Source organism: Schistocerca americana, chromosome 11 (assembly GCF_021461395.2).
Source record: "Schistocerca americana isolate TAMUIC-IGC-003095 chromosome 11, iqSchAmer2.1, whole genome shotgun sequence".
NCBI lineage: Eukaryota > Metazoa > Arthropoda > Insecta > Orthoptera > Acrididae > Schistocerca > Schistocerca americana.
This window is the reverse complement of record NC_060129.1, coordinates 96802373-96874461: the sequence shown is the minus strand read 5'-3', so window position 1 is coordinate 96874461 and position 72089 is coordinate 96802373. Positions and strand designations below refer to the sequence as shown.

Here is a 72089-nt window from a genome sequence, read left to right as displayed (position 1 = left end):
GTAGCAATGGTCTTCCCTTCAGTGTTCACATAAACCTAGCGTACAATCTCTTGCCATGAAACAAAGAAAATTACGTAAGAATAAATGAAATACTCAACATAGATAACAACTTCATGCAGTTTTATTTTCCTGAGTGAATATGGGGTAGTCCAATGGTTCGACACAGATTGACAATAAAATACGTAAAAACCTACCATCCAGGGAAGCAGCATGTACTGTGATTTTGTTTGTTTCGTTGATAGCTGTTATCCAGTAGATGATTCAAGGCACTTGACTAACTCATTTAAGCCGGCCAGAGTGGCCGTGCGGTTCTAGGCGCTACAGTCTGGAGCCGAGCGACCGCTACGGTCGCAGGTTCGAATCCTTCCTCGGGCATGGATGTGTGTGATGTCCTTAGGTTAGTTAGGTTTAATTAGTTCCAAGTTCTAGGCGACTGATAACCTCAGAAGTTAAGTCGCATAGTGCTCAGAGCCACTTTTAACTCATCTAATATTTGAAATGTTATCAGTTTTGCTGTAGTCTCTAACTTCGGTGTTTTTATTGACACAACTATAAATGACATTTTATTAGACACATCACACTGTGATGTGTCTAATAATGATGAAATGCTTGGTTTTGATCTACCATCTTCTCCTGAATAATAACAGATCATATACTTATTTAAGAATGTCCACCTTTTGTAGGCCTCAAATTCTCTCCAGTGTCCAGAGTCACCCACTCCAGGGAACGCAACCTGCCGGCAGACCTACGACGGCCACTGGGCACAACCTGCTGGTATGGTACCTGCCTTGACACCCCCTTCCTTCCTGAGCACTCAGCCCTGCCAGAGGAAATACCATACTGTGCTCAACAGCTACTCCATCCAGAACAGCACTCACATCTAACTTTGAAAGGATTTTCGTCAGTCTGCCATTTATCCAGCATACGCTTTAACTTATGGCTTCCAGAACAGTTCGTGCATAAGCTTCAGGAGTTTAATATTAACTACAAGTTTCGATGTTTATACCAAAGCACTGGCCTGAACGAAGCAGTCAGCCAGTAGCTATGTGTCATTCATAGATGTTGTCAGAGTACGAGATGTGTTTCCTTAAAAAAATTTACTTCATTACTAAAGAGTAAGTATTAATTCTATCACATCATATGTGTTAGCCCTGGGTGGGGGGTGTGGTTTTGTAGCATTACGTACACATTATTCGCGCCAAATTGTAGTACATGTTTCTAGTATTGACAACTTAAAAACGAAGGGGAGGGGACACGATGTTTGGGAGGAGCAGATACTAAAGATTAATTTATTGTATGTAGTCAAAGCAACCATTGTACTATTTAGATACATGGCCGGAATGTGTACCGGTAACATATCACAGCAACACTTCTTGGAGGAAGATGCAACTATAGCGCAAACAATTGATCAATATAGGTTTCACAATTCGATTACCAAGGCCGAAACTACAGCAATAAAATAACGTACAGTTATTCTGCATCTTCCTTTTTCCGCCGACACATTTCGCGGTAAGTAAGGATATCATGAAATTGCTTTCCATCAGGGCTACTAAATAATATGTAAGCACTTCTTACCACACACACTTACTAGCACGTTCTTTCATTCAATGCACCAAACCTTGTCCTACTTCCGGTATGGAAATTTTAGCTCTTAAATTTATTTCGGAGACATCTGTTGGTCAACTACGTCACTATCGTTGGCCATTTCTTTACGAGAGTAACTGCCTACGATTTTTTCGTGTCAGAGAACCTGCAGTCGGTTTATTGGAGTATTTCAGTCCTAACGAACCACATACTGCACTGTTTAAACGTTCGTCTGAGAGGTTAAGAACAATTTTATTCTTCAGTCCTTACTGGTGTTTGCCTTTGATGCGTGTTTAATTGTGATGTATCAGTTCGCATCTATCCTAAATCTCCATAGCAAGCCCCGAACATTCATAGTGCTATCCATGACTTGCGTGGCGAGATTGAATGCAAAGAATTTTTCGAACAGGAATTACGCTCATCAGATGATGGTACAGATTTATTCCAAACTGGGGTTGTGTAGCTGTGGCTAGGGATAAATAACGAAACGTGTAAGCAGTGAGTGTGCCGTGAATTACGTAGGACATGAGATCTACTTAATGGCACTACTTTCAGTTCCTAGTATCCGTTGGTTTTCTCCTACCGCACGTAATATTCTGGAGAAGACAATTTGTTTTCCCATAACCTCTCATACCTTGCAACACCCAGTACCAAGGCGACGGTCTGGAAGATTACGTGCGACATGACACGAAATGTTTACTGAGTTCCTATTGGGACATTGGGAATGAATAGCAGAGGACACGAAAAAACTAAACTACAGCCAAGAAGTGCTCCCCATCCAGAGTAGCTTAACTTGGGAAGGTGGACGAGAATCAGTGCATTGGGTGTCTCTCCAGAGACACAGAATTCACAATTGTCGTCCGAAACCGGGCAATATTTCATGCAAGGATGGCCTTCCTGCACTGTGTACAATGCGGCAATGAAATTACGTGTGTAAGTGGTGGTGAAATGTTGGTCTATTTCTACTGTAGACTGTCCGTTCCACCCTCGACTGGATTCAGCAGTTGATATTTCCGCTAAACTGGAGCCACACGCTTTTTGGAAAATGCCCATAATGCAGAAATAACTCGTGTCGGCATTTTAGTGAGAAATTGAAATGGGCTGTCCTATTTGCTATGTGAATTTTCAAGGTCTTTGGACCATGAATGTGAGTGTAGTTGTGAATGGGACAAATGCACTCAAATCTTGTAGTATCGGCGTAACCATATTCGTTGTAGGTCTGTTCCCGAGACCACAGGTGTCACTTATTTTCCAGTCAGTAGCAGGCAGTGTGTGTAGGGCAGTCTGGCTGTGTACTCAGCTGGAAACTGGACTGCCGTGTGGTGGAGACAGCATTAGCTAAGAAGGACATTGTACTAACATATTTCGAGTAATGATAACAATTTCCTACTTCATATATTTGTAACTGTGTAGTTTGTTATTGTTATGACATTGCGTATGGCTGAAGCTTATAGGAGAAATTTCATAATGCAACATAAGGTTTTGTCCTATAATTGAAACACATGTTAAGGAAAGTAACTGTACATGGGAAATTTATTAAGAAATATTTTGCTAACCTGTGTAGTAGTGAGAATTTTGTGAAAGGGTGTATTGCTATTGTGGCTTAATAAAGCACACTTATACTTGGAATCTTTGTTCTCATTTATCAGTGGTGGACTTTAGTTCATCATTTTTCATTCTTTACCTTTATGAAGGTGTCTGCATACTGGAACTACACATCGCGAGTTGCATACTGGAGAAACATTTTTATGGAAACTGATAAGATACCGCTTGCACTGAATATAGTTATCAAGAGCGGTAAATGAAATTTGGTTTTTGACAGTTCCATCATTATCATAGTAGTAAGAGGTTGCAGAACAGACGAGCCTTCTGTTTGCACAGATAGTCCAACAAGTGTAATTACCAGCAAAGTTAATGCCCTCTGTAAGGTACAGTGACTGTCAGAATGTATCCGTTAAAGTCCGTTTCAAATCGCTAAAAAATTTCAGAAAGTTGATATTTTGTCAATTTTCCAGCACTTTCAACACAAGGTGAGATGTGTAAAATATTATGTTCTCTTACTCTATGATTACAATAACAGTTCTGATAGAGTGATTGTTAGCAACTCTAAAGATAAAAATTAACAATATTCAGGGCCAACATTTTAATGTGAGTCGTTTTGCAGTCAAATAGCATTTGTAAAAACGGACTGCTCTCTCGCAGGCGAAGTGACTTACTGGCTAGCCTGGATTCTGCTTCGTGTAGCGTGTGCTTCACGTACTTCCGCTCAAAATGTAATCTTAACGCATTTCTGTTGCCCTGCACGTAGACTTACGTATCTCTATAGCAAAATAAATTTTAATAATTTCTCAGATACCAACCATACATTCACAAACATGAGTTTAGATAAATAGGATCACATTTCAGAATATAGGATGTCCCGTTATTGAGCAGTTACCAGTAGTGAATACTGGCGTTTTTGACGATTCGAGGAAAGGAGGTGGAGTTATGGGCTGTTTCCACTCTGCTGAAGCGTGCTGTACCGTTCCAATGTGAGGAAATAGCAGACAACACCAGATAAAGGGCGTCAGGTGCATTCCGTATTTTTGGCAAGGGGCATAAGATTGCGCTGTTTTAGTTCCATAAAGAGCGTTTAATATCCTGCCGGAGGTGTGTAAGATTGTGTCTGAGATGGAAGTCATAGTTGCACACAAAGAAATCAGACGTCAGTTTATATCTGCCACATATGGGGAATATCTGGGAAAAAGAAGCACTCGAGATGACTGCGATACTTCCCGATGGCGTTTCTCCTCTATTTTCAGGACAGCTGCTGTTTCTAAGAAACTCATTTAAAATGGATGTGGCAGCTATGGAAAGTTTTAAAAGAACATATCGGCAACGAGGTGGTCTATGCGGGTTGGCACCATGCATCCATTTGCTGAGAATTTGCCAGGATTACAAAGGCTGGTTGAACTTGCTAGTAACTTGGACTGTGGGAGCAACACATTGAACTAAGGAGCATTCAGAAGTATTTGAAATTATTATCTGGAATAAACATACGTACAGTTGTACTTCAAACCACAGAAGCTACAACACATGTAAGTAGTATTAATACGTGTCTCGGAGAAGAATTAAATCAACTGAGAAATGTTGGGATACTATCTACGCAGGAAGTTGTGAAGTAGCAGAAAATATTGGAATATCACCTGAACTGAATGTAATGATTGATGACGGAGACAAACGGCAAGGCAGAAGAAAACGATTTGTTGATGAAGCACCAGATGACGATTTAAACCAGAGCTGGAAGAACAGTTTTAACTAAATGTTTCCCATTTTAATACACAGCTGTAAGAAACTAGAGTGTACTGTGATCAGCCACACACTGCACAAACATGTTGTTTCCTGTGCAACTACATAAGGAAAACGACGAATCTTTCTAGAGTGTAGACGTTAGTAGGGAGGGTCTCAGATAAGAAATTTTGCTGTTGAAAAGATTCATGAAGGCAATGTTTGGTCTGAGCGACTTCTTCTGCGCCTTTTCAATGCTCTTCGTAAGTGCAATTTTAACGATCTACTGCAAAACACGATGACGGCCTTAAGGACTGTTCTGCAACAGGGTCACAGTTTGTCTGGTGGTTGCATTATATTAGGATTATAAAAGAGGTGACTCCTAAACAAACTAGAGAGAAAGCACAGTTTGGTGAAGTATCGAATTTATACAAACAGCTGTGGAGGTACTGTGAGGGGTGAGGTTGTGCTCTAATTGTGTTTAGTTACATGTGGACCGACTGTATATTTCCTGATGACAGGCGCGTTATGGGGGATGAATGTTGCTACTAATATCTCATTGTAATTAGACACGGGGAGTAGGGTAGTACACAATGTATGCTGAATGTGCTGAAGTAAAGTAAGTGTGATATCAGAAGGGAAAATTCGGTTGATACAACTCATAAAACAGTGTACGTTGCAAATTAAAGTAGTCTGATACAGCACCTTATAGACTGCTGTGAAATACTTTTTAGCAATCAGATATTATAGAACAGTTGTGTTTGTTCACAATGACTTGTTGACTTTTGCCAAGTTTAATCTGGAAGAGTACTCGCGACATTTTTCTTGATAGATAGATTGTCCGTTGTTATCTGAATTATTTTCCTGTTATCTGGAGTTGTCTCAGTTTTGCTACAGCGTTGCTTAGAGTATTTTTGTGCTGTATGCTACTTGAGGAGGGCTGGAATTAGTGAGTCACAATAGGGTTGAGTTATTTGCTTCTTTATTTAAAAAATTGTGAATACTGCTCTTCTACAAATTGTTTCAGTTCTCTTTTCTCGCACAGAGTTCGTTGTACCGGCTGCCTCATGACAGCATCTCCACCACCCGCCTGTAGCCCGACTCCCTGGCGATGTCCAGCGCTGTCTCCCCATCATCACCAGTTGTGGCCCCCCTGTTGGCCCCCGCGTCGAGCAACGCAGCTGCCACTTCTGCCTGCCCTCTGCAATCTCTGGCGTTGGGGTCGGCGGTCGCCCGCAGCAGCAGCCGCACGACAGCGGCGCCTCCCTGCTCTGCAGCCAGGTGCAGAGGCGTCCTCTGCTTGCCCTTGATCTCCCTGGCGTCCACCGCCGCCCCTGCCTCCAGCAGCAGCCTCACCGCCTCGACGTCTCCCTTGCGCGCTGCCCAGTGCAGGGCGGTCCGCCCCTCCAGCCCGGCCCTCGCCCCCACGTCAGCCCCTGCGGCGAGCAGCGCCCTCAGCTGCCCCATTGCCCTCTTCCCAGCCGCATGGACCAGCCTCATGTTTCTCGTCTTTGCAGAGAGCCTCCTGCACAAAACACACAAACTGCCACTCTCTGCTACAAACACACAGCACACCCACATAACGAGGAAAACTGCCGCACGAAGAAACAACTGTTGTGAATACAAATGTGTCCTGAAACAAGCCTGCAGTATAAAACAGTGTGTAATTCTGTGTATGTATTAAGCTACAGCTGATCTGTTCTATCCGCCCTCATAAAAAATTCTTCACTCATCGTCCATTACAAAAAGCATTACACAACCTCTGAAAAAATTACGTTGTCACATTTTGTCACACTCATCCCTCGAATTCAGCTCCATTGCTATCAAGACGCTACAGATAACCAGTCGCTCACCTCCACTACAGAACAGGCTTGTTGCAGCTAATACTACTACTCTGTCTGCAGCTTCACTGCCACAGGTCACACCCAAGAAGAATCCCACACCTTGGTTTTCAAAGACACACTTTCCTGATATGCAGCCACAAAAATTTCACTGCAGTTACCGGCAGTTTTCTTGACACAGCCTCACCAAATACTGAAACTCTCTGACAGACAACCATGTCTTCGAAACATTTCAGACGTAACGTACAGCATATTGGCCACTCCACCCCGATAAAAAAACTGTGTGTGAGTGTGTGTGCGCACACATCACATTTTGTGTGGCTGATAGCATGTGCACATGTATTTAACGTGTACTACCATGCTCAAAAGCATCTGTACAATCTGATTTGTTGTCCATCTTCGTGTTTTCGCGGTGTAAAGACTGTGCCATGAAGTTTCTGGCATCCAGCAGTATAAATTCAGCCTCTTCTCCTAATATTTCGGCTGAACACCGTCCAGCCATCTCCAGAGTGAGCCGAGGTGACTGACGCTGCTGCACTTGCTGCGTCCTTTTACGCAGTGGTTCGGTCCTCGGGTTTAAAAGGACGGACCAAGTGCTGCGGTGTCAGTCACCTCGGCTCACTCTGGAGATGGCTGGACGGTATTCAGCCGAAATATTAGAAGAGGCTGAATTTATGTGGCTTCATACCCTAAACTTTGTGGAACGATCTGAATTGTGATTCGTCTGATTTGTGATCAGTCCACATGACATTGTTCCTCTGCTCTGTTTTCGGTACAGTCTTTGCCTATACAGAATGTTCACTGCATGGGGCCACAAGAGACAACTGCTCTGTGCGACCATCAGTTTAGATGCAAATAAATACTTCGATAATGCAAATACCAGAAACATGTTGCTGGGGATTACACAGCCATTACACTTGCAAATTCAAATTTATTGCAAAAATGAACCTTCAAAGCAACTTCCACCTTCGAATTACACGACGAATTTTGTTTTACTGCGCTACTGTCTGGGAATTCAATCGAGCAAGTAAAGACGACAAATTTTTAGTATGGTTTCAGTCACAAGTAACAAAGAGTGTGCACGTTCAAACTTGAAATGACCTGACGCAGATTTGTGTTTACCGGATATTCCGACCCAACACTTAATCGGATGGTTAACTAAGCACAGTCAAATGTTAGAAATCATTTTTCAGCAGCAGCAAGATGACAAACTGAAATGAGGAGACTAAAGTCTTGTCTTATGGGGATTCCAAACCAGCACCTATCGACGTTGACATCCATAACCCGTTCATTATAAGAATAAACCTGGTGCAAACAAATGCAAACGCGATGACTGGTCAGAAGCCGTAGCACACGTACACTGGTGTTGTTAACACACTAGGAAGTAGGAACTACTTATGTATTAGATATCTTATTACTAAGTTACGTTAAATGAAACTTTAAGATATTCAAATGCATTAAGAGCCATCAAAGTTTTTGTTAGTCACGCTTTAGCCACATAGTTTTTACTTCAAAAATCGTGTACAGTCCCAGCCTCTGCAGCGTTGTGCTCTGATTGTCGTGCTGTTAATGCGCAGTATGAAACTGGCTGAGGCTGCTCTCTGTTCCGTGGTGGAGAATGCGCATGAATCACGGTTAAAAAGTGCCGAGAAATGGGCTGTTCCTAATGTTTTTTCATAAATTTTCAGAGATAATCGGCTTTGAGGTTTTTCCAGAGTTGTACATAACGCAGTTGTTCACAAATCCAAATTGATCGTGACAGAATCGCCTTGCGCGTCGAGCGAGCAGGTCGTCGTTAACTGCCGCCTGTGCCGCAGCGCCGCTTGTGTCGAAGCCGCTCAGCTCAGTCTTGTTGGTGTATCGGCCGGAGTCACATCGTAGTCGGCGTAGCGGAGTTTGTCGTCGTTTTGCTCTCGGCGGCGGTGTTTTCTGCCCGCGCCATGGTGTCCGTCGAGTCTCCAAAATCTGTTCCTCGTCGAGCCACTGTTCGTTTCAGTTTTGACGCGTCGTGTTCAACCTGGCTCCTTAGAAATTCAGGATTGGTTGGCTGATGTTATCCGTGGTACACCTGATCAGGTAGATACCGCTTACTTTGATTCTGATTTGTATGCATTCTTTGTGAAGTTTTATGATCCCGTTCAAGCAGAAAGACTTCTCTCCCGGGTTGGTTCTAAAGTGTTGTTTACACATCGCGATGGTTCTGTTAGTCAAGTCCTCCTTGAAAATGTGGCACTCGAGTACACTCCGGTTAGAATTTATTTCCTGAAGTGGACGATTCATTTCTTAAAACAGCGTTGCTTCCGTTTGGAGTCATACGGCACGTCCGATGGGAACGCCGGTCAGCACAACGTCGCTTGCAGTGTTATAATGGTATCCGGACTGTCAAAGTGAAGTGAATTCTTTTATTTTAATTGATTGCCTTCAGTAAGTACTTTGGAAAAAAAAGAGTGACTATTTTCGTTTTTTGAAGGAATGCACTGCCATTTGAGTGTATAATTTCGGTGTTTTTCCTGTGTCTGGGAAAAAAAAGAAAAATTAAAATTGGTCGCGGAATTTTACTGTGGGGTGAGCGAGCAATATAAAACAAAAAAAAACAAAAAAAATGTGTCTGCCATCTAAGTATGACATCCCGCACCCGCGTTCCCGGGTTCGATTCACGGCGGGGTCAGGGATTTTCTCTGCCTCGTGATGTCCTTAGGTTAGCTAGGTTTAAGTAGTTCTAAGTTCTAGGGGACTGATGACCATAGATGTTAAGTCCCATAGTGCTCAGAGCCATTTTTAGCCAGATGACATCCCGCGTTCGAGCCCCGGTCGGAAAGAAAAAAAGAAAAAAAGTGGTAATTGTAAAAAAAAAGAGGTAATCGTCATACATTCTAAACTTACAGTCGCGTGTTCGCGTCCGAGTGTATCGGCTTTTTTTTTTTAACTACATTTCGGCCCTCGTCTAAAGTTACGAGTCAGATAGAAAATCTAACATAATTCGCTTCACATTCTACCCAACAGTAACACAAAAAAAGTGTCGGTTAGTCGGTAGCGTAACTAAATGCAAACAACACGTGGTTATTCGTACGTTTGTTTAAATCTCCCCAGTATCATTTTTTTCTCGTTCAATTTGAAATACCTACATCTCGCAATTATAGAACTACTCATCATTTTTTAAGAATAATGCATGTCTTCTTGTTTCTAATTACATATTGGACGAGAAATTCCTGTTTCCATTTCAAATACAAATTCTTAATTATCTATGTTTTATGAAATACTGTTCATAAAAGTTGTTTAAATTAAAAAATATAACAGTTTAATTTTTAATGCAAAAATGAGAAACCAAATCCTCTTTATTTGAACTATGTCCATCGTTTTATGCCACAGAGGTAGATTAGTATCGTACAAACACGTAATATGAACCCAACAGAACTGAGCTGGAGCCAAGCAGCGGGATTTGGCCCGAGAAGTAACAAGACTGTTAAGCTGTCAGACGTACCGGAACTAACGCACGCAGCTTTTTCACGTCACTGTCGTACGCTGGCGCCTTGTAGAAAGGGTTCATCATAAAAGAAGAAGAGAAAATGCTCTGCCTGGTTGGCTTCGTGGATTCTAGCAGCAGGTGAACTGAATGTTTTTCTCGGATTCGGGTAAGGAAGGAGCTAAGAGATTACCAGACGACTGCCTATAAGTAATACTTCAGTGGCTTCAGTATTTACCTGTACAGTGAAATACTTCACTCTTCTCTCATGTTACATACAGATTATACAGAAAAAATACCATGTGGTTCAGCCAGGAATTTTCATCATTCTTGCTGTCCGCCGCTCGTGGTCTTGAGGCAGCGTTCTCGTTCCCCGCGCACGGGGTCCCGGATTCGATTCCCGGCCGGGTCAGGGATTTTCTTTGCCTCGAGATAACTGCGTGTTGTGTGTCCATCATCATTGACGAAAGCAAGTCGCCGAAGTGGCGTCAGCTAAGAAGAACTTGTGATACGGCGGCGGAACTTCCCCGTATGGGGCCTCCCGGCCAACAATGCCATATGTTCATTTCATTTTTTGCATCATTCTTGTTTATAATTACTATAAAACATTAGTTAAAAACGATAACGTGTTGCGGTTTGCGTCTAGTCGTCTAAGGAGCGTATTGAGGAAGATTTCCAGTGTATTATTTCATTCCACTTAAATATTAAATGATATTCGAAGCTGTATTGCTCATCTGCTCGTCCCTCTTTACGTGTGAACTGCAGCTGGGCACGCCACACCAGGCTAGCTGCACCAGCTGACCGGCCAGTGCTGTCCAAGATAAAGGCACCGGTACAGCTGTTGTCCCGTATCATCGCTCAGTCCATGTGCGCGTAACGCACCACACAGAACATACCCTTATTACCGTACCTGACAGTACTTCAGACAGCTTTGCTGCAGTTCCATGTGAAAAGAAATCCCATGAGGTTCCAGAAAATGCCGAAGAATACATAGTGCAATGTTTACATCAGGTTTATTCTTATGAATAACGGGTTATAGTCACTCGTAGACGTTATATATTGGTTTACTCCATGAGCAGCGAAATGTGCACATGTATGAATTGTAAATACCATGATGAATGTTATCTGCTGACTAGGAATCGAACTCTAGGCACATCGTTGTTGACTACATACAAAGACACATTGACTGTACTATTCTCTTTCACCAGTTGCTAGGAGTGGCATGTTTGAAACTGACATAAGAGAACGAAAAGCTGCCTGTCAGACTTGGGAGTCAAAACTAGAACCCACCATTATTGTTGACAAAGCGCAGACAGGCGTTAAAAATCATAATAACTTGTCACATGTAGTTTGGTGTGCGCATGGTACAACTCAAAATGACTTACCAGCATTCCAACCCAGACATGTGTATTTGTGAAGGTCTTTATGACTTTTCAGACAAGTGGAAACAATGACGCAGTGGAAATGTATCATCTGAAAGCCATCGAACGTCGCAAGAAGGGAGAGCTGAGTTCGAATCCCAGTCCAGCGCCAAGTTTTCCACATCTCAGGCTCGAATACAGTAAGAGTCAAGTGCCCTGTGGTCATGCACGGCGACTGGCTGACTGATTTAAAAAAATATCGCTTAAGAAAGGTAACTGGGGACAGAGTTTCGACCTGGCATGACTTCCTCCTCTGTCAGGGCCCAGCCTGTACCGACTCTCCTCCAGGCTACCAGTGGTGGGAGAGCTGCCACTTATGCTTGTTAAAAATGATTGCCGGATGTGAGAAACGAGCCCAGACCTTCAGCATACGTAGCAAGAATCATTTCAACTTTTTTTAACTAACAACTGTTATCACGAATTAAAATTCATGCAAGTTGCGGTATTCGAACCCACTACATGCAGACTAGAAATTCACGCCCTTAACCCCTTTTCTTTCATTTAATTTTTTGACGATTCCGAGGTCTGGCAACGCCTCACCCATACCTGTCACCGAGTCGCTGCGTTATTTTCGCAAAAAAAAAAAAATAAAAAAATAAATAAATAAAATAAAAAAAATAGACAACAGTTGAAAGCCTTTCCAGGTTTGTGTGGATTTTACAAAAAATTTGTTAAGAGGCAAGGCTTCAATAACCCATATTTGAACAACCTCTTAAAAAGGAATAGTGCGTTTGTTTGGACAGATGAATGTCAGCTGGATTTCGAATCTCTGAAGAATGAACTTTTACATAATAAATGTTTTACATCAGCCAATACTGTCAGAGACTTTCCATATGAATACCAACAGTAGCACCTATGGGATTGGTATTGAAATTTTCCAAGAGGTAAATGGTTCAGGAAATTCAGAACAGAGCTATAGCTTTTGCCAGTGGGATGTTGACGGAATACGAAAGGAACTATACCATACACAGGAGGAGGAGTTGGTCATAGTACAGGCCTAAAGAAATTTAGAAATTATTTGTGGGGTTATAAGATCATCATACACAATGACCACCAGGGTCCAACATTTTGAAGAATCTTGCCTTCTAAATGGCATGCTAACTCTATGGGCTTTATACCTGTAACAATTTAATTGCGAAATCTGCTATGTAAAGGGAACAGAAACTTATGTGGCAATGCATTGTCCCAATGGTATTTATGAGGTACTCAAGGAATCCAATGAAGATTAATCTTCCCACATTAATCACTTGAAGGAAGTTTCAGGCAAAAAGAAAACTGAACGATTTACAAAAAAAATGATATACCAAGAAAATGAGGATCTTACTTGAAATCTGTGAAAGTAAATTTTGATAATATATAATATCCCCAGACTGAGAAGTTTTTAAAAGTAACTTGCGTAGGAGGAAAGACTTCGTTACTGAAGAATGGAAGGTGTGTTGTCCTATCAAATTTCATACCAATGTCAGATTATTTTCACCTATCATTGAGACAAAGGGGTGTCTAGATAAACTGGCTATTGTTATAGTGATTGCTAATAGTTCACGTAGAAAGGCCACTGAACATATTAAATCTTCTGACACCTGCAAGAGAGCTAAGGTAACCAACAGAATTAACCAAGGCCCAATGCAGAACATGTTACCTGAAGATACCATGGATTTACCATCCGTAGATCTGTATGGCGCCCCTTCCCCAAAACTTCTCGTAATTGCAAATATAATTTAGTGATTTTGGAAGTATTTTCTACATTTACAAAACTGTAGGTGACAGCAAAGTCAGTGTTCAATAGGATGATTGAGTATTTGGAAAACCCAAAGCAGTACTGTCCGATAATGGCTCCCAATTCAATTACAAAATCTTGAAAGATGGCATGGAGCAGAATGGTGTAGAAACTAAATATATTTCAGCGTAACATCCAGCACGCAACACTGTTGAACGGTATGTGAGGGAAATAGGAAGGTTACGTAGGACCTATTCCATCGACAACTGGGCAGATTTGTATCTGAATTTGAGTGTGTAATGAATATCTTGCCTCGTGAATCTACTGGGTTCACACCTGAGGAAATCATGCACAATAATAAGAACAAATGTTTAATTGAGAAAAAAACTAGTTCCCACCATGTACAGATTTGGGATTAGTGCAGAAGAAATAATTGATGAAAGAAGAAACAAAGCAGAAACGAGATCTAATAGGCACAGTAGGAACCTGAAGTTTGCCACGTTCAAAATTGGAGGCTATGTTCTTCTGAAGACTCATGAAAAATCAAGTGAATTTAAGCATGAAATTAAAAATATATATAACACGCCATTCATAATACAACATATACCTTACAACAATGCCTTCTATTTAATCTATCCAAAGTCCAAGAAGCCCCTTGGTGTCCATGATATAGTGGATCTCAAACTGTATGTTCCTAGGAATTAGTAAATGAAGTATATTCAGAAGTGATACAGAAATTAAAATGTGTATTATGCTGTAAAGGAAATACGAGGTATGTCCACAAAGTAAGTTCTGTTTGGTTATATAAAACAGATGTGTACAAATACAGAAAAAATATTTACTGTACAAAAATCTACAACTGTAGAACCACTTTCCTACATAGCTTCTGAAATTATGTAGGCACTTGTCATAGCATGGCACAAGTTTTTGTTTGCCTTCTTCAAAGAAGGTTGCCGCCTGTGTATTTAACCATATGGTAACATGTTCTTTCAGCTCATCATCATCGTTGAAGTGTTGACCACCAAGGATAGATTTTGGGTGTAAGAAGAGATGAAAGTCGCTAAAAGCGAGGTCTGCGCTGTATGGAGGATGATCAAACGCGTCCCGGTGAAATTCCCGTAAGAGTTGTTTGGTCACATTTGCCGTGTCAGGCGAGGCATTATCATGGAAAAAAACACCTTTTCACAGTAATCCTCGGTGCTTGTTCTATATTGTGCGGCGCAATTTCTTAATGGTCTCGCAGTAACCATGTGCATTGATTGTTTAGCCTTGTGGTAAGAAATCGATAGCAAAAATGGCTTTTCTGTCCCATTAAACTGTGCACATGACTTTTCAAGGTGTCAAGATTTGCTTAGGCTTAACCTTCATTGATTGCCGTTTTGTCGTAGGGGCGTCATGCGATACCCAAATTTCATCCCCGGTGACTATCCGAGAAAGAAAACCGTCGAAAACCCATCGCCTTCTTCATTGTAGCGTGTCAAAGCCTGAAGTGCACTGCTCATCCATTGTCTTTTTTTTTTTTTGTTCAGTAAGAATTTTTGGTACCCAACGTGAAGAAAGTTTTCGAAATTTCTGTTTTTCAGTAACTATATCATGAACCAGTGATTGCGAGATTTGCGGAACTTCCATAGCAAGGGCACTAAGTGGAAACTTACGGTTGTGTTTAATCTTCTCTTCAATTGTGTGAACCACTTCATCAATAACCACAGGTGGGCGTCCACTTTGTTCTTCATCGTGCACTTGATCGCATCCTTACTGAACAGTGTCACCCATCTTCTAACCACTGAATCACTCCTAGCATTTTGTCCGTAAACCTTGCAGATTTACCGATGAATTACCTTTGGTTTAACTTTCTTTACATTAAGAAAACGAATCATAGATCTGTTTTCACATACGGCCCCGTTTTCAATTACGGCTGACAATATAAGGAAGCACTACAAAGCACACGTCGGCAGCAGCGATCTGAAAATGGCGTACATGTCTTCTCCTTGAGTCAGAGTAACTGCCGCGCGTGCTCGGAATTGCGATCGTAGCGCTGCCGCGGATAGAAATAGAAACGGAACTTACTTTGTGGCTGACCCTCGTACATCTTTCTAATGAAGATATTGTACTGTACTTAACTGCAATTTATGTCTGTACATAAATGATGGTACCTATCTAAAATTGCTGATACCTTCTTGTAAGTTACACATTCTAAAAGCTGTTGTAAAATGTGAAACCCTATGTTGAAATGGCTAAAGGCAAATGTTGCCGAATTGAAAAGAAATGTGGATTGCCTAAAATACAGAGTGGGCGGCATAAAACACCTGCCAAAGTGGGGCAAGAAAACGTGTCTGGAAGACTTCCAAAACCAAAAATGGGCAGTCAATCGATTGATGAGATACGTGATGTGTCAAATGTTGTCAGACTGTGAGATGCTATGGCAGGTAGGAAAATTATTCGATTATCACCTCTGTTAGTATTTTATGTGTTTGCTATGGTTTTCAAAGAGGGACTGTGTTTCAAATAAGGGCAGTGAGAAAGAATACTAGGTTCAGTTTAAATATCTTTGTTTGTTTATGTAAATATCAAAGAATGGACTGCTATTATTAGAAGCAGCATTTGTAGATTCCTGTTTCGTAACTTCAAACTTGTGCAATAGGATGTGTTACACATACAATGTCAAATTTCTTGTGATATTTGTAGGGATATACTTGTATGAGTGTACCTACATTTTTTGAATGCTTACAACATGCTACTCTCAATAATCTTGGCAATACAGAAAAATTTTACTTACTACTCAACTTAACTGTTTCTCAAAATGAGATCCAGTTATGATAGGTGTACATAACTGAATAATGATGCTTATGTCTTGTTTTGGTAATTATGTGTATCGAGTGTATAGTGTTTTCAAACCCAACTCTGGTAGAATTGATTATTTCTCTGACTGTTCGACACCATTAAGGTGTTATTGATGTTAACCTGACAGCAGACTTCAGTGAACCATGGGGCATATGTAACATCCAATTTTGACCTACTTTGTATCAATATTTCTATGTCAATTTGTAATGCTGCTTATGTAGACCGTAGTATCTATCATGGAAATTCTTTGACTATGTATTTCAGTTATGTGAACCTTCTGAACAATATTGTTTAAATCGTGCTTGCGGATTTAAATAACTACTGGAATGATTGTTATATAATGTACTGTAAATGACTTGGTCCACAGTTACGGAATGTAGGGTTGAATGTCCAAGATACAGTTATTGAAGTAGCCTGGCGGACTGAAAAAGGTGTGGTTGGTACGCAAGTGACAGCTCGTCCTTTGTGACGGGTAAGGAGTCTGGGCTGAGCAGTACTGTGGGTAACACCTCGCTAGCAGTAGCGGAACATCCTGGCTCATGTTCTTGCAGTTTTGAGGCAGAGGAGCCTAAGAGCAGTATTTATGGGCATCGGGTGATGCATTTGGTGACATGGCATTGTTTTTGGCCCTTTAAAAATATAATTCCGATTCCAAGAAGGTCTGCAGCAGGGCGAGGCCAACACTACTGCCATGACTGCATCGCCGCCATGTTAACAGCCACTGCAAATTACGCCACCAGTGCCACCAGTCTTCCACCAAACTGTTTATATTTGGCACTTTGTAAATGATCCAGGCATCTGTGAAATTTTATTGATTTTAATAATAATCATGGTGTTGCTTAAATCTGTCTTACACCCGGGATTATCCCAAATCTCAAATCTGCACAGGAATCCCATCCTAATGAATTTAATTCCGAGTAGCCTAACTTATTAAGGAAATACTTATTCAGCAGTTGTAAAAATAATTGTGATTGCTTCGTAACGTGTGGAGTTATAGTGTTTAAAGTCAGTTTTATAGTTTCAGAAATATTCCACTTCCAGTGCATTTTTTAATTGATCTGCAGTTATTTTCTTAAATAATTTGCTTTACTTGAAAAGCTGCCCACAGTAGTACAGTTACTATTTAAAAGAAAAATATTGATTTGAGGTGAAAAAGATTAATTGTTGCACTTATGCTGTTTGATCAGAATTACAAAGTTTTACCACTCTTCATTGCATGAGAAACTGTTTGAACTTGAATTTAATGTTGTGTTGGCACCTGCACAGCCAAATATACTTTGAGTAGATTAAAAGACTGCTTATCAAAGCACATTTGTTATTTAAAGAGTTACAGTTTGTTGTGCTTCAGTTAATAATTGTTGATGACAATATCTACCATTTCCCACACACACTTGGGTAGTTCTGTTAATGAGCATGGTTCTTCAAACCATGAAAGTGTAACGACCATCGTGTGCTAGGGTAGTTAATGAAGAAAAGCAAAGACTCCTTCAGAGCCAGTGTAGTTAGATTTGCATTCTGATTAATTGCTTCATACTGAGCTTAAGAAAGATTTCCTGTTTTAGCTATTCTAAAGCAATTTGGTTAATGCACAGGCATAGAGACCCTATACGTAGTAATTATTTTATAGAGTACAATCATTAATAGCCCCACTGATTTAAATCAGAATCATTTCATGCTCTGACCTGTTTAGTATTGCTATTAGCATCATGTGTGTTGAAGACTGTTGCTATCTCATTGGCCATTTGTTTGTCTGTCTTCCAAGTCAGTACTACTTTTATCTGCAAAGTTAGGTTACTGTGTTGTAGTGTGTTCATATAAAAGAATTTAGTGTGTGTGTGTCAAGGAAGTTTAGGTTAGACGTAACACTGTGTTCTGATTTATTATATTGTTTAACACAAGAATGCCTAATTAGGCTGATGACCGATATTAATACCTAATATTACAACTTGCTTTTGTGCTGGCAGAATGTCTTTTCCAGACCCACCAGTTTACTGTTGTTTATACTCTGTTGAAGTGTTTAGGGAAACAAATCCTCATCTGATTGTTCTGTTCCCTTTCTGTTATCTCAAGGCCATAACTTTAAAAAAAAATTCCTCACACAGGATTAAAGTTAGCATCAACTGCTGTTTAAGGTGGCGAGTTTTACTGTTATAAGTGCTCCCTGTGGAAGACGCCTCCTGCAGCGTTCCAGAACAGTTTCTGGATGGCGGACTCACTGAAGGACTACGCCCTGTAGTATTCTGTGACATTTGTATGGCTGCATCTGTGTCTCAGCATTTTCGGCTCTTTGGGATGGAGGCGGAGGTATAGTTGGTAAAGAGGTTTCCAGCTGGAGTACATCACAACCAGACACACATTCCAAAGTCAGGTATTGAATTGTAAGGTGTACCTAGGAACAAACGTATAGTAAAATCACAATTTAGTTATGATGATCAATGAAGTTAATTTTAAGAGAGTTGTCACGAGGAAATCAATGTGTAAATAAATGGAATACGGAAGTACTGAGGAATGGAATGGGAATTTTAACTTCTATCAGGCTCTAGATAATGTGATAATGAATGCCTAGCTGGAAGTTCAGGTGAACAGTGGTTGGCGACTCTGGAAAGGCCAATAATCTAAGTTTGACAGACAAATCAAGGTACAAGGAGAGGAAATCTCTAGAATCATTGGCAAACACAAGAGATATTTAAACTGTTTGACGAAAAGAAAAAGGGCAAGACAGGAATACATCATTACAGGCTACTAAGGAATGAAATCAATACAAAATTTGAGGAAAGTACAAGCAGAATGACTACAGGAAGAATTAGAAGAAATGAACGTAGCAAGGACATACTCAACACATAGAAAATTCGGAACAATCTTCAGTGAAATTAAATGCACAGCAGTCAACAAGAGTTTGAAAGGAATTTCACTGTTAAACGTGCAGGAAAGAGCAGATGGGAGAAAACAGTTCATGGGAGGAACTACCACATGACTTGACGGAAGAAGAGATGAAAGCCGAATTGGAAAATGTGGGGGACTGACAATTAGAATTTAAAGCTCAGGAAAAGTTACACTCAAACAAGGCGGAATGGTTAGTTACCATTCCTTCAGAACTTACATGATCGTTGGGGAAGATGGCAATCAAATGAGTATTCACGTATCTGTGTGATTCATGAGACGGAAGTCTTAACAGCAGACTGCCAGAAAAAGACCATCTAGACACTACAGAAGCGACCAAGGGTCAGTAACTGCTATAGCTTTCAGACAATGACCTAAACAGCTCATAAATTCAAACTACTGACAAGAATAATAACAACATGCAAAAGAATGGAATACAAAGCTGACGATCTGTTTGAGGATACTAAAGTTGGAGTAAAGGATCCACAGAGGCCGATCTGACCTTTGACTTGATAGTAGAAGGGGTGTGTAAGAAAAATCAAGACATCTTTATTGGATTTGTAGATTTTTAAGTGATATTTGATAAGGAGAAATTGTGAAAATGTAAGACCTTTTTCTTTCAAAAAAATAGGTGTAAGACATAGGGATCAGCACGTAACATACAATATGTACAATAATCAACAAGGATTGGTACTCTGATTAAAGATAGTGAAAGACAGGGTTGCAGGTAGCCTCCAAAAATGTTCAGACTGAACACTGAAGAATCGTTGGTGGAATTGAAGAAACTTGTAGAAATGTAATTAAAACTGAGGTTGAAGAGGATTTCAATGATAAAATTCACTGGTGATATAGCTATGCCGACAAAGTGAGAAAGGAATATAGTAAACAGTCGAATGACCAAATTAGGATTAATGAACAGAAGAAAGACGAAAGTGCTAGGGGATGGCAAAAATTACATTGGTGGCAAAGTTTACATCAGAATTAAGGACAAACTGCTACCCTGAAGCCAATTTATGCTGAGGGACAAAGTGTGGTTTTTATAAGGAGTAATGTAGCACGGAAAAACAGGAGATTCCTCATAAAACAAAGTTACTAATACCAAAGATATGCCTTAATTTGTGTTAGACATATCTGAATGTATGTTTGGAGCTCAGTACTACAGGAAAATGATTTGTGGATTATGGGAAAAACAAGAAGGGAATTGGAGCATTCTAAATGTGGTGCTATAGAAGGATGTTGAAGTTAGGTGAATACATAACATAGGAACTCTAGAATATCTTTGCAGAGTAGGTGAGGATAGTGATACATGGAAAACCATGACACTACAAGGGTCAGCGTAATAGGTTAAATGTGAAGGCAACAGGGATTAACTGCAGTGGTAATGGAAATAGCTGTAGAAGGTAAAAACTGTAGGGCAAGACATCGAAATGCATACCAGAAATGATTGTGAACTTTGGGTGCTCATGGCACTCTAAATCTGGTGCTCAAAGAGGCAGAAACAACACGTACAGCAGGCAGAGTCTCTACTATGCATGTTTTGTTACTGAGAGTGGCTGTTACACCAAACTACGGTGGGGTGTCAAGCTGATCCACAACCTCACAAGCTGAGGCTCTGAAGAAAAATGGATCAAATGGCTCTGAGCACTATGCGGCTTAACTTGTGAGGTCATCAGTCGCCTAGAACTTAGAACTAATTAAACCTAACTAAGGACATCACACACATCCATGCCCGAGGCAGGATTCGAACCTGCGACCGTAGCGGTCGCTCGGTTCCAGACTGTAGCGCCTAGAACCGCACGGCCACTCTGGCCGGCTGGCCTCCGAAGACATTTGCTTCTGTTTGGTGCTTTATTAGCATATTTCTTGTTACCAGCAGAAGTTTTACGGCAAATAATTAGGTTTTTTTGTCCTCTCTCATTCATGCCAACCACCGCTAATGGTCTTATAAACATGTGTTTATCTGACCTCTGCTAGATCATTCCAGTACATCGGCAGTATTAGATGTTTATCAATCTTTACCTAAAGTGTTACATGCTCAGTGCATACCACCCTACCTCTTATAGTAGATTTTCTTTGTATGATGCTAGTGTAAATGCCTGAATTATTGCAGACATTGATTTGCTGATTCTGATGAGAATGAATCACTGAAGTGTTGACAGTAACACACTATTTTCTCTACCAACCTATTCTTAATTAACCACTCTCTCATGATACTACAGTCCGCCTTCATAGCTGGGTGGTAATGTGCTTGCCTCCCATGCAAGTGGGTCCAGGTTCGTTTCCCAGCTGGACTGGAGATTTTCTCCACTCGTGGACTGGGTGTTGTGTTGTCCTCACCATCGTTTCATCCTCACCACTGGCACACAAGTCGCCCAATGTGGCATCGACTGGAGTAAGACTTGCACTCGGTGGCAGAACTTCCCCACAATGGGGCGTCCCCCCCAACAATGCCATACACTCATTTCAATTTTCTTCATGCTACTACAACCTAATCCTGTGGATACCAGCCTGTTATTCATCTATGTTCTGATTATGTTCCCAGTTGACTTTCCTGACCCTAATTAAATCTAGACTGAGTATTTACAGTTGGCTTTTTGGTATTTATATCTTATCTACCACATAATGGTGTGTGTGTGTGTGTGTGTGTGTGTGTGTGTGTGTGTGGTGAGAACTCACCGCATGCGAGAGACAGTGGCCTCGTCAGGTTGAGGAGTCACGGGCCGTGCAGCAGCAGGTGTCTGGCGAGGTGCGCTGGAAGAGGTGGCGGTGGCGGGGGCGGCGGTGGTGGCAGTGGTGGTGGTGGCAGGCCTCATCTGTGTGGCGGCTGGTGGGCTGCACACACACACACACACAGAGAGAGAGAGGCACAGTGTGAGCTGGCTGATGTGTCCTCGTGGGGTCCTGGGTGCGGCTCACTGCAGCCAGCACTGCTGAGGGCCTGTCCACATACACACTCACACACACAAACGCAGAACGCACGCCGACAACGGGAGTAGCGGTCCAGGTAGTGCAAACGACTTTCCGGTGACAAAATCTCATCAGTTGTGTCGAAGTGGGAGCAATGAAAGTGAAAGTTTGGCTCTATGCTCTCATGTGTCATGTAAGTGCATGAGGAAAACTGTCCCTGCATCTTGACAGAAACATTTTAATTTCTATATGTAGAAAGAAGACTGACTTAAAAAAGGAAAAATGGAAATGACCGCATGGCACTGTTGGCCGGGAGGCCCCATGCGTCGGAGTTCGGCCGCCGCATCCTTTTTAGTTGACGCGCTTTGGCAACTTGCGGGTCAGTGATGATGGACATATAACACCCAGGCCCCTGCCGGGAATTGAACCCGGGCCCCATGCGTGGTAGGCGGAAACGCTACCGCTAGACTACGGAGGCAGACTTTTTTTTTTAAAAAAAGGGAAAAATTACTGAACATTTAAGCGGAAATAGTAACTTTATTTCCATGAAATGGTGAAGCCACATTTTCAGAAATTCACTTCGGCTAAAAAATGGAAAAAACAAAAATGTGCAGTAGTGGCAGTGGTTACAATGACCACACACACACACACACACACACACACACACACACACACAGTAAGCGTTAAATGGATGTTGCTTTCGTCCTGCACAATTTTACTCCTTGTTTTCCACAAGTGTAATACATAACAGCAAAAAATGATACACAGCGATGGGGGTTATGCCTGCTCAGGGAAACTACTGCTGTAAAGCAGGACCCAGTTCATCGACTGGACGTCAGAACGCTTTGATTAGTATACTGAAGGTAATAACAGCTCTCTATTAGCACGGGACGTAGCCGTTGAATGCCGTGTTGGACATATTTCTAGTTCCAGATGATTGTGTCACATAGACATCACTCACAAACGAAAGTACTTCTGACAGATGGCTGCTAGCAGGTATTATTATACCAGTTTATAACTTTGTACTCCAGCTCGTGTGACTTCCTTCACAGAGGCAAAGTCATGCTGTCTGGGGAGTTTATGTTCGACGTTATCTTTCTTTCCATACTCGCGCAATTAAAGCTTCGATCTAGGATTGTGGTCATACCAAGACAAGCCGCATATGTACCTGAAACACTGGAAGGCTTGCAAGGGAGTTATCGTTTTGGTCTGATGTTTCAACTGTTCTGTAGTGTGAGTCATTCTACAGTCCAGACCCACTTTGGGTTTCCGACAAACGGTCCTGCGCTTACTTTTCCGAACGACAACAGTGTAAATTATCCCCTTCTCAAGTAAACCGAAAACTTTATAACGATAGGTTAAACAAATTAGATCCCAAATAAAGTTGTACATCTCCCTATGTGTACTGCAAATAAACCAAAATAATGCTCGATACATCGTATATGTCAACATTTACATAAAACGGAGGGACAAGCAAATCCACAGATATACGATGAGATTTTTCAGGCTAAACAATCGCCATAGTGATTCTTCCCGAGATATAGTCCGTCGTCATCAGGCACAGAGTTTGGTCAAAAATCTTCACAACTATACTTATCGTGAGAGAAAAGGAAATCACATCCAAACAAGACTGCATCGAAATACACTCCTGGAAATTGAAATAAGAACACCGTGAATTCATTGTCCCAGGAAGGGGAAACTTTATTGACACATTCCTGGGGTCAGATACATCACATGATCACACTGACAGAACCACAGGCACATAGACACAGGCAACAGAGCATGCACAATGTCGGCACTAGTACAGTGTATATCCACCTTTCGCAGCAATGCAGGCTGCTATTCTCCCATGGAGACGATCGTAGAGATGCTGGATGTAGTCCTGTGGAACGGCTTGCCATGCCATTTCCACCTGGCGCCTCAGTTGGACCAGCGTTCGTGCTGGACGTGCAGACCGCGTGAGACGACGCTTCATCCAGTCCCAAACATGCTCAATGGGGGACAGATCCGGAGATCTTGCTGGCCAGGGTAGTTGACTTACACCTTCTAGAGCACGTTGGGTGGCACGGGATACATGCGGACGTGCATTGTCCTGTTGGAACAGCAAGTGCCCTTGCCGGTCTAGGAATGGTAGAACGATGGGTTCGATGACGGTTTGGATGTACCGTGCACTATTCAGTGTCCCCTCGACGATCACCAGTGGTGTACGGCCAGTGTAGGAGATCGTTCCCCACACCATGATGCCGGGTGTTGGCCCTGTGTGCCTCAGTCGTATGCAGTCCTGATTGTGGCGCTCACCTGCACGGCGCCAAACACGCATACCACCATCATTGGCACCAAGGCAGAAGCGACTCTCATCGCTAAAGACGACACGTCTCCATTCGTCCCTCCATTCACGCCTGTCGCGACACCACTGGAGGCGGGCTGCACGATGTTGGGGCGTGAGCGGAAGACGGCCTAACGGTGTGCGGGACCGTAGCCCAGCTTCATGGAGACGGTTGCGAATGGTCCTCGCCGATACCCCAGGAGCAACAGTGTCCCTAATTTGCTGGGAAGTGGCGGTGCGGTCCCCTACGGCACTGCGTAGGATCCTACGGTCTTGGCGTGCATCCGTGCGTCGCTGCGGTCCGGTCCCAGGTCGACGGGCACGTGCACCTTCCGCCGACCACTGGCGACAACATCGATGTGCTGTGGAGACCTCACGCCCCACGTGTTGAGCAATTCGGCGGTACGTCCACCCGGCCTCCCGCATGCCCACTGTACGCCCTCGCTCAAAGTCCGTCAACTGCACATACGGTTCACGTCCACGCTGTCGCGGCATGCTACCAGTGTTAAAGACTGCGATGGAGCCCCGTATGCCACGGCAAACTGGCTGACACTGACGGCGGCGGTGCACAAATGCTGCGCAGCTAGCGCCATTCGACGGCCAACACCGCGGTTCCTGGAGTGTCCGCTGTGCCGTGCGTGTGATCATTGCTTGTACAGCCCTCTCGCAGTGTCCGGAGCAAGTATGGTGGGTCTGACACGCCGGTGTCAATGTGTTCTTTTTTCCATTTCCAGGAGTGTATATTCCATTCTACATCACCAGCTATCCTTGCCAATATTTGACGAATTGGTGCGTTGCATGTGGTTTGCTGCCAAGCTATGCACTGAGGGAGAAGCTTTTATGTATCTAAATCAAGTTTTTTTTTCTCGGGATTTCTTAAAACAGGCACGCAATTGTAAAAATTCAGAGTGGATTAATATCGACCAAGCACGTGTAAATCATCAACTGTAAAATGTTAAAAGTATCGCATTTTACGTACGATGTTCTCGTGTACACTCTACAAGCCGATTCAGTTGCTGACCGCAGGAGAGTCCGTCCACACACGGAGCGCCCACCCTTCTGGCGCGACACATTTCCGACCGTCCGACGCCCTGGCTTCACTGCCGTCTGCCACCCCTCGTACACTCCTGACTTGGCCCCATCCCATTTTCACCTGCTGCCGAAACTTAAAGAAACGCCATCGAGGACTTTGCTCTGGTAGTGGTGAAGCGGTGCGTCGAGAGGTGAGGTTGTGGGTTCGTCAACATAGTCAAACATTCTTCAGTGACGGCATCGCGAATCTGGTCTCTCGTTGGCACAGATGTGTTCGTCGCAAGGGCTGCTATGTTGATTTACAGATACGTAAACATGAAGAGAAAATGCAGAATGTTAATAAAGTCTGCCTTATTTAAAGCGCTTTAAGAGTTTTCAAATAAAAAATTCGACGGCTAGCACTGATATTTGCAAACTCAAATTTTACTTTCCCATTCGTTTTCATGGCTTTTAATAAATATTAATAAATACATTGTCTGGAGTATTACTCTGGTTTATTTGCACTGTGACGTACAAAATGAGAAATAAACTAAAAAGACTGCACCAAGAGACTCGACCCCAGGACCCTCGGCTTACCGCTCAGAACTCTCTCTGGAGCGCTGGCTGGGACCTGTGCCGACATAAATGACCCGTTCCCCGCCCGATCCGCGCCAAAAGACCCAACGTTTGGTGAACACTTGGCGTTCTGGAGCCCTCATTTATGTCACAGTGATTTCTGGCCGAGCCCTGCAGAGACCGTAAATCTGGAGGAAGTATGTGTTGACCAGCAGTTGAGCTGCCCTTGTCAGTGAAAAGGAATAGAGAGACCCCTGTTCGACAGAGAACGCAGAATAATTTCTGGCGGCGAACATGCAGACTATTTGGAATTGTTCAGCGTTACACTTCCCCAAATTTCCTCATTTTAGAATGGATCTATCAATTCTTGCAATGTAAGGCAGATCATTTTCTGCATTGAAGAACAACTCAGCAGACAGATGCGTGAGCCCAGATGAGGAGCATTTGGATTGCCATTTATTTGCCATAATGCTTTTAGTGCTGGGAGTCTGAAGAGATGCTCGACACGTCTTTGATGCTGCTCTTTCCATTTAAACAGAGGGGTGCGTCTTTAAGGGATATGGATCTTGTCAGGACAGAAAGGCGTTCGGAAGCAATTCGCTGTGGCCTCCAACATTTGCCTTAAGTGAAAATGACAATCCACTGACAATCATTTTCAACAAAGACGCCGCATGGATTTGAACCAACTCACCTCCCGAATCCAGGGACTACTAGTTCAGCGGCTCGTCTCGCAGAGCTACCCAGAGTCGGTGGAGAATCGAGGAAAACCGATTGCTGTACTCTTTTTTACAATAAAATAAAATGCATCGCTACAAAAGATTGAATTCTTACATAGCTTGTTTTTCCTTTACACGTGCATGTTTGGTCATTCCACACTGCATGAGTGAGTGCATATTTTTAAGATTTAACTGTGCATGGAATTGCTGGCTTCAGTTACTGTGCTATTACAAGAGCAGAAATAGATTTCGTAAGAAGGGATGAGGGAAGAATGAAGGGTGCTGCCAGCTCAGACGAATTCAAGCAGCCCGCTTTTAGAAACGAACTCACTGCGGAATGCGCTGTCATCCTGTACCCCGTCCGCTTCCCCTTCTCCGCAACCCCCTCCCCCCAAAAAAGTTCCATACCGGAACTGATTTTCGTAACTGATATCACGCAAAGTCATCAGATTGGGTGATATTTTGTCATTTCGTCTACTAATGACAGAATACCGAGCAAATTTTTTTAAAGCAATACAGCCATCGCCATTTAGGCGATATATTTTTGGGCGACACAGCTGAATCCGAGTGTATTTTTATCCACTGATTTTAATTTAATATTATTTTCTATGATATTTACCATTTCGCTGCCTTGTGAAATACTGTAATATTGCAGCTACAGTCGCAGGTTCGAATCCTGCGTCGGGCATGGATGTGTGTGACGTCCTTAGGTTAGTTAGGTTTAAGTAGTTCTACGTTCTAGGGGACTGATGACCTCAGCAGTTAAGTCCCATAGTGCTCAGAGCCATTTGAATCACAACAGCACAAACACAATAAACGGTAGGTAACACTTACATTACATTTGACTGCAATTAACAACTGAACTTGTTAACAAAACTGAAATCAAGCAAGGCCAACATTGGGTTTTGGCTAAGAGAGCTATAGAGAGCTGACAGTGCTACGAATGTCTGGACGGCTCAAATCTATCTTTGGCCTTACTGACTGCTGATAGTGCGTATTCCTTTTGCGTCGTGTGATTGAAAAGCAAAATATTTTTCAATTTCACTACATGGCAACTACGACGTACGTACTTTCATATACGTGATGGGGGGGGGGGAGGTGTTCTTTGGGGGGGAGGAAACCAAACAGCGAGGTCATCGGTGTCATCGGGTTAGGGGAGGGCGGGGAAGGAAGTCGGCTATGCCCTATAAAAGGGCCATCCCGGCATTTACCTGGGACATCACGGAAAACCTAAATCAGAATGGCCGGACGCGGGATTGTTGAACTGTCGTCCCCCAAAATGCGGGTCCAGCCACTGCGCCACTTCGCTCGGCTTGACAAGGGGAGGGCGGGGGGCGGGGCATTTGGGGTTGTTTGTTTTGTTACTGCAGCATGCGTTCCTTTGTTTATTTAGTTTTGGTGCCATTGGAGCAGCTGCCGTTGCCCCCCCCCCCCTCTCTCTCTCTCTCTCTCTCTCTCTCTCTCTCTGTGTGTGTGTGTGTGTGTGTGTGTGTGTGTGTAGGTAACCCTTGATCTAGGGGTAGCGTATTTGACTAATAACCACGACTTCCTTGGTCTTTGGTTCCAGCCTCGCCACTAATTGAATGTTGAATAGAAACCATCATCAATGGCGGCTGAAAACTTCCAGCATGAAAAGTCTCACTCGATCGTCCAGCGGCCTTGTCCACAGGGGTGGAGGAGGGGGAAGAGGTCCAGGGCACCTTCTTGCCACTGGGTTGCCAAACTGCTCCAAAAACGTCGAAGAATCAGCAATGATCAATGGCACGAGGATGCAGAAGGCAATGGAAACCACTTGCGATGGTAATTAGCTGATAAACATTATGTCACTGTAAAAATTTTTAAGAGATAGTACGTATTTGTTGGAAAAACATAATTGCGGTTTTATAAAACGATAATTGTAATCATTAAAAATGATAAACATGAAAAGGAAAGAAAAAGGGCATAAAATGGTTCAAATGACTCTGAACACTATGGGACTTAACATCTGTGGTCATCAGTCCCCTAGAACTTAGAACTACTTAAACCTAACGAACCTAAGGACATCACACACATCCATGCCCGAGGCAGTATTCGAACCTGCGACCGTAGCAGTCGCGCGGTTCCGGACTGAGCGCCTTAACCGCGAGACCACCGCGGCCGGCGAAAAAGGGCATATTTAGGATCCATTTTTGTTACTCTTTTTTGCGAGATGGCCTTCTCGCTTGTTCCGGCGAATGTTTGAACTCAGCAAAACTCTTGATTTGTGTGTTAATATATTGTACACTGCATCAGACATCATGCAGTCCAAACAGGTTATGACGATGTACAAGGGACTGTGAGTTTGCGTTAGTTATACCCGGGAGTCGCACAAACCGCTTTTTGCTTTGGTTTTTCATAAAAATTTCACGTCTGTAGATTTCAGGCTGTCATGGAGTCAGCTTGTGAAAAGGTAGCAGAGATACAGTGCACCTGCAGTATTTACAACACACTATTTGTGGAGAGGGACTGAAGAGGAATTTTTCTTGTGTTTTTGCAGTATGAGCAGCAATAAAATGCCGTCAAAATGCAGGAAACGTCAATAAGTGAAGGAAGTAGTAGAAACAATGTAAATCATATTGCAGGTGGTCTTGGACAGTGAACGAGGTAACGTGTTGCGCACGCCTAGAACTTGCAGTGAGTGCTGTGTCATAGGGCAGCCAGGGACACACCTCCGCTTCAGTCGCTGTGTCATAACATTTAACCAACAGTACCAAAATGGAAAGACAGTTTTCTTTACATAAATTTGTAAGTAGGCTGTTTAGGTTCTTATATACGTAACGCCACCGCCACGTAGAGCTCTGTAAGAAAATCACTGGCTGTGGTGTGTGCAGTCTGTGGCTGGGTGGCATTGTTGTAATAGTCGCTATTGTAGTGTTGGGCAGTTGGCTGTTAACAGCGCGTAGCGTTGCGCAGTTGGAGGTGAGCCGCCAGCAGTGGTGGATTTGGGGAGAGAGATGGCGGAGTTTTGAGACCGGATGATCTGGATGTGTGTCCATCAGAAAGAGTAAATTTGTACGACTGGATGTCATAAAGTGCTATATATTATGACCTTTGAAGACTATTAAGGTAAATACATTGTTTGTTCTCTATCAAAATCTTTCATTTGCTAACTATGCCTATCAGTAGTTAGTGCCTTCAGTAGGTAGAATCTTTTATTTAGCTGGCAGTAGTGGCGCTTGCTGTATTGCAGTAGTTCGAGTAACGAAGATTTTTGTGAGGTAAGTGATTTGTGAAAGGTATAGGTTAATGTTAGTCAGGGCCATTCTCTTTTAGGGATTATTGAAAGTCAGATTGCGTTGCACTAAAAATATTGTGTGTCAGTTTAGTGTTGATCAGAATAAGTAAAGAGCGAAATGTCTGAGTACGTTCAAATAACGTAAGAGGTTAACCAGCATAGTAATTCAATAATTTTTCTAAGGGGACGTTTCAAATTGCAGGAAGGCCTACACTTCCTCCTACGTTTCTCGTTAAAATGTTCCACATTAGATATACTGAACACACGTAACCACTAAACATCAATAACGAGAACACTATTACTCCATTTCTGTTCTTTGAAAAAACAACTATGACCACAGCCAAGTCAGTGCTGTAACTTTTTTAACCAGTTGCTTTAGCTTTAATTGTAGTACAGTAACGCATACTACAATATACTGTCCTAGTTAAGGTTATCTGTTATACTTGTTTGTTTTCGCATCCAAGATGTGCTTACGCATTTTGCATTTGACGATGTATTCGTTGTGACGCCTCATTTGCTAACAACAGTCTGCAGAAATCGATTGTTTGAAAATAAGCGTTACATCCCCGAATACGCAAGAAACAAAACCGAATGTTGGACCTTACAGCCGATGCCTTTCTCCGAAAATGGAATAAAAATCGCAGCTTTATACGGTAAGTCGCAAAGAGGGATGTCGTACTAAGCGACTTTTTAAACACAGTAGAACCCCTCTAACCCGACCTTGGATGGTCCGTCACTCTGGTTAGTGCAGCCGTGCTCAGGCTCGCGAGCCCGTGCCTACTTGTCACTGACTGGACGCCTGTCGGGCCATTGTTGCGGTCCCTATCGTTGTGCCTATTGCTACACTCTACGCTATTGTGCAGTTTTATCCTTTGTTTGGATTAAAAACGTCGTTGTTTGCTTTATTCCGTGCTCTCTACAATACTTATTACTGTAGATTCATTGTGTGTACAGTTGCCTGTTTTTCAACATGTCTGGATGCAAACGTAAACACGTAACTCTTTCACTAAATGAAAAATTAGCGGTGCTACAAAGACTAGACGAAGGAGAATCGCTCCAAAAATTTGCAAAGGAACTGAATGTAGGTGTTACGACAATTAAGGATTGGAGGAAGAATCGGAAAGACATTGAATCCTATACAGTTACGATTGATGGTGAAAATACTCTGAAGAATTGCAAAACATTAAAAAAGCCTAAACTCGAACTGCTTGATAACGCATTGTGTATGTAGTTTTGTCAAGAAAGAAGGAAAGGAACGCCAATATCCAGGCCAATTCTCCAAGAAAAAGCGATAGTCTTGCACAAAAAACTGGAAGCTGAAAGTAAATTTGCTGCCAGTGAAGGCTGGATTGATCGTTGGGAAACCCATCATGGCGTCCGGTGAAAAACTATCTGCCGATGCCGCAGCTGCTAAGGAGTTTTCTGTTAAGTTTCGAGAAATTATAGAAGAAAATGAACTTTTACCCTGCCAAGTGTATAACATCGACGGGAACTTAAAAATGTTGCCAACAAAAACGCTCGCAGCTTCAAATGATTCTGTGGTAGGCACGAAACTTAGAATAACAGTCGTTCCTTGTAGCAACTCAGATGGTACCCACAATCTCCACTTGTTCGTCATTGGCAAATCTAAGAAGCCAAGGGCATTTAAAAATATAAATTTCCTTGCCGGTTTATTACCACAATCAAAAATGTTTGGAGCGACTGCAACCTAAAGCAAAATAATCTGCCTGTTCGTGCTCTACTGCTGTTGGATAACGCACCATCACATCCATCTTAGGAAGATTTGGTGAAGGGGGACATAAAAGCTCTCTTTCTGCTTCCTAATGTGACCTCACTCATCAAACCAATGGATCAGGGCGTTATCAATGGTTAAAAAGGCGATATCGCAGAAAGTATATCAGCTCAATCTTGGAAAAATCTGAAGGAGGTCATAACTTATTTGAGGCAATGAAATACCTGAACATCAAAGATGCTATCTACACAGTAGCTGCAGCATAGGATGAACTGAAACCTGACACTGCGGAAATCGTGGCGTAAGCGTTGGCCACAAGTTATGACTGAAAATGAGCATACCAAAGATGAGCAAAGCAACGACGCCCTGGAAATCGTTAAAGATCTACAAACTCTGCAGCCGAACGTCCCTGCCAATGAAGTTGAGGAGTGGACCAACGAATGTGACAAAGACTGACACTTTTGAAGAGCTCAATGAAGACTCGGACGGCGAAGACGAACCCCCCGCCCGGATTTCACACAACGATGCAAAAAACGCTTTTGACCTCGCCCTTCAGTACGTCGAGCAGAATCCAACTCCAATGGACGTTTTATGGATAAAAAAATGGAGGGACACTGCAGCTAAATCTAGAATAACATCTGCTAAACAAAAATGTATCATGGACTTTTTTTCCAAGTAATTTGTTTTCATTTTTACTGTAAAAACAATGCATACAGTATAATCAATTCTTAGTTTACACATACAGTAGTTTATTTCATTGTAAAAAATTTCTTTTTTATATACAGTGCATTAAACATTTTTTAGTTTACAGTATATATCGTTAATACGTTATTAAGTACAGTACAGTACTGTAATTTGTTTGTCGTTTTTCCTTTTAAAACCAATACATATTATAGTGTGTGTAGACGGTTTTTAGTTAATGTATTGTTTAACACTGTGTAAAAAACGTCTTTTTATATTACTGTAGACGTCTTTTAGTTCTTAAAACGTTTAATTTTTTGTACTAAATCTCTTTTTATATTTTTTGCAATAAATATTAGATTTTTCGGATAATCCGACCTTTTTCTCGTTCCGACCATGGTCCCGGTCCCGAAGGTGACGGATTAGAGGGGTTCTACTGTATAGCGTTCACATAGGGTTAGGTGGAACCATTGGATTTCGGTCCTACAGCCAACAAGTCGTTAAAAGTGATGTCGCTATAAACTGTCTCGACTGAATGTATCCGCAGGACGTGTGGCCTGTAATTGAAAGAGTGGCCTGATAACTTCTCCACTGGCAAAAGCTTCCGGACTCGCCCGCCATTTGGATCCCTGGGAGGTGACTGCCCAGGGGCAGGTGACTGTAAGAAAAGGTTGAATAACCAACGAAAGGCTTGCGTTGAATGGCGTGGGGCCCGAAATATGAGAAGTGTAAACATGGTAGGGAAGGTCGAAAACCTGAAATGGGATATGGTAAGACTCAATCTAGATACAGTGGGGGTCAGCGATGTTAATGGGAAGAAGACCAGGATTTTGGCCAGTCGAGTATACGGCAATATCAACAACAGTAGCAAGTGGTACAACGGCAGTAGGAGTCGTTACCAACAGGAAGGTGGAACAGGGGGAGTATTACTGCGAACAGATCGGTGACAGAGTTGTTTCCATCAGAGTAGACAGCAAGCCAACGCTGGCAACAGTTAGTTCAGGTACACGCGCCGACGTCACATGCAGAAGATGAAGACGTAGAGAAAGTGTATGAGGATACTCAATCGCTGATTCAGTACGTAAAAGGAGATGAAAATGCAGTAGTAATGGGGGACTGGAATGCGGTGGTAGGGGGAGGGTAGCAGGGGAATATGGGAACGAGAAAGAATTCTGCAACACAGTTCGGACAGCCGACAGTAATAGCGAATACTCAGTTCAGGAGGGAGAGATATACTTGGGAAACGCCGTGAGACACAAGGGTATTCCAGTGAGATTACATTGTGGCCAGGCAGAGATTCCGACATCCGGTATTGGATTGTAAGACGTATCCAGGAGCAGATACAGGATCAGATCACAATTTAGTAGTGGTGAAGAGCAGGCTGAAGTTTAGGAGACTAGTCGGGAAGAAACAGTGTGCGCACAAGTGGGAAGCACTAAGGAATGAAGAGCTACGCTTAAAGGTCTCTGAGGCTACAGATGCTGCAGTAATGTGTAGCTCATTAGCCACTTAGAATGGACATCTCTAAAAAGGGCAGTTACAGGAAAAAGGTCAAGTAAACCAAAGTCCTAAAATACATACGTTATGAGCTATGAGCACTTTTTCATGGTCGACACTGTGTAACCAGCAGTGAATAGTTTTGTCTCACTCTTTCTAATGAGTCAGTCGTTTTGTATTCCGTTCTTTGTACCCTACGCATATGTTTGTACTAGTGGAGGAAACAGTTGTGTCCTGGTGGCTAAGTTTAATCATCCCCCATTCGAACGTCATTTAGGTATCGTGAGAATTCTGAGGCGCTATGATCATCGTTCATTAAGTTACAACAATATCACACCACACAGTCATGAACAGTTAACATTCCTTAAAACAAACATGAGATCGGACAGTTAGTGATGACAGTAGCCCAACAAACTAATGTTCAACCACGTGGTTGGCTCCCCACGGACGAAAGATACATAAAGCAAGGAAAATTTAAGAGAAGGCAAAGCTATTGATATTTAGGAAATTGAAAGCTTATACAGGCACACCTGAAGGCAAACAGACATTCATACAGAAGCGAGTGCTCACTTCTTATCGCTACAGAAATTTTCTAAAAGAAAAATCTGCCAAAGTTTTGCATTCCTTGCTGCGGCAAGGCAAAGCAATCTTTCAGAGTTGAAAAGCGAGACCAAAAGCTAACAGCTCTCCCCTCGCCAAGTAACAACGCGCCACGCGGTCAGTCTAACTCACCCTTCTTCGACTGGAGCACAGCTGTGGACGCTTCCCGCACCGGCGGCAGACTGCCTCCCGCTTCTTCTCCAGCCTCTTCTACGCTCCGCGTGGCCCGGAAAACCCAAAGATGCCATTTCCGCCACCAACCTAACGCAGGTCGATTTCTCACAAGTAGTGCAAACTTCTTTGCCTACTTGACCACTACGAGAGTTGGCTATTCTGTACAACTGTTGCTGAATCTGTACGACTATCGCAGACTTTGTGCAGCAGACTACGCCACCGTCTAGCAACGTGACACTCAACCACATTCATTCAATCACGTCAGTATGACAGTTATGATAAAAGAGAAACAACGAAAAGAAAGAGAAATGCTAGTGAAAATGGGCCACCGGACTAATGAAAGGTAGTTACACGGACCCTTTCAAGACTTTTATGGGAGTGTCGTGACCTCAGTTTCTCTCAAACGCACTACGGAAGCGTGGAACAGGAAAGGGGAGGCTAACTGCCAATCGAGAAACCACTTTTACTATGTCTATACCAGAACGAAAAATAGTACAATTTATGTTTTCAAACTATGCCAACATATAAAAGCTGAAGGAAACGTTCTTTCACCCGAAAATTTTGTGGCACCAGTGTTTTCCATGTCAGTCTGAAGCTAAGTTTTCGAACGATATGAAATATACGAAATGCCCCGTTCTGAGTGTAACTATATGCTCTCAACTGCATGGGGCCGCGCGGGGTGGCCGTGCGGTCTTAAGGTGCCTTGCCATGGTTCGCACGCCTGCCCTCATTGGAGGTTCGAGTCCTCTCTTGGGCTTGGGTGTGTGTGTGTTGTCCTTTTTTAGTTTTTACTTCAAGTTCGATTAACTTAAGCCTAGGGACCGATGGATGACCTCAGCAATTTGGTCCCATAGAACTTACCACAAATTTCCAATTTCTCATCTGCATGACTCCAATTCGTTATACTGCTCTTTTCCAACGAATGTCTCGTGTAACAATCAAATCTGAAGATGAATTACTACAAAATTAACATTTTGATGCAGCACGTAGGAAAATTGGGTTACCACCTACATCTGCGCCGTCACGTCAGCCTCGCTGCTGCGTACTGACGCCCCCCCCCCCTCCTTCCCCCTGCCACCCTCCACCCCACCACTACCGCAGCCAACACGACTTCCATCAGCGTGGCGCGTTGTCTGCTCTGCGCGGACGCCCGCTTCCTGCCCACAGACTGCTCTTTCACAGCGCCAACGCGTCTCCTCGAAGCTTTCGAGATTGCAGCGAAATGACGACGAGGAGAAAATTCGAGAAATTGCAGCCAATACAAAGGTATACCGACCATCACCCTACCCACGCGCCATTCGCGACATGGCATAAACAGATAATATTATGAAAAGGAATCTTCTTGAGAATAGCATTTTAGTTGGTACTAATGCCCTCTGTGATACTATCCGCAACGGACAGTATAGTACTACGTCGGTTGCATTTCAAGCCACGGATGCACCAGAAATGCGGGGAAATTTTATCCAGCCAAGATGTACTCCGCAGTATCCCACCTATTTCGTCGGGAACACTTCCAGTCAGTTTCACTTACCGTAAGATAAGATCTGTTTTGTAAGAAAGCATTTCTGAGGGAACCTGTAATTGCTTTTCATTTCTGTTCTGCCACTTAATAGCAAGCTCAAGCGATTCTACCTACAAGACCTGAATAAAAGCGTAAGCTGCATGTTGCTGCCTTCTGAGATCACTAGAACAATGAGAAAACTCAAAACAAGCAAGATTAAATGGCTGGTTCAAATGGCTCTGAGCACTATGGGTCTCAGCTTCTGAGGTCATCAGTCCCCTAGAACTTACAACTACTTAAACCTAACTAACCTAAGGACATCACACACATCCATGCCCGAGGCAGGATTCGAACCCGCGGCCGTAGCAGTCCCGCGGTTCCAGACTGTAGCGCCTAGAACCTCACGGCCACTCCGGCCGGCAACGAGATTAAACTCAGCACATGTTGACAGCTGAATAGTCGCCCATAGCAAGCTTGTAACCCACATTTTTACAAAAGCTGCCTTTTACACAGAGAAAGGTTAACAGTACCTGGCAAAAAGTAGCGATACTCGAACTGCTCTACACAATCTTTTGTAGGTGACAGATGAACAAGTTTGCGTTGCGCACAACAAGGTTGAATCGGTAAGTAAGATGGCGGACACATCAAGTCAGTGTCAGTGCTAAAAAACCAGTGATCTCTGTACAACCTGGATGTAGAAGTCTGGTCTCTGACAACAGAACTGTAGCGTGTCTGCTACTTCATCTTGTGTGCATCGTCCGCCATGTTTTAGCTTGGCAAATAAATTTCCATCGCTCTGTACGTGACAGACTGATTTCTTGTTTTGAACTTTACGTGAATGTATGGTGTAATAGACTGATGTGGGGGCACAATCGGATTGTGTTTTCTTTCCGTGTTCTTGCGACATTTCCTAGCAGCCATGTTGTAGCTTGACAGGGAACGAAATATGAGCTTCTATGGCTGGCACCATCAGACAGCTCAAGTTCAACAGCCAGGACTGTCAGAAACACACGAATAGAGGCAAAAAGCGTAAACAACGTGTGAGTGAGTGGCGTGATGTGAAACGTAAAAGACTCGTGGATGCTGGAAAACAATATATACGTATTAAAGAAGGGAAAGTAACGGTGGCAAAACCTGCACCAGATGAGGTACGTAGTACCAGGTTGCAACCCATTTTTCATGGTAGTATTATGATTCGATAACCTTAAATAACTAGCCTAGTTTGTGACTAGCGAAGCAAATTTCCGTCTAGCCTTTATTGTGAATTATCACCAAGTAGCGCAAACCATATCGCAATATAACGAATCATTACACAATGGAAAGGTTAGGTAATGCAATGCGTAATAATAAAACACAAGAGAGCACGTGACTTACACCTTCAGGCAATATTCATCAATCATTGTTCTCGACTGGATAAATAACGAGTTATTTATTCAAACACTGTTTCAAAAGGTGGTTATCGTTTACTGTGATCCCAGGCATTCGGCTGCAGGTGCACCTAGCAATCTAAACGAATTGCACTGGATACGAAACACACAGTTTAAAGACTTCTATACTTCGAACTATGAACTACAACCAACAGTCAGTATTGTTGAAACAAAACTGTGTCAAACTTGAGCACACCAAAATAAGATATGTCAAAGATCTTTCTCGTAGACATTGCAGTTTTTCTTATTTGGTAACAATACCATCAGGTGACAGCAGGTTTGTCAAAAGACGCTATTTCATGTTTATAACAACTCTTCATGGAATACATGAATTGGAAAAGAAAATAAAAACTTCCGAGGTGTTCTGTGACAAGACGGGCAAACGTACAAATCAACTTACGCAATACCTCATCATCGGAAGCTATGTGAAATCAAACGTACACTGCCAGAACAGTCGCCACAAATCCGTTAAGAGTTGCTTGTCCGCTGATCTAAATTTAAAAAAGATAAACATCCCGTATATAAATGCAATGAATGAACATAGAGAGCGATTTTCCACTCGTGTTTCAATCTGCGATTTGATGTTCCTGGAGCAGAGTCTTGATCCTACTGTGACAGGTTTTATTTGGGTATTATGTCAGCAGAGAACGATGAAAGACAAGCTATTGAAATTAAAGGAAGATTACATCATTCCAACGCTGAAGGGTCTTATAAAGCAGTGAAGGAAGGCGAAAACAAAGCCCTAGTTCTATCTCCTTTTTTACTTTACGTTGATTTACAGCAAGTGTTTTTCTGTCCTGTACTGTCCCTCTCCTCCGTGTTTTATCAACGGCAATATTCCTGTTATAGCGAAGCCACACATAATGCGGGAACTAACGATGGAACAATGTGCTTTTGGCGTGAAAGTGTTGACAGGCGAGGATCAACCGAAATTTCTTCGTGTATATTGAAGTACATCACCACAAACTATCAGCTCCTTCCTCGGGGAGAAGGTAAGACTTTCGTCATTTGGTCTGACAGATACACAGGGCGAAGAAATAACTGGCATATGTTATCACTTTGGCAATATTTAATAACTCTGGAATATTTTACGACAGTCAATCATAAGTTCCTGGTATCAGGTCACAATTTTCTGCAGTGTGACCGAGACCTTGTCCTGATACAGCATCAGAAGGATCATCATACTGTGCATGTTCCTGAACACTGGGTAGAGGTTTTCGCTTCATCGGGGCTATGAAACCTTTCCTCGTATGTGATATGAAGCCTGAGGAGTTAAATTGGAGTGATTTGGAACATTCGTTGAGAAGGTATTCGAAATTCTAAATAACTTCTTCACACTGGATGCAGATAACTGCAGATGATCCAGGAAGAGTTCGCATCAGAATCCGCCACAATGTATTACAACGGTTGCATGCATATTCCACCGTAAAGAAATCAGGAGGGGTTCGCAATACATACTGTCTAAGCCCTATAGTGTGCCACTAACTGAAATTCCTCTTCTCTGTTCAGAGCTGTTGCCAATATAGGGAGGAAAATTGAATGACTTAATGGATATGTACAACTGTATTCCGGTGGAACTGAAACAATTTTGTGAAGTGAAGGTTGAGTAACATTTTAGTGTACTGATTTCTTTGTAAATGAAGTCAGCATAACACATAATACAAGAATTTACTTCAGTGACAATTTCCTCTGCGCTGCACGTAGGTGCAACACAACAGAGGGGTATCTGTTGAGAGGCAAGAAAAAACGTGTGGTTCCTGAAGAGGGGCAGCAGCCTTTTCAGTAGTTGCAGGGGCAACAGTCTCGATGATTGACTCATCTGGCCTTGCAACACTAACCAAAGCGGCCTTGCTGTGCTGGTACTGCAAACGGCTGAAAGCAGGCGGAAACTACAGCCGTAATTTATCCCAAGGGCATGCAGGTTTACTATATGGTTAAATGACGATGGCGTCCCCTTCGGTAAAACATACCGGAGGTAAAATAGTACCCCATTCGGATCTCCCGGCGGGGACTAATCAGGAGGACATCGTAATCAGGAGAAAGAAAACTGGCGTCTACAGATTGGAGCGTGGAATGTCAGATCCCTTAATTGGGCAGGTGGGCTTTAAAAGGGAAATGGATAGGTCAAAGTTAGATATAGTGGGAATTAGTGAAGTTCAGTGGTAGGAGGAACAAGAAAATGGTTCAAATGGCTCTGAGCACTATGGGACTCAACTTCTGAGGTCATCAGTCCACTAGAACTACTTAAACCTAACTAACGTAAGGACATTACACACATCCATGCCCGAGGCAGGATTCGAACTTGCGACCGTAGCGGTCGCGCGGTTCCAGACTGTAGCGCCTAGAACCGCTCGGCCACAACGGCCGGCGAGGAACAAGACTTCTGGTCAGCTGAATAAGGGTTATAAATACAAAATCAAATAGGGATAATGCAGGAGTAGGTATAATAATGAATAAAAAATAGGTATGCGGGTAAGCTACTACAAACAGCATAGTGAACGCATTATTGTGGCGAAGATAGACATGAAGCCCACGATTACCACAGTAGTACAAGTTTATATGCCATCTAGCTCTGCAGATGACGAAGAGATTGATGAAATGTATGACGAGATAAAATAAATTATTCAGATAGTGAAAGGAGACGAAAATTTAATAGTCATGGGTGAGTGGAATTCGATAGTAGGAAAAGGAAGAGAGGGGTAAGTAGTAGGTGAATATGGAATGGGGTAAGAAATGAAAGAGGAAGCCGCCTGGTAGAATTTTGCACAGAGAATGACTTAATCATAGCTAACATTTGGTTGAAGAATCATGAAAGAAGGTTGTATACAGGGAAGATACCTGGAGATACTGGACTCTGACGACAATCTATTGGTTATGAACTGTAGATTAAAACTGAAGAAACTGCAAAAAGGTGGGGATTTAGGGAGATGGGACCTGGATAAACTGACAGAACCAGAGGTTGTAGTGAGTTTCAGGGAGAGCAAAAGGGAACGATTGTCAGGAATGGGGGAAAGAAATGCAGAAGAAGAAGAATGGGTAGTTTTGAGGGATGAAATAGTGAAGGCAGCAGAGGATCAAATAGATAAAAAGACGAGGACTAGTAGAAATCCTTGGCAGAGCGTATACGCGGAAAATGAAAAAAAATTCCCGGCTTTTTCCCGGATTTCCCGGTTAAAAATACTCTTTCTCCCGGGTGAAAACACACTTTCTCCGTGTTAAGTGACACTATATTTTCTCTCAGAACTGTAAAACTTATCAATCGTTTGGATGGTTATGGCTTTATGCACGGGCGTGGAATTTCCCGACAGTTTAGAAAACGAAACTCACGGGGGAAAAAACACGTTTGGAAAGATGTCTAACGTGCAGCAACATGTGCGCTGCTTATTACGAAAGTATACATTGGAATTCCACCAAACACCGCATGTTACTTTCGGAATCATTGAAATCGAGATTGCGATGCGCTTTTGTAAGCCAGTCGCAGCTCATGTCACGTGATCTCGCCAGCCGATGACAGCGGACATACAGAGCATAGGACACATGATGTAGTCAGCCAACAGCAACATCACTGTTATGTAGCGTGAACACACAAACAGGGAAAGTTAATAGTTTAACTTAATATACATTGTGTTGTTACAAGAAAAGCAAAGCTTTCACATATAAAATTCGTCTCTAAGGTTAATAAGCTGCAAGAGAAGCTAAGCTTTCGCATATAATGTTGATCTTTTCTGCACGTGTTACACTTTAAGATATATCAAACAAATGTGCCAGTAAAATTTTTAATAATGACATAAATGTCTAATCTTCAGGTTCGAAATTCTTCTAAATGGCTCGTTATCAAAGAGTTGATTTTTAAATGAGAGTCAAACGCTCTGTGATTTAATAAATTCATGGTACATTCTTGCACATAGTTCAACTTACGTAAAAGGATATTTACTTTGAAAGTAACGCTTTTCAAACCACCATTCGCAATATTTTCCCGCGACCTGTTAGAAACAGATCCGTTTCCGCAGTTGCCAGAGAGCGCAGATAACAGGCGACACCGCGCTTGCGAAGCTGCCATGACGTAGGAAGCCCGTATGTGCGTACGTGTAAAACATTAAAAGATCACACATTATGTCATAAAAGAAACAAGACGTCAGAGATTACTGCAAGAGCATCGGAATTTCGTGAACCATACTAAAGTGTGCACATTTAAAGTGCATATTTAAAGTGCACATTCCAATGTCCAGATTTCCAATGAAGTAGACCTCGACCTGATACTAAGCATTTCAGTGTGGTTTTCGGGATGTAAATTTTATTGGAGCACCAGTACTGTATTATATCATGTCTGGCTCTTAATTGTGGCAAAATGTCATACGTGCTAGAAGATGAAAACGTGCACTTGAAATTCCGCAACCAGTTGAAACTAGCCAGTACTGTAGAATTTCGTTTCAAATACATTGACTGCCTCTGCGGAAAAGGTTAATAAAATCAAATTTCTTTAGCAAACAGACTAAAAATAACTACATTGTTCTGCAACGTGATTAATGCTTGACTGTCAGAAAGGTGGAAATAAAATAAAATCTGAAAGTAATAAGATATTTTAGCCTTCCATAATTATGTGAATGTATTTTAATTCACTTGATAGCTCCCGGCCACAGACATCCATTTTGTTTTCATTTGAGGTGAGAGTAAACGATGGGGAAACAGCAAAATCACTAAATGTAAAGACGGGTCACGTGGAGACTTCCCACTATAGCTCAGACTGCTCTGCGCATCAGCCCCGAATCTACGACATTTGCGAACCGGGTCAATACGAAAAAATCGAATTTTCAAAAAGATCTTCATATTGTAGCGTACATCTTTCTGAAAAGTCTGAAACATAAAACATATGTGTTCGAGGAAATGTAAGACATGTTATATGGTCTGAAGTGTGCCAAAGTGCATTGCCACGCCTCTTCATACACCATTCTTCTATAGCACGTCATTGTATTTCGCTCTCATTGAAATGTGTGTATTTTGTAATGGATGCCATCAAACTATATTCAGGACAGTGGAAACTGAAATCTCCTGTTGTGCCTCTCCTGCCCCCAGTCGGCCCGTTTGACAGCCTGCCCCCTCCCTTTTTTTTTTAAATCTCGCAATTAATAGTGAATGGGATTATTTGTAAAAGGGAGAGTAAGATCTCTTCTGAAAATTTTCACTCTTTATTGTCTATTAGCTAATAACTTGCTCTTTTGTGAAGTACACATTTCTTCAATCCTTAGCTCCTAGCATTTTTTTCTCTGTAATCTTGCTACAGCTTTACATGGTGTGCTTACCTCATCAAAGTTCGTCAAACGTTTTGCTACATGAAAAATCGAAATGTCACTATCTAATACTGAAAAAATCATACCCAAGATGGTCTGGTTTTTCGATCTGATTACGTCTATTTTGTCACTGTGTGATAGATAAAACAAAATAGGCCTTTCTAATATTGCAGCAATTTTGTAACACACACCAAATAAACGACACTGTTTTGGCACAAATGGTCATTTTTACACGACAGAATGTAATTCACGAAGTACCAATATCAAATGCCTATAAGACCTACTGCAAGCAAAAAGCTTTATGTTAGGAAATAGTTTCACATTTCATTCATACGCACCAGTTTCTCAAGCACGAGATCGAAAAGCAGTATTACGAAATTTTTATATAAATTTGGAATCGTCTTATTGTTCCGTAATTTGTGTGATGTCCCCGTTTGTTCTCCTTCCCCGCTCTAACAAACAATCTTGTCATCAAGAATTCTGTAGCTATTCCTGCCATTGTGAAAATTTGTTCGGCGATTAACTTCACAAACCCTGCCAGAATCACGGGTTTAGTTATCCCGCGATTATTTTCCGGTTAGGCGTTATTAGGTGTTGGTACAACACGTTTTCCGCGTTACTATCAGAATAGCACTTCAGCGGCTGCTAGCCAGGGACCGTACAATTGGTCCTTACAAGTGTAGCGATCTGGCCAAAAATTTACTGTCAAAATTTCATTTTCTTATATACACTGAGAAGATAATACGTAATCTTTCTTACCCGTTATTCCTGTTAGTCGTTTATTTCCACTCTGGTTGTCTGAGTTTATGGATTTCGCTAATAACGCTGAACATTTGCTAACACAGTCAACCACATAATCAGACAGCCATTGGCGTTCATCCGTTCGGCTTTACTCCGCTCAGCTCGTATAGTCACGTTCCCTTTGGTCTGCGGAAGTTTATTTCTAAATGTGACGAATATTCTCCTGACAGAGACATCACGTACACTATGCACGCATTCAAAAATCAACTTATGATTCACTCAGGAACCAACTTAAGATGTGTTCAAAAATGTTCAAAAATCAACAGGGATGCGTTTCGAAATCTTATGAATAATCGATAGACCAACGTGAGCTGTATGCTAGGCATTTTGTGAAACAAGTTTTTTTCCCCACGAGAATATGAATTTGGCGCCCCCTTTTCCCAGTAACATCTAGTTACTTGCTGCGACTGCTTGCACAGCCAACAGCCACATTCCTGTAGCCAGAAGCGGGAAAATCTACTGCTCAAACACGACTCAACTGCGCATGCGCATGAGCCCGCTCGTAACTGCTAAAAAGAAAGTAATGTAAACAGTTGCGGCTTCACACTCATCGGAGGCAATTTGTTGTTATGAAGCATTGCATTGCCTTTCTAAAGCCTTTGACACATTTGCTGTTGGCAGACGCTTGCATGATCACTGGGTGTCGTTGTATATGGCGCATTTCCTTTGAAATTTAAATTATTTTCGTATTTTTTCTCTCGTTTATGTTTTATTGTTGAAGTATTATTCTGCAGTACGGGGAAACAGTAATATCCTTACGTAGACTATCGGTTCTTACCGATCAAAATTACAAAACTCTAACTGAAAACTATAACAATGAAAAATTCCCGGAATTCTAAAGAATTCCCGTGTTTTTCCCGGATCTCCCGGTACGTATACACCCAGCTTGGATAACAGAAGAAATATTGAATTTAACTGATGAAAGTAGAAAATAAAAAAAATGCAGTAACTGAAGCAGGCAAAAGGGAATACAGACGTTTCAAAAATGAGATCGACAGGAAGTGCAAAATGGCTAAGCAGGGACGCCTAGAGGACAAATGTAAGGATGTAGAGGCATATCTCACTAGGGGTAAGATAGATCCTGCCTACAGGAAAATTAAAGAGAACTTTGCACAAAAGAGAACCACTTGTATGAATACCAAGAGCTGAGATGAAAACCCCGTTATAAGCAAATAAGGGCAAGCAGAAATGTGGAAGGAGAGAATCTATAAAAGGGAAATGTACTTGAGAACAATTTTATGGAAATGGAAGAGGATGCAGATGAAGATGAGATGGGAGATATGATACTGCGTGAAGAGTTTGACAGAGCACTGAAAGACCTTAGTCGAAACAAGGCCCTAGGAGTAGACAACATTCCATTAGAAGTACTGGCTGCCTTGGGAGAGCCTGACAAAACTCTACCGTCTGGTGAACAAATGTATCAGACAGGTGAAATACCAGCAAACTTCAAGAACAATATAATAGTTCAAACCCCAAAGAAAGCAGGGGTTGACAGATATGAAAATTACCGAACTATCAGTTTAATAAGTCACGACTGCAAAATACCAACGCGAATTCTTTACAGGCGAATGGAAAAACTGGTAGATGCAAACCTCGGGGAAGGTCAGTTTGGATTCCGTAGAAATACGGGAACACGTGAGGCAACACTGACCCTACGATTTATCTTAGAAGATAGATTAAGGAAAGGCAAACGTACGTTTCTAGCATTTGTAGACTTAGAGAAAGCTTTTGACAATGTTGACTGGAATACACTCTTTCAAATCCTGAAGGTTCAGAATGGTTCAAATGGCTCTGAGCACTATGGGACTTAACATCTATGGTCATCAGTCCCCTAGAACTTAGAACTACTTAAGCCTAACTAACCTAAGGACAGCACACAACACCCAGCCATCACGAGGCAGAGAAAATCCCCGATCCCGCCGGAATCCTGAAGATGGCAGGGATAAAATACAGGGTGCGAAAGGCTATTTACAAATAGTACAGAAACCAGATGCCAGTTATATGAGTCGAGAAGCATGAAAGCGAAGCAGCGGTTGGGAAGGGAATGGGACAGGGTCGTAGCCTATCCCTGATGTTATTCAATCTGTATATTGAGGAAGCAATAAAGGAAACAAAAGAAAAATCGGGGTATGTATTAAAACACATGGAGAAGAAATAAGAACTCTGAGGTTCGCGGATGACATTGTAATTCTGTCAGAGACAGCAAAGGACTTGGGAGAGCAGTTGAACGGAATGGACAGTGTCTTGAACGGAGGATACAAGATGAACATCAATAAAAGCCAAACGAGGATAGTGGAATGTAGTCGCATGAAGTCGTGTGATGTTGGAATTAGTTAAGGAAGTGAGACACTTAAAGTAGTAAATGAGTTTTGCTATTTGGGGAGCAAAATAACTGATGATGGTCGAAGTAGAGAGGATATAAAATGTAGACTGGCATTGGCAAGGAAAGCGTTTCTGGAGAAGAGAAATTTGTTAACATCGCGTATAGATTTAAGTGTCAGGAAGTCGTTTCTGAAAGTATTTGTGTGGAGTGTGGCCATGTATGGAAGTGAAACGTGGACGATAAATAATTTAGACAAGAAGAGAATAGAAGATTTCGAAATGTGTTGCTACAGAAGAATGCTGAAGATTGGGTGGACAGATCACATAACTAACGAGGAGGTATTGAATAGAATAGGGGAGAAGAGGAGTTTGTGGCACAACTTGACTAGAAGGGATCGGTTGGTAGGACACGTTCTGAGGCATCAAGGGATCACCAATTTAGTATTGGAGGGCAAGAAGGAGGGTACAAATCGTAGAGGGAGACCAGGAGATGAAAACACCAAACAAATTCAGAAGGATGTAGGTTGCGTTAAGTACTGGGAGATGAAGAAGCTTGCACAGGATAGAGTAGCATGGAGAGCTGCATCAAACCAGTCTCTGGACTGAAGACCACAGCAGCAACAACAATTTAGTATTCACAATGTTTGATATGAAGATTTTGTTGAATACCGTGGTTAACTACAATCCATTGTATACTGTTGTTGGTTACAATCTTGTACACTTATGTGTGAGGTTGAAACCTTGTTCTCTGTCAAGATGGTAGTTTATCCATTATTCCTTTTTTTAGTTTACGTGTGGCGTTAACAAGTGCCTGTCAGTCAAATGACGAAGTCAGTAGAATTGTTGCATTACAATTTTGGTTTCAGAAGTGCAAACATTTGTGCAATATAATGTTTTCCTTCTTCCTGGAAAAAAAAATTACTTCTGTCGGTTACAACCTTGTTTTGGGAGGCTATTCAGTTACAATATCAGTCCGTACTTGCCGCTGTTTACACTGAATTCAAAGTATTGCTACCGGCAACAGTCGCAACGTTTTGCTGTACACGGGGCTTCCACACTTCAGAGAGCAGGACGTGATACGTGTTGTACAGGCGAGTACGTCACTGGGTATGCGAAGTTCCGTGTCTGCAGCGACGAGCGCGTTTAGACGATACTGGAAAATGCTACAAGGCGCTGTCTTGTGGTTTTGAAAGGATTTAGACAGGTCACCCACACATTACGCAGCATTTTACGGCCTCAGGCCGTAAACCAGACAGTGCCTACATTCTCTGAATCAAGGTCTAGGAATTAAATTGCACACATCACGTAAATTCCGAGGATAACAACTACTATAAATAATTAGAAGGTAACTGTCAAATAGGTAAGCGAGACTGACATATGGCATAATATTTTTTACCACCTGAGAGATTATGCACACACACTCACACACACACACACACACACACACACACACACACACACACACATGCCGTGATGTAGGAAAGTAACTGAGCGCCGCGTCGCGAGCCACTGTTTCCTGAAGTGGCGGGGCAGCGGCTCTGACGTCACGTGGCCCCCTCCCCCCCCTTACCCCACCAACAGCCTCCGGCAACGGACGCTGCAAGCCGTGACCTTGGCGCTCCCGCCTGCTTTTTTTCTCCCTCCAAGATGCGAGCACATGCAGCGCTTCCCGTGACAGAACGCTGCATTCCGAATAAACAGTTTCGCCCTCCACTTGCCTCTAAGTCTTCCTCAGCCATTCTTAGCAACGACAGAACAGAACCTAGCCCCGTGTTCTCAAGGAAATCTTACGTTCCGAACGTATCCTTAAAGGCTATTTTCACTTACAGTACTACAAGTACTTTTAACTCGAAGTGGTGGCCACTTGTATTTTCCACAGTCATTTTGATTTCAGTCTTACAGAGAAGTTGACAGGTTGCGAGTACATAACGTAATCAATTCGTATCAGATGGCCATTCAGTACATTTCACCGACTCAGTTTACTGTTGGCTGCCCTGGTATCCATCCAGGAACTTAAATTCATCCGTTCCCTTGTGCTGTGCCCAGTACGAGGGCCTAAATTGTTATTTTGTGTCAGCTGTTTTTGTAGTAACCGTCACTTTTGCGCTAGTATTTTTTAACAGTTCTTAGTAACTGGCTGTTATTGTGCTGTGATTGGTTGATGCAGTACAGACTGAACAGTCCCGTATTCGGTTTTATACTACCGGAGTACTGGTGCCACATTTAGTGGCTTTGTGTTGAACATAAGTGCAAGGAAAGAAAGAACCCTCGGAAGCGCGTACTTGTAGGTGCGAATTCTTACAATAGAACAGCGCAAAATGACGCGCCATATGGCGACGTCGTCATCGCGAGCTGCACTTACTTTGGTGTCAAACACCGAGTTTAATTTCTGCCCCTTCAAACCAACTACAGTAAGAAACTAACGACAGTAAGGTCAGCACTGTGGATCACCACACAAAACTGTCAAGTCTTGATGCCGTAGTAGTTTTCTTTAGTCGTGTCGGAAATATTTCGTTAGAGAAAACACGTTAGTAAAGTCTTGCATGCATTTATAAAAACTGCGCCATTCATCGTGTAAAGACTGGGTATTACGTTTCGCACTGTGAGAATGGAGACTGCTACACCTGTCATTACACTGTTTTCAAGACCTCCTGGGTGGGGTCTGCGCATTTTGGACAATATTTGACCGCCGTGTCGGCCCCTCTGTCCTGACTGTGCTGAATCGACGCCAGGGGTCGTGGGTTCTCTCCCAGCAGTTGCTTTTCTACTCAGAAAGCCGTGACTCGCCGCGGTGTGTAAGAATGTGGCGTGGAGGAGACCCTGGATTTTTCTTTGCATTGTTTATCTTTATTCACTATCGTTGTTTTAGCTTTGCCGCCACCGGCTCTCAGCCGACGATAAACTGTTGTAAAGATAATGAACATCAAATAAAGATTTTGTTAACAAGAAAATTAAAAATCAGCTCCCTCATTATCATTTCAAGTTAGAATTTCTCCTAATTAATTTTAGGTCTCAAAGACAAATGCTTTGGAAGACCCCAACACAAAAGAGATTACGAAGAAGAAACTAATTCTCTTCTAGCCGCAACAGAGAGTAACCGACCACAGAAACAATTGTTTTAGATCTGTCTAGGTGCTAATGATCATTTGCATATTTTTTATGCGAAGTAAAAACATGAAATAATATGCACAGGCGATACGAACAAAGAAATATTCGAAACTAATTTTCTCACTAGGAAAAGATAAAGAGAAATAGCTGTTTGAAACTGATAAATAAGGAGACTAAAACTGTATCTCTGATTTGGCAGTTAACTTGTATGCTTGGAGTTGGAAAAATTTACCGGTCGAAAGAAAGAAGGCGCGAAGGTTGAGGCCGTATTTTGAATAAGTGTAAGTAGAACAATATTTGCTATCACTAGATTTGCCAACTACTCAACATTTTAAACGTGAATGAACGAGAGATGGAATAATTCGTGAGTGGTATCGAAATTTAATTGTATTATCTGTACAAGTCAGAGATATAGTAGAGATCCAACTGTGCTTTGCAGAACGTTACATCACTTACTGTGGCCTTTCGTAGCTTGTAATCGGAATGTTACACAAGGAAACCAATGATACTATAAGTAAACTGTCACTAAGACGTGAATTACAAGTTAATGAATAGCAACACTGATAGCTCACCGCCGGCCGGTGTGGCCGTGCGGTTCTAGGCGCTACAGTCTGGAAGCGCGTGGCCGCTACGGTCGTTGGAATCCTGCCTCGGGCATGGATGTGTGTGATGTCTTTAGGTTAGTTACGTTTAAGTAGTTCTAAGTTCTAGGGGACTGATGACCTCACAAGTTAAGCCCCATAGTGCTCAGAGCCATTTGAAGCATTTTTTTGATAGCTCACCATACGTGTTAGGAAACACTATGACAAATTTCTCAGTATTATTTTGCAAGAAGAATGAAGCCATTGGTGCAGTGGTTTTTCGTACTTGACTCTGCACATAATGAACTCCTAGATCCAATTCTAGAATTCAAACACTTGACGCAACATATTAACGACACCTGGGTCTTTTGTCTATGCATACGTCACTCACACGCGAAACTGCGTTGGTTCCGTCTATGTGCGTAATTAAAGTGTGTACCACAAAGGAGTAATATGGGTTCGATATCAATAGGCATATACTCACAATTTATCTACGTTGTCGTTGACTGCTTACGGATAGATTCCCGACAGTAACGTACACAGTATATGTACTGGCATTATAGGCAGCACTGTGTGGTCAGTAAATACCAAAATGCTACTATACTCTGTGAATTAATACTGGACGCTGCAGTGATTAATAGTAAGGGCACAGGAGTACTCTGATTGTAAACATTGTCGGGAGTGTACTTTGAGGCAGATTATGTGTACAAATATTTTCTAGGTCATTCAAAGAATTCGCAAATACAAATTTCTCAACAGATCTGACTAAAAATTAAAATAATTTTTGGCATTACATGAAAGCAGCAAGCGGATCGAAATTATAAGTTCAGTGGCTCAGTGACCATACTGGCGTAGAAAAGGAAGACGACAGACAGAAGGCGAAATACAGGGCTACCGGGAATCATTTGTTTCCTGAATTCTGAATTTTCCAAAATATTATGTGCACAAATATTATTGGATCATCAATACAAACGCAGCTAGTTTAAACTGTGCCGACCACCTGACATCACGAATTCACCGCCTTGCCAAAATGCCGACGAGGCAAGGGAAGCGATTTCGTGTGTTGAAATACGCGAGATATTTGACCAAATGTAGGCAGCTGCAACCGTGGAGGGGGGGGGGGGGGGGGGCTGAACGAGATTTTTGTACAAAGAAGTCAACAGCAGGCACAAGCCGCGAACTCGAAATAGCGCAACAAAGTGTGTGGAAGACCGTGCGTCGGCGCTTACACTTCAAAAGGTACCGTTTGCCGCTCGTGGGAAAGCTGTGGCGAGTAACAGAATGAGATGGGGCTGAGGTAGTGTGCATACTCGCGTCCATCTAGAAAAGTTTTTACTGAGTTTAACGAAGGCGATGTTGGCCTGATGTACTGACGATGCCCTTTGGCTACACTGTCCAAAGGATCATTCTAAGAAATATCAATATAAGATCAACCTGAAGATGCTTAAATAAGGCGAAACGCGTAGTTGAAAAAAAAAAAGTGAAGTTGCAACCAAGACTGTTTTGGCAGAAATAGTCATTTTTATAGCACGACAGAATGTAATTCAAGAAGTACCAAGAAAAAAAATCTGATGCCTATTACGCCTACTAATAGCAAAAAGCTTTATGTTAGGAAATAGTTTCACGTTTCATTCATACGCTCCAGCTTCTCAAGCATGAGATCGAAGAGTAGTAGTATGAAATTTTTGTGTAAATTTGGAATCATCATTCTTCCACAATTTGTGTGATAACCCCGTTTCTTCTCCTTCCTCATTCCAACGAACAACCTTGTCATCACTAATTCTGTAACTTTTCCTGCCAATGTTAGGTAAGACTCATTCTCTGGTTAGCTTCACCAACCCTGCCACAATCACCAGTTTAGTTATCCCGCGTTTATTCTCTGGTCATGCGTTATTACGTATCCGTACAACGTGTTTTCCGCGCTACTCCCAGAATTTAACTTAAGCGGCTGCTAGCTGGGGACTGCACACTAGTAAGTGTAACGATCTGACCATGCTTTTCCGTCAAAATTTCATTTTCTTAGATACACCGAGTAGATAATATATAATCTTTCTTTAAACTGTTATTCCTGTTTGTCGTTTATTTGCACTCTGGTAGTCTGAATCTACGGATTTAGCTAGTAATTATAACAAAGTTGATCATTCGCAAACCCCGTCAACCACATAGCAAACAGCTATAGGCATTCACCCGTTTGGCTTTATTCCGCTCAGCTCGTATAGTCCTGCCCGCTTTTGTGTGCAGGAAAGTTTATTTCTAGATGCGACCGAGATTCCTGTGGCAGAGACATCACATACTCTATGCATGCATTCAAAAATCAACTTATGATTCATTCAGAAATCAACTTGGAATACGTTCAAAAATATTAAGAAATCAACAGCAATGCGTTTCTAAATCATATGAATAATCCACAGACCAACCTGCGCTGGATGCTAGACGCTTTGTGAAACAAGGTTTTTTCCCTCAAGAATATGAATTTGGCGTCCCCCCCCCCCCCCCGAAACTGTCCATTTTTACGGGTAGCATCTGGCTGCTTGCTGCTACTGATTGTACAACTAATAATGTAAACAGTTGTGACGTCACAGTGATCGGGGGCAATCTGTTGTTTGAAGCATTGCATAGTCTTCCTAAAGCCTTTGACACATTTTGTTGATGGCAGACGCTTGTATGAGCACTGTGTATTTTTGTTGTATGTGGCGCATTTCCTTTGCAACTGAAGTTTTGTTTTCGTGATTTCTCTCGTTAATATTTTATTGCTGCAAAAAATGGTACAAATGGCTCTGAGCTTTATGGGACTTAACATCTATGGTCATCAGTCCCCTAGAACTTGGAACTACTTAAACCTAACTAACCTAAGAACATCACACAACACCCAGTCATCACGAGGCAGAGAAAATCCCTGACCCCGCCGGGAATCGAACCCGGGAACCCGGGCGCGGGAAGCGTTTATTGCTGCAGTATTATTCTGTAGTAAGGGGGATACAGTTATATCCTTTGTTAGAATATCGCTTCTTAGAAGCCGAAAACACAAAAATTTCACTGAAAACTAAAACAATGAAAAATTCCCGGAATTCTAAAATATTCCCGGGTTTTTCCCGAATCTCCCGGTTGTCCCGGGTCGTATACACCCTGTCATTACATCATTCAGAAGCCGTACTGGAAATTACCGATAACTCGCGTCACAAATATGTGCAGTAATGTTCAGATCCGCTTTGTTTCTTTTTAGACCAACTTAAAAGTAAGACGCAGTAAAACGGAGCAAACGAAACAAAACCGTGGACGGAACAGCCCGGTCTGTACTCGCCTGGGACGTGGGGACTGCCCCGGTGTGCCGTGCTCACGTGTCAGCGGCGCGCCGGGCTGGCTGCACCGACGCCTCTTCGTGCACAGGCTGCGCGCGTCTTGAAACGTACCTCTGCACTAGGGACGAACGCTGCCCAATACCGAAAAATACTGAACCTGCCGATTCCAGCCACATTTCCATCCACGACGACGTCAAAACGGACATAAAACTCTTCAGAATCAAACATGCGTAAAATACGTGCCACAGTAAGAATTATTGTTGCTATAACATTCCATTTCTGTGGCTCCGCTGACAACCATAGTCAACCTGTCAACTAGCCTAGACCTCGGGCTATGCAACAGATCATTTTTCCACCACAGCCTACATTACAAAAAATAATGTACCAGCCATGTAAACATCACTGCGTTCTGTTGCGTCCGTAAGTCTGTGTGACGTCACAGAGCACATCATTACGCCACGGGGCAGTGGCTACGTCCGGTATCGGTAGCTGCGACCTACTCCAGTTTGGACAGCCGCCTGTACTGGAAATGCGGGTATTTGCAGAATCTAATGAGTGTTGATGCTTTAAGAAAAGTGAAACACACGACGAAAGTCTGAGACAAATGCAGATTTGTTTTAACTGTCTAAATCGTTTATCACCAAATGGGCCACAATGGCGACAGGGAAAATTTCGCGAATAGTTTTTTTCTTCGACAGAGGCATGGAAGTACCAGTGGTCGCAAGTAAAACGCAGCTACTCACCGAGGTCCACTGTGGTCTGTAATTATCGTGAGGTAACGAAATTTGGTAGATAACATGCTAAGGCGTTAATGCGAAAGCATTTTGCACAGGAGGAAATTAGTTCCTATTTTGGATACCAGGTGCGAATCTATCGCTGTGCAACATATCGCCGAAGTCTATGGTGCTCATACTGAACAAATTGTGCAAGTGGCGGTTAGTAACAAGATCAAAAAAAAAATTGGTTCAAATGGCTCTGAGCACTATGGGACTTAACATCTGTGGTCATCAGTCCCCTAGATCTTAGAACTACTTAAACCTATCTAACCTAAGTACATCACAAACATCCATGCCCGAGGGAGGATTCAAACCTGTAACAAGGTTATTAACAAGATCAACATTCTGCCGTTCTCACTTGTTTCGCCCTTCCTGCCGACGTTTCGTTCCCAGTCAATCACATACGGACACTTCTGTTAACGTCTTCCTTCCGTTCATAGCGCCACTTGGTGACCAGAATGGGAAATAATTTCTTCGCAGTGCAAATCGGTTCCGCAAGGGCGCATCGGTGTGCCAAGTTTCGCTACCATACAGTAGTTACAGTCCACACTGGGCCTGTGTGAGTTGCTCAACTACGCATTATAAGCAGCCAGCGGTGCTCTTCCACCCAGGATACCCTCAGCCACGCGACAGGGCGATCTCGCCACCTTCTCCACGCGAGTGACGTCCACTGCCGGCCCAAGTATCACGTGAGACACCACACTATCAAATATTTTGCTGCTGGACAAGACACCGAAAGAATTAAAAGCACCTAGAAACATGGTACCCATTCCTAAGTGATCTGACTCCCGTATTATGGTTCAATCGATGTGTGGCTCAAAGCGCGGATTCTACACATTCGCGATTAAATGGCGACCTTTTTATGACACTGTTGTGGCCGTCGCTACTGTTCATCTGTCAACGTCACACTTCCCGACAATTCAGCGCAAATAATCTCGCTGCACACGAGACGTTTTGGACAGGTCTGTAATAGGTGCATCAATTGCGTTGCGTATTTTGCGATGGACCAGTATAAATACGGAAACCACCGCACAGTTCAATGCCACAAAAGTGAAAGCCATTTAGGGCACCGATTTCGAATTATGTATTGATAAAATTCGTGCAAATCCCTCACGTGTGACCACAGTCACTTTTCCGTGACATCACGCGTCCTGTGCTGCGATTCGATGAGGGGACCAAACTGGACAGTCGCTGTGTTGATCTACCGGTATGTGAAGTTAAAATTAACAATTTATAGTTATGGTATTCAAATTTGCGTTTTATGACGATGTGCGGTCTAACTGATACACATTTTACGATGTACCGTCTAACTGATACACATTTGCAGGACTCTTTGTCAAGCCAAAGTGTCGGTAAATGCGACGTCAGGGGCTGACCGTTACTCCAGAGCAGTGACTTACCATCAATTATATGTGAGGCTTCTGTAACAGTACGTGGCTAAACTACAGGTTTCAATCAAAGATAATCAGCAAATGTCTCCACAAATGTTATAATTCTGGCGTGATTCACTCTTATGACGGAAACTAGTAACAGAAATCTACCTCGATGCTCGCAATTATAGCACTCAAAATGAGAAATTGAATCCAAATTCTGCCATCGTTATAGGCTGCACATAAAAATTTACACTGCTCTTCAATCGTGTCATTTCAGTCTCAAGTACAGATGTTGGTAAATGACAGCGTCATAATCACTTTCATTCTTTGGTCACATAAGATACGACTAATGGCCGGCCGGAGTGGCCGTGCGGTTCTAGGCGCTACAGTCTGGAATCGCGAGACAGCCACGGTCGCAAGTTCGAATCCTGCCTCGGGCATGGATGTGTGTGATGTCCTTAGGTTAATTAGGTTTAACTAGTTCTAAGATCTAGGGGACTGATGACCTCAGTAGTTGAGTGCCATAGTGCTCAGAGTCATTTGAACCATTTGATCCGACTAATGCGCAAGCACGGTTGCCACAATTTTTCTACACAAGCTGCACAGAACACGACGCGTCTCAAAGATCGCTGATGCGTTCTTTGTCAAGACACCACGCTCTCTTATCAGACAAATATTAACACGAGAACAGCCAAACAAAGTGTTGTATAGTGCAAAAAAGTGTGGCGTGTGATCGCTTGCGTTTCATCAGCAAATCTCAAACGAGACGTCACAGAACAATAAAAAATAATACGAAAGGTATATTTCATGAAGCACAAACATTACGATAAATTCTCCAGAAGTCGCCAACCACTAACCAAATCTTCGCCTCAGTTTAACCAGGATGTTGCGGTAAGCAACAGATCGCTCGTGTATCATAACCTCAACTCCAGAGAATTGTAAAAGTAGTGAAATGAACACGAGTGCTGCGTTTGATCGCCAGAAGTACGTCGGCATGGCGCCAAGTGTTGTGAATCGCGAGTGGATTACACAGTATTCGGAATGCCCACGCACAAAACAACTTCCGACGTCTGATTACTTTGCAGACGACTTAACGTGTGTAATATCTGACGTTAAGCACGTAAGCGAGAAAAGGTTTAGGAACGGTTAGAAAATATTCTTAACGTGTGTTCCAGTGTTCCAACTCGCGAAGTGCTCATTCTCAAGTACTTGTTGAATAACGTCCGCGTATTTCAGCCCTGTGCGTTACGTTACGTCCAGACACGCCAAGTTTCCAACCGTGACACTTTCCTCACTGTGTGCAAACCGTTATAGCAGATTACACCTCTGAATATTACGACAATATTTTAGATGCTTAAATTCGGCCAAATTAAGCGAAATGCTGAAAAACAAATTGTCAGCCCTGCAATCGCTCTCGGCTTGCGGGCTGGCGGTCCAGCATTACAGACAACCACGGCTGCTGGAGTCTGGAATCGGTGGCGGAAGACGCCGTGTCGCAGTAAAATTCCCTCAGTCCGATGTGCTGATTTTGATGGTTTTCTCATACTTGTGTCCTACGACTATTGGTTATTTCTTTGCAGTGACGTAATCAGGAACGCGTGGTTTTCGTTTTCAACAGCGGTGGTACGAGAATTCTGCCGGATTCGACACTGCAAGATCGAAACAGTACCCGACCGAATGTGGCACTTCCGTTCGTTCCACGTTATTCTCGCTCAAGTTATCAGCGATTAAACGACTGAAAGAAGGCGATAAATAACGAGTAATAAATTACTAAACACTAGACACGCTGTTTCAACACAGTATTCGCCATCCCTGTGTTCGTACCGATCCTAATTTTTTAAAATGAGAATGTATTAGACAGGAGCAGCAGTTGCTTGACGTTGCCCTGCCGTGAGTTACGGGACAAACCACACAGAAGCGTGCAGAACAACATCCGCCGCTTCCACATAATCCAGTAGAGCCCTGCTACGCGCCTTACCCTCTCTCTGGTGTTCTCGCCGAGAGGCTGGACTGAGTCGCACGCTACTGTCCTCTCGGCCGCTCCGCCACAACTGGGCCGCACAGACAGCCGGGGCGGGCGGCTGCCCCCAGCCAGCGATGACGTCACGGGGCAGGGTTGCCAGGCAGGCGAGGGAACGGCTGCAGCAGGGCGGGCGAGGCGCCCACGTCGCTGTCGCCACGGCACTCCGCTGCTCGACTCGCTTCGGCTCACGACGCGCACGCCAACGCCACTAGCCCGACGCCACGGCTGGACGGAAAGGGAAGCAGGTTGCAGCCGCACTGGAAATTCCCATCCGTGCGATGGGGAACAACAGCTGCCGCCAACGGCAGCCAAAGCGCAAGCGTACTCAGCAGAAGAGCAAGATTCAGCAGTGCTACAAGTGCCAGCAGCTGGGCCATACTGCGCGCGACTGCAAGAACGCCGTCGCGTGCTCGAAGTGCGCGGCGGCTGACGACACGCGCAGCTGCACGAAGCCTCGCGGGGCGGCCAGCAGCTGCGCGAACTGCGGCGGTAGACACGCCGCCAACTCGCGTAGCTGCAGCTACCTCAGGGAGTCACGCCGTCCACCACGCGCTGCGGCGGCGTCAAGCGCCACGGCGTGCGGCCTGCCCCCCGCTCCGGCGAGGGGTGCGAGCCGCGCCGCCACGAAGCAGAAGCCGCCACGGCCGGCCTCCGAGTCCCCTTTGCGGCAGAACGGTCCGCGCTCAAAGGAGAACTTGTCGAAGTTCATCGGCAGCTCCAGCAGATGCGCGAGGAGATGCGGGGTCTGAACAAGAATATGGTTCCCGCCCCCGCGCCCCCCTTGCGGTGCGCCCGGTGCGAGTGGACGCCGTCACGCAGACGGACCTACCGTCGCAGAAGGACGTGGCCACTCAAACGGACGTAGCAATGCAGGACACCGGGGAGACGACCACGGACGTGGCACCATCCTCTCTTTCTCCAACTCCAGGCGGGAAGGCAACACAGAGGGGGAAGCAAGAAGAGGATGGCAATCTCCGCACGGACATCATACCCTTCCCGGACAGCACGAACATGCCAAACGTGTTGAAGAAGATTGCCACCATGGTTCGGGATGGGCGCTTCAACGTCCAAAAGAACCCGTACCTCTTCGCCCAGGCGGAAGGGGTACGGAAGCCGTCGCTCCCGCACAGGCCGTTTGAGATACGTGGCGGGCATCGGGCAGTTCTGCTCGAGTTCGTCACCAAGAAAGATCTCAACACCATCAACACGAACCCGGTCTTCACGCCGCGCGACTAGGAATATATCCTAGAGGACGCAGTCGTGCGGCTGAGGAACGAGGTTCGCGACGGCACGAGGAAGCTGTCTGCAGACCTGCAGACAGCGCTGCAGAACGTCCCTCGCGAGACAAAGAAGACCTAAAACATCCAAGTCCACTAGTATGCCTGCATGCTAGTAGCCAGGACAGGACAGACACCGGACAACCAGAGGACAAACCATACAGTGAGGCCACATCACCATCGCATCACCAGAAACAGGAGGAACGACTGTAATAAGTCTAAACTCCTACACCTCGGGCCAAGGCCAAGGCCCGTTTGTATATTGCAAAGCGTAAGCTGTCGCCACTGCCGGGCCGCCTGCCTGCTTCCCCGCCACAGTCCGCTTATCTCGTACCGCGCTATGCGGCTGCTGACACAAACCCCGATCACCTGGGACTCCCAAAACCGGATTTCGTAAACCGATTTCCCAACACCACTACTGGGTGGTCATGTAAAGACTTTAATATCAGTTCTGCAAAACCACTTCTAGTTGCCAGTTCTCCAATTCCGCAATCGATTTTCGCTACGATGTAAAAGCAACCGGTCCTGAAATGTGCTTGCGCTCTCAGCATTCCCGTTATTTTTAAAAATTTTCGGGTAATATGGATAGAATTAACAGAGTACATCTAGAATGTTCAAAGGAGGGCAGCACATTTTGTATTATCGAGAAATAGGGGAGAGAGTGTCTCTGACGTGTTACAGAATTTGGGGCGGACATCATTAAAACAAAGGCGTTTTTCGTTGCGGCAGAAACTTCTCAAGAAATTTCGATCACCAACTTTCTCCTCTGAATGCGAAAATATATTGTTGACGCCGACCTCCATAGGGAGAAATTATCATCATAATAAAATAAGGAAATCAAAACTCGCTCGGGAAGATGTAGGTGTTCGTTTTTTTCTCGCGCTGTTTGAGATTGGAGTAACAGAGGATTATTGTGAAAGTGGATCGATGAACCTTTTGCCAAGTACGTAAGTGTGATTTGTAAAGTATCCATGTAGACGTAGATGTAGATTACTAGTTTACTACGAGTGATATTATAGTGGACTTGAAAGGCCGTTTATTGTTCTTTCACTTGCTCGCATAAACTGTGGTAATAATTCATTTAATGCATGTGTGTTTTTTTATGTTGTTACTTTCTTTTTTGTTATCCCAATTTCTTTTGCGATATAACTTGTGGCTATGTAATTAATCACGTGAGCTGCAATGGAATTTTATTATATGTATGTTTATTATCTTTCTTTTCTGTCATACATTCTTTGGTTTAGGAATAAACCCCTCTGCCTTCAGATATTGCCTCTAGGTAGCATCTGTGACTCAGATATGACGTCGGTGAAAGCCATAAAGTAGAAAAATTTCTGGAGTAAACATTTCGTGCTGCGCTAGTTGTCAACATTAAGCTGAGATTGTCGCGTGATAACGGGATGACTCTTTCTAAGACCAGTTCACCTTGGGCGTCAGGTTCCGTCACGTCAAATCCAAAGATTCCACAATGCACTTCAAACGGCGGCATTCAGACAAGTCGTCAACAGACCGTCACGTCACGTCACGGCAGCTCAAGGTTTCTCGGGAAGGAAGTATCGACGGCATCATCGCCTGCTACCATCGTAAGTTAACCTATTTTGCCGCGCTCACTCGTGGTATAGTAGTAGATTGTGTGCTTTTGTAACTTCTTAATCTGTATTTCGTTATTGTGTTTTGTTTTCGTGGCAAATTGTAGATGTACCATGACGACGTGGATGTTTATTGCATTGGATATTGTTACACAAGCAACGTGAGATATCTGAAGGCGAAAAATTATTTGCGTTTCACGATAACGGACCAAATGCCCACTTTCCCAAACCACAGAAATGTCGATGCTTTGAAATGTTGTGTCACATCTCAGTACTTCAACAAACAAAACTGATCAAGAACGCAAGTTATGAGGTTTGCTTTACCCATTAATCACCTTAGTTCCTCAGCTGCAGTACTGTACTCTGACACGGACTAAGCGAATTCACGTGACGGTGCCATGACGTGGTGCCCGCTAATTAAGCTCATCAAAGTTAAGAGAACAATTTATTCTAGGTATGAAATGCAAATTGTTATGGTGTCTACAAAACGCCTGTCCCAAATACACAGCACATATGAAGGGAATCTATCTGCACTGACGATATGGCGGCATTCAAAATTTATGGGGCGTTTTATGGGCAAACCTACGCCATCCCCAGATCACGTGCCAACGGTGGCAATGTGTGTCGACAACAGAAAATCAGTTCTGTGCATCTGAATGCGCACTCTGTGATTAAAGCCGACGGTGAAATCGGACACTATAATTTGTTCAGTGTTTCTTTCTCTTTGTGTATCATTAAATGAGGCGTCTTTATCGTCCTCGTGCCAGTGTAGTTCGTATCCTTAACACCAGTACAGTACTGTTGCATGATCTTGGCCTCTCACCTCCCTAGAATTGAACCAGTAGAGACTGCGCCAATTCGATCTGCTGATATGTTGGTTCATTTCGCTGTCAGCTTTGTCATTCAGGCCATAGATCTGACGCTATAGTGGTCTGCAACAAATTGCTTACAAATATTGTAATGGCAAACTTTCGCCATTGTCTGTACCATGGTTATATATGGCACATGGACATTTTTATCATTTAAACCGGTATATGATGTGGGTATTTCTTTCGGCATGCTGTCATATTTTTGTGCTATGAACATGCTATTTACACCTTGTGGTCACTATTAACAGATGATTTTATGTACCTGTGATATTCCTGTGAACATGGATTGTCCATCATGGACTTACAAGCCATGCTATTCATATTTGGCCATGTCAATCATTATTTTCCGTAGTATATTTTCAGATCAAACTCACTACACATGTAACTGCTGTGCTGGTGTTCATTCTGTGGCTCGATTGTTTAATGACTAGATAACTTATTTGCTACCAGTCTGCTATAGATTTTTACAATTTTGCACTTTCTACACGCTGGGGCACCCATTACAATAGATCTTGACAATGACATCACTTAACAATATCTAATTTTACCATCATTGTTGACTTAAGGCCAAAATCATGATGTTGTTGTTGTTGTGGTCTTCAGTCCTGAGACTGGATTGACGCAGCTCTCCATGCTACTCTGTCCTGTGCAAGCTTCTTCATCTCCCAGTACCTACTGCAACCTACATCCTTCTGAATCTGCTTAGTGTATTCATCTCTTGGTCTCCCCCTACGATTTTTACCCTCCTCACTGCCCTCCAATACTAAATTGGTGATCCCTTGATGCCTCAGAACATGTCCTACCAACCGATCCCTTCTTCTAGTCAAGTTGTGCCACAAATTTCTCTATTCCCCAATCCTTTCCAACACCTCCTCATTAGTTATGCGATATACCCATCTAATCTTCAGCATTCTTCTGTAGCACCACATTTCGAAAGCTTCTATTCTCTTCTTGTCTAAACTATTTATCGTCCACGTTTCACTTCCATACATGGCTACACTCCATACAAATACTTTCAGAAACGACTTCCTGACATTTAAATCTATACTCGATGTTAACAAATTTCTCTTCTTCAGAAACGCTTTCCCTGCCATTGCCAGTCTACATTTTATATCCTCTCTACTTCGACCATCGTCAGTTATTTTGCTCCCCAAATAGCAAAACTCCTTCACTACTTCAAGTGTCTCATTTCCTAATCTAATTCCCTCAGCATCACCCGCCTTAATTCGCCTACATTCCGTTATCCTCGTTTTGTTTTTGTTGATGTTCATCTTATATGCTCCTTTCAAGACACTGTCCATTCCGTTCAACTGCTCTTCCAAGTCCTTTGCTGTCTCTGACAGAATTGCAATGTCATCGGCGAACCTCAAAGTTCTATTTCTTCTCCATGGATTTTAATACCTATTCCGAATTTTTCTTTTGTTTCTTTTACTGCTTGCTCAGTATAAGATCATGATATTAATGTAGAATAAGGAAGTTTTATACAGTCATAAGGTGGAAATATCATTCAAAAGCTATGCGCATCATTGTTTAATGCTGTGTTTCATTTCGGTGATACGTAACTTGTAGCAGTGAGCGTCATTTGCACAGTTGTGTGTCCCACGATGTGACAGGTTCGCGGACGACGAGTTCATCTAGCAGCACACACGCGACCGATATATCGCTAGCAATGTCGCTAGAAATTGGTCACAAAACACAGCAGCGATTTATACAGCAATTTTAATCAGTAATTCGAACGTCACTACGTATGGAACACCTGCTATCGAAAATTATCTGCAGTGATTAACAAAATTTCGTATGTCGGTTAATACTCGCAGAAAAACAAGAGTTGAAATGCATTGCAGTTGTTTTGGGATGTTACCGACTGGACACTGTAACATATCAACTAAAATGGTGTTGAGATTTAAACTGTCTGCTCTTTTTCTTTTTTCCCCACCTCGGCGTCAGTACGTTAATCTGTCAGTGGTTTACGGTCGCGGAATGCTCCTTCCTGTTGCCAACCTTTTACCCTCCCCTAATTTTTGGAGTGAGTGGTGGGGGACAGAGGCAGTTTCGGCATTCCTAACAAGGGCTGAGGATTACGCCATTGGAGCTTATATGTCTTTATAGCATATTTCATGGTGTATGACATGGTTGTCAGTTAATTTTTCTCAAAATTTCCCTGAGAAAGAACCACTCGCGACAAATCAAAACTGTCGTCAGCGACAAACTAGGTTCAGGTCATACTATTCTCAAAGAATAGGGAGTAGGGAAAAAAGCACCATTTCTTGATAAATAAAACAGGAAACTGGTGACAAACTGCTTTTAATAAATACTTTAAACATGCATTCGCATAACAAGACAATAATTTGAATTCTTGGATCGGACTCAGATTTTTCTAATACTTTCTTTTTTAACACCTCGCCGTATTCTTTCACGTAGTTTAGGTGTTCGTTCAACGGAACTAGTCTCCCTTCCCTGTAGCGATACGGTTCTAAGCCAAGTCTTTACTGTTCGTAGGGTATTGAAGGATCGTTCCATAGTCACCGTTGCCATGGAATAGCACTCAAAATATTTAGTGCTTTTATAATGGTAGAGAAAAGATTCTTGCGCTAGTTGAACAGAGCAGCAATCTATAAATCACCTAATTTGGAGCCAGAGATACATTTTCTCCTCCATCAGTTGTGCTGCAGGTGCAGTTCAACGGCAGTGACATTAAAACCGTGAAACTCTTAAAACTGCGTTTTTATGGAAGTGCGCTGTACTACTTCTGCCCATATTCAGCTGATGTACGTTGTTCAGAGCAAACGCCGGAATACTTTCAGGGAAAATTGAATTCTTAATGGAGACGGGAGTGATTCGATGTATGGTAATACGACCGAACGTCATCAGCACTACCTCTCACTTTATGTCAAACATTTTCTTTCGAATTTCTATTTACAAACCAAAAGTCAAAACTTAATTTCCACCTCCGGTCCCCCTGCAGGAGCAGCCTGTGCTTCTACAAGTAATTCCTCACTCATCGTGTCTCCTTCACTTAGGTCTGCACTCAGAAGTTCAAGAACCCATGCCGTGTGTTCACCCATGGACTTTCATTGCAGGACATGAACAACGGGTACCACAACTCCACAGAGCTCGCTACTGCAATTCTGCAAAAAAAAAAAAAAAAAGATAAATTACACCAACGTTGCCTTTGAAATGTGGATGACGGAATACCACGTTCTGTTAGTTGGTAAGTAATTATATCTGATAAACTTTTTACAAATTAATTTCCGTCATCTCACTCATTCATTACAGGTTCATATACGTGATGTAGTAATACGCTTATTCTCCTGTTCTTCATCAGCAACATAACGAGTACCACCTGTCCGCCACCATTAACTCTGCAGTCGACTGCATTTTATTTGCAAACGGATGACGTCCTACTCGAAAGCTGACTTTCAATTGTAGGGAAACTAGCACTTCTTCCATTCGTTTGATAAGTAATTACGTCTAGTTAACATTATCACTATTACATTCTGCTACCTCACGTGCTATCTATAGATTCCTACATGAAATGTAGTACATCTATATCTACATGTACACGGAGACTCGGCAAGCCACCGGACGGTGCGTAGCTGAGGGTACTCTGTACCACTACTTGATATTTCCCTTTCTGTTCCACTCGCAAAGAGAGCAAGACAAAAACGACTCTCCATATGCCTCTCTATGAGTGCTAACTTCTCATATCTTCTCTTCGTAAATCTTACACACAACGTATGTTGGTGGCAATAGAATCGTTCGGCTGTCAGCATCAGTTGCCTGTTTTCTAAATTTTCCCAATAGCGTTTCTGGAAGAGAAGTATGCCATCGAGTGCGTTTTATTTGGAAAGTGAACATGCCCTACTCAAAAGATAGCTTTGAGACGTAGGGAAATGAGTACTTCCCTGATTCGTTTGGTAAGTAATTACGTCTGGGTAACATTTACAAAATTGCATTAATGCAATCAACAGATTCCTATATGCAACGCAGTAATAGGGTTGTTCTCCTGTTCTTTATCGGCAGGTTAACGAGCTTCTTCTGATTGCCAATATTTACTTACTATGCAATCGACAGCATTTTTCTTATTATTTTATTTATAAGATGCCCTACTCGATACCTGGCTTTCAAATGTAGAAAAAGAGTAGTTCCTTCTTTCGCTTGTTAAGTAATTACATCCGGATAACCTTTTTAATATTACATTGTGCTACGTTAAATACTATTTGCAGATTGCTATATGAAATGTAGTGTTAAAATGATTCATTTCATTTGATTTGAGATTTCGTACTAGTTTGCTGTTGTTTAGCTTCGGGTGATCTGTTCTACTGCGAAAGAAACGTAAAATAACTCTTTCCCAGAATGCGACATGATTCTGGCCCTGTTGTATAAACGTTCTAAAAAAAATGTGAACTTTATTATTAATCTCTTTTATGAAAGAAAGTGGTCCCCATGCGTTAATGGTCTGTAAATAATATTGTTCGTGGAATGGTCAGTCTCCGTTGATAACCTCCATAGCGAACGGCTCCTGATATGAAAATACCTCACCTCGTAATGTAATTGCTTGGAAACGCGGTGCTTGCTGCTCTGTACTCGTCAGTCGCAAATGTCTGACTGCAGTCGCTGAGAGCCCAGTGCAATGCTCCAGACAGCAAGTAAGCTGTGATTCACATCACTGTGTGAGGCACTTCTTAAATGAAAATCACTTGGATCGAGGTTGTGGACAATGCCGATAGGTGAAATATCCCTTTAACCACCTTTTTTCAAAATTATGTGATACATTATTACTTGGATGCACTTCATATTACAACATTTATTAACATTTACAAAGGACGACACTGATACGAAACTCTTACTTTCACAAAGGTGAAACAAATAATTAATAAACATGAAAAACACCTCACAGAGAAAATTACACCATCTTTGATGAAAAATCTAAAGTTCTCTTATGTGGGTGTCTCATTCAACAGTGAATCTAATTACGTGCGACTGCGGTGTCACTAAATAAGAAATGCTGCTTTCATTCCTCTTCATACTCTTTTCTGATCTCATTTCATTCTAAATCACTAGTCAAATCTTTCTCCTCTGTTTCACAACACTCAAACACAAATCTCTTTCCTTGAACACAGACGTACTCACCTCCACGGCTACTCTGCCACGAGTCCCCTGCTCGGCGCCTGCCTCGCTACTCCTCTGACGTCACAACTCCCCCGCTCCTCGCTGCCAGGTAGTCACGGCAGGACAAACACATCTCCCAGCGACTCGGCTGCTCTCACCACAGGCTGCGCGCCAATAATAACAGATCCCAGATTGTCGTTTAGCGTTTGAGACATACCTAGCACGTATAAATTCCTGAAACGCAAATAACAAACTCCCAGTAGATCTATTTGACTACCCCACAGCCTCTCCGGCCAGAATTTTGCAGGAGAATTTTTACATATGGCAAAGATTGTACTGAATCATTCGCCTGTGTCATATTATACGAAAATAGTAGTAAGCCACGAAGTAGTATTGTATTTTGTAAAGAAACATAAAAAAGATTATGGAATATACAATATATACATGTGACGTGCACATATTCGCTGTAAAAAAGTGATAAAAAGTAGTGGTGCTAAGTCGCTTATAAATTTATTTGCAAACTTGTTTGTACATTTTGTGCTCAGGTACACTCCAAGTAAAGTTACAAATGTTGTTTATTTTGGTGCTCAGGTGTACTTAGTATACATGACATTCCGTTTGAAAGAAGTGTGCACATGTTAAAAAAGAAATTGTCCACTACATTAGTGTGCACTAGTGGCAAAGTCATTAATTGTGGGAAAAAATGACATTCATGGCATTTTTCTTTGTCGTTATTTTGCACAAAATCTCGTGTAACTGATTGTGATTACATTGTCTTTTAGTCGTAGCAAATATGTATCGAAGCCATAACTTTTCGTGGTTTTCATACACGAAGCTGTTGACATGAGTGTGCACAGCAAACGAAGTGACACATGTTGAAGTGTCTTCCAGCACTTATGACGCTGTAATATCCCATAATGTGAAAGCGTCGTATCGCGATTGTTTGGGAGGCGGCTGAGAGCACACTATGTGGGCGCAGCACGTGTCTATAATAAATCCAGTGACAACTCAGAGCCACACCGTTCACAAAACGTATTTACATGTCATTTTAATAAAATGTCTATGAAGTCATCTAAAATCATGATAATCGACTTGGCATGTCGTGGTAAGGAAAAGATTTATAATATTTCGAACTTTCTCACAGTGCAGAGAATAACTCTACTCAAGTCCATAAATGCCCTGTTTTCACAAAGTACTTATATTATGTTACAATACAGTGAAAGAAAATAATGCATATAGATTTATCTAAAACAACATATGGTGAATTCTCAGATTAAATGACAAAAAATAACAAATATTTCTTACGAATATCGAAATTACAGATATGTCGGTAGTGACATCTCAAACAGAATCATCATAATCGAAACCTGTTTTACACTGTGAGAGAAAAGAAACATTAAAATATAGTAATCACTACATGTACAACTCGTTGTGAAAATATCAACAGGCACACATTGTTATCAGTCTTCTTACTTTTTATGTGACCACGAGTCGACCACTGGTGTTGTTATGCAAGAGTACAATAGTGATTTCTGCAGAGTGTATGTTTTTATATACTGCAGTAAATGCGCATAAGAATACAGGCTAAAGGGAAGAACAGGGAGCGAGTGAGAATAACATTTTATTGCTGTAGAGAAAAATAGGAATTATTACATTTATATGTTGTCTGTCAGTCACCAAATAAAATAAAATAAAAATGAGTTTACAAAACCTTAACCTAGGCACGTGCCAGTTACTTATAATTATCCCAAATGCAAAATTTAAATATTATCAAGACGAGTACTTAGTAACTATGAACAAGTAAAGTGAATGTACAGAATGAAAATAATTAAGAAATTTTGTCTTTCCGATGAAATCGGTTAACTACAGCTGAAAAGTTATGAGAAACGGTATTATCCTGTGAATGAGAAAAGACTCATTAGCATAAGCAAAGTGGCAAATTCATCAAAGCAAGTACATGGCAATAACAGTCTTCAATCCTTCACGTTGTTGTTCACAAACAAAATAATTCATAATTTTGAAAGAAAGTTTAATATTCCTGTAACTTCATAGCCTTGTGTTATCGTTTGGTAACACCTTATCAGAAGCCATTAGAAATAGTACTTATCAGTGATACACACCAAAACACAATCAACAAAGGGCGCACCAAGGGTAAAATCATCATGTGCTGCCTTTGCAAAGCGTGCTGTCTTGGCAAGGCATGGTGTTTTGACAAGGCATGCTGTCTTGGCAAGGTGTGCTGCCTTGGCAAAGTGTGCTGTCTTAGGAGGGTGTGCTGCCTTGGCAAGGTGTGCTGTCTTTGCAAGGTGTGCTGTCTTTGCAAGATGTGGTATCTTCACAAGGTGTGCTGTCTTCGCAAGGCGTGCTGTCTTCGCAAGGTGTGCTGTCTTCGCAAGGCGTGCTGTCTTCGCAAGGTGTGCTGTCTTCGCAAGGCGTGCTGTCTTCGCAAGGCGTGCTGTCTTCGCAAGGCGTGCTGTGTTAGCAAGGCATGCTGTCTTAACATGGCGTGCTGTCTTGACAAGGTGTGCTGTCTTCACAAGACGTGCTGTCTGTGGTGTCACCACCAGACACCACACTTGCTAGGTGGTAGCCTTTAAATCGGCCGTGGTCTGTTAGTATACGTTGGACCCGTATGTCACCACTATCAGTGATTGCAGACTGAGCGCCGCCACACGGCAGCTCTAGAGAGACTTCCTAGCACTCGCCCCAGTTGTACAGCCGACTTTGCAAGCGATGGTTCACTGACAAAGTATGCCCTCATTTGCTGAGATGATAGTTAGCATAGCCTTCAGCTATGTCATTTGCTACGACCTAGCAAGGCGCCATTATCAGTTACTATTGATGCTGTAAAACATGTACCGTCAAGAGCGATGTTCACCAATTATATATTAAAGTTAAGTATTCCAGCAGCTACGTACGTTCACTTACTAGTCTCATTTCCGTGTCCTGTTCCAGACCTCGCGCCAGCCTGCGTGAGCTTAAATGCCTGCCTTTTGGCTTCCTCCTAGTGGGTTGGCTGGCTTGCCAATCCACAACACTGTCTTTGCAAGGCATGCTGCCTTTGGAAGGCGTGCTGGCTCGGCAGGGTTTGCTGTCTTAACAAGGCGTGTTGTCTTAGCAAGGCATGCTGACTTAATGAGATGTGCTGTCTTGGTAAGGTGTGCTGTCTTGGTAAGGTGTGCTGTCTTGGTGCGGCATGCTGTCTTGGCAAGACATGCTGTCTTGGCAAGTCCAACTGGCTTGGCAAGTCACGCTGTTTTCATAAGGCACACTGTCTTTGCAAGGCATGCATTTTCACAACACATGCTGCCTTCACAAGGCGTGCTGTATTAGGAAGGCATGCTGTCTTGGCAAGGCAAGCTGCCTTGGCAACTCATGCGGTCTTGGCAAGGAATGCTGTCTTGGCAACTCGAGCTGTCTTGGCAAGGCGTGCTGCCTTGGCAACGTGTGCTGTCTGGGCAAGGCGTGCTGTCTTGGCAAGGCGTGCTGTCTTGGCTAGGTGTACTGTCTTAGCATGGAATGCATCTTCACAACATGTGCTGCCTTCTCAAGGTGTGATGTCTTCACAACATGTGCTGCCTTCGCAAGGCGTGCTGTCTTGGCAAGGCATGGTGTTATAAGAAGGCGTGCTGTCATGGCAAGATGTGCTATCTTGGCAAGGTGTGCTATCTTGGCAAGGCATGCTGTCTTCACGAGCTGTGCTGTCTTAGCAAGGTGTGCTGTCTTTGTAAGGTGTGCTGTTTTGGCAAGGTGTGCTGTCTTGGTTAGGTGTGCTGTGTTGGATAGGTGTGCTGTGTTGGCAGTGTGTGCTGTCTTGGCAAGGTGTGCTGTCTTAAGAGGGTGTGAAGCCTTGGAAAGGCGTGCTGTCTTGGCAAGGTGTGCTGTCTTGGCAAGGCGTGCTGTCTTGGCAAGGTGTGCTGTCTTGGCAAGGTATGCAGTCTTGGCAGGGCGTGCTGTCTTGGCAGGGCGTGCTGTCTTGGCAAGGTGTGCTGTGTTGGCAAGGTGTGCTGTCTTGGCAAGGCGTGCTGTGTTGGGAAGGCATGCTGCCTTGGCTGGGCGTGCTGTCTTGGCAAGGTGTGCTGTCTAGGCAAGGTGTGCTGTCTTGGCAAGGCATGCAGTCTTGGCAGGGAGTGCTGTCTTGGCAAGGTGTTCTGTCTTGGCAATGCTTGCTGTCTTGCAAGGCATGCTCTCTTGGCAAGGCGTGCTCCCTTGGCAAGGCATGCTGTCTTGGCAAGGCGTGCTGTCGTGGCAACGTGTGCTCTTTCAGCAATGTGAGCTGTCTTGGCAACATGTGCTGTCTTGGGAAGGCATTTTGTCCTGGCAAGGTGTGGGCCTTGGCTAGGCATGCTGTCTTGACAAGACGTGCTGTTGTTGCAAGGCATGCTGTCTTTGCAAGGTGTGCTGTCTTCACAAGATGTGCTGATGTGGCAAGGCTTACCCTCTTGGCAAGGTGTGCTGTCTTATCAAGGTGTGCTATATTGGCAAGGTGTGCTCCTCTCTTAGCCAGCCGTGCTCTCTTAGCAAGGTGTGCTGTCTTTTAAAGGCGTGCTGTATTTGCAATGCAAGGTGTATTCACAATGGGTGCTGTCTTCGCAAAGTGTGCTGTCTTCACAAGGCATGCTGTCTTTGCAATACATGCTGTCTTTGCAAGATGTGCTGTCTTTGCAGGGCGTGCTGTCTTCGCAAGGTGTGCTGTCTTCACAAGGTGTGCTGTCTTCACAAGGTGTGCTGTCTTCACAAGACGTGCTGTCTTTGCAAGGCATGCTGTCTTTGGAAGGTGAGCTGTCTTTGCCAGGCTTGCTGTCTTCGCAAGGGGTGCTGTCTCCGCAAGGTGTGCTGTCTCTGCAAGGTGTGCTGTCTCCGCAAGGTGTACTGTATTCACAAGGTGTGCTGTGTTCACAAGCCATGCTGTCTTAGCAAACTGTGATTTTTAGCTAGACATGCTTTCATAGCAAAGCGTGGTGTCTAGGCTCAGCGTCCTGTCTTGACAAGTCATGCTGTCTTGGCAGGGTGTGATCTCTTGGCAAGGCGTGCTGTCTTGGCAAGGCGTGCTGTCCTAGCAAGGTGTGCTGTCTTGGCAAGGTGTGCTGTCTTTTAGAGGCGTGCTGTCTTGGCAAGGCGTGTGCTGTCTGGGCAAGGTGTGCTGTCTTGGCATGGTGTGCTGTCTTTGCAAGGCGTGCTCTCTTCTGAAGGCATTGTGTCTTCTGAAGGCGTGCTGCCTTCTGAAGACATGCTGTCTCAGCAAGGTTTGTTGTCTTGGCAAGGCATGCTGTCTCAGCAAGGTGTGCTGTCTTGGCAAGGCATGCTGTCTCAGCAAGGTGTGCTGTCTTGGCAAGGTGTGCTGTCTTGACAAGGCGTGCTGTCTTGACAAGGCGTGCTGTCTTGACAAGGCATGCTGTCTTGGCAAGGTGTGCTGTCTTGGCATGGTTTGCTGTCTTAACAAGGCGTGTTGTCTTGGCTACACATGCAGTCTCAGCAAGGTGTGCTATCTCGGCAACATGTGCTGTCACGGCAAGGTGTTCTGTCTTGGCAAGGTGTGCTGACTTGGCTAGGTGTGCACTCTTGGCAAGGTGTGTTGTTTTCACAAGGTGTGCTTTTTCTCAAGGAGTGCTGTTATATTTTGGCGAGCTTTCTTAGCAAGCTGTGCTGTGTTAGCAAGCCCTGATGTCTTAGCCAGGCATGCTTTTTTAGCAAGGCATACTGTCTTGGCAAGGTGTGCTGTCACGTCAAGATATGCTGTCTTTACTAGACGTCCTGTCTTGGTAAGGGGTGCTTTCTTGGCAAGGGGTGCTGTCTTGTCAAGGTGTGCTGTCTTGTCAAAGAGTGCTGTCCAGTCAAGGCATGCTGTCTTGTCAAGGCGTGATGTCTTGTCAAGGTGTGCTGTCTTGTCAAAGTGTGCTGTCTTGGCAAGGTGTGCTGTCTGGGCAAGGCGTGCTGTCTGGGCAAGGCGTGCTGTCTTGGCCCAATGTGCTGTCTTCACAAGGTGTCGTGCCAAGGCAACTTGTGCTGTCTTGAAAGGCGTGCTGCCCCGTCAAGGCGTAAGTCTTGACAAGGCATGCTGTCTTGACAGGGCGTGCTGTCTTGACAGGGCGTGCTGTCTTGAAGAGGCATGCTGTCTTGACAGGGCGTGCTTCCTTCACAAGCCGTGCTGGCTTCACAAGCCATGCTGTCTTCACAAGGTGTGCTATCTTCGCAAGGCGTTCTGTTGTCACCAGGCATGCTGTCTTGGCTATGCTTGCTGTCTTGGCATGCGTGC

At 43.2% G+C, this 72089-nt stretch overlaps 2 protein-coding genes across 2 annotated transcripts; both read right to left on the bottom strand.

The window, feature by feature from the left end:
• Positions 1–5916: 5916 nt before the first annotated feature.
• On the bottom strand, positions 5917–6351 carry LOC124553301 (ankyrin repeat and protein kinase domain-containing protein 1-like). Its single transcript, XM_047127181.1, has one exon. The coding sequence runs from the start codon at positions 6349–6351 to the stop codon at positions 5917–5919; it is 435 nt and encodes a 144-aa protein (XP_046983137.1).
• Positions 6352–21714: 15363 nt separating this feature from the next.
• Positions 21715–57695, bottom strand: LOC124553300. Its single transcript, XM_047127180.1, has 3 exons — positions 57601–57695; positions 56942–57338; positions 21715–21846 (listed from the first exon to the last, which is right to left on the bottom strand). Exons 1-3 carry the CDS (start codon positions 57693–57695, stop codon positions 21715–21717), a joined length of 624 nt encoding a protein of 207 aa, XP_046983136.1.
• Between the last annotated feature and the right edge of the window lie 14394 nt (positions 57696–72089).

What these genes read in the sequence shown, in the direction of transcription:
- LOC124553301 (XM_047127181.1), bottom strand. Translation starts at nt 6,351, where the DNA reads ATGAGGCTGGTCCATGCGGCTGGGAAGAGGGCAATGGGGCAGCTGAGG.
- LOC124553300 (XM_047127180.1), bottom strand. Translation starts at nt 57,695, where the DNA reads ATGAACTTCGACAAGTTCTCCTTTGAGCGCGGACCGTTCTGCCGCAAA. An exon ending in TTCTGCTTCGTGGCGGCGCG is followed by an intron (nt 57,339 to 57,600) that starts GCTCGCACCCCT and finishes TGGCACTTGTAG; the next exon opens with CACTGCTGAATCTTGCTCTT. An exon ending in GCGAGAACACCAGAGAGAGG is followed by an intron (nt 21,847 to 56,941) that starts GTAAGGCGCGTA and finishes GTGTGTGTGCAG; the next exon opens with CCCACCAGCCGCCACACAGA.